General features: G+C 45.3%; 3 protein-coding genes, 1 long non-coding RNA gene and 1 other non-coding gene across 5 annotated transcripts; 2 read left to right on the plus strand and 3 right to left on the minus strand.

Moving 5' to 3' along the window:
• Nucleotides 1-10949: 10949 nt before the first annotated feature.
• Nucleotides 10950-13955, minus strand: LOC124681044 (elongation factor-like GTPase 1). Its single transcript, XM_047216014.1, has one exon. The coding sequence runs from the start codon at nt 13953-13955 to the stop codon at nt 10950-10952; it is 3006 nt and encodes a 1001-aa protein (XP_047071970.1).
• A 9499-nt stretch (nt 13956-23454) lies between these two features.
• LOC124681047 lies at nt 23455-24526 on the plus strand. Its single transcript, XR_006995687.1, has 3 exons — nt 23455-23948; nt 24038-24080; nt 24250-24526. It is a non-coding gene; the product is annotated as an uncharacterized LOC124681047 (long non-coding RNA).
• Nucleotides 24527-47421: 22895 nt separating this feature from the next.
• On the minus strand, nt 47422-49239 carry LOC124681045 (ATP synthase subunit alpha, chloroplastic). The gene has a single exon (XM_047216015.1). The coding sequence runs from the start codon at nt 49123-49125 to the stop codon at nt 47602-47604; it is 1524 nt and encodes a 507-aa protein (XP_047071971.1). The 5' UTR covers nt 49126-49239; the 3' UTR covers nt 47422-47601.
• Nucleotides 47433-47504, plus strand: TRNAR-UCU. The gene has a single exon. It is a non-coding gene; the product is annotated as a tRNA-Arg (tRNA).
• A 2372-nt stretch (nt 49240-51611) lies between the features above and the next one.
• LOC124681046 (ATP synthase subunit a, chloroplastic) lies at nt 51612-53657 on the minus strand. The gene has a single exon (XM_047216016.1). The coding sequence runs from the start codon at nt 52620-52622 to the stop codon at nt 51879-51881; it is 744 nt and encodes a 247-aa protein (XP_047071972.1). The 5' UTR covers nt 52623-53657; the 3' UTR covers nt 51612-51878.
• Between the last annotated feature and the right edge of the window lie 1814 nt (nt 53658-55471).

Genomic DNA, 55471 nt, shown 5'->3' on the forward strand with positions numbered 1-55471 from the left:
ATGACATCCCACCGAGAGGGCCCGGAGTATATCTATCCGTCATCGAGATGGACAATCCCACTATTGATCCATATGCCTCAACTCACACTTTCCGAATACTTAATCCCACCTTTATTGTCACCCATTTACGCAATAACGTTTGATGTAATCAAAGTACCCTTTCAATGTAAGTGATTTACATGATCTCATGGTCGAAGGATTAAGACAACTATGTATTGAAAGCTTATAGCAAATGAACTTAATGACTTGATCTTATGCTACGCTCATTTGGGTGTGTGTCCATTATATCATTCACCTAATGACATAACCTTGTTATTAATAACATCCAATGTTCATGATCACGAAACCATGATCATCCATTAATCAACAAGCTAGTTATACAAGAGGCCTACTAGGGACTCCTTGTTGTTTACATAACACACATGTATCAATGTTTCGGTTAATACAATTATAGCATGGTATGCAAACATTATCATAAACACAAAGATATATTATAATAACCATTTTATTATTGCCTCTTGGGCATATCTCCAACACAGGGACGGCGCCGCTGGCAAGCTCCTGCGACGGCGGCCGCCATGCTCCACCGCTAGATGCGCGAAGGAAGGTACGCGAGGCGGGCACGAACGCAGGCGGCAAACGCGTAGAACGACGACGAGGCAGGCCCATCGCGCGTCCCAACCGACGGCCAGTAGATTATGATTAAGTTTAAGTTTTATTTAGGTTTAAAATCGAGTTACTTTTGTATAAATTTCGTATGAATTTTGGTTTTTAAATGTCATTTTAAATTTAAATTTTTATTGGGGCTACAGTATAGGGGGTGCCGGTGTGGGAGCAGTATCCCCAATAGAGAATGCTCTGCCGACGCCCTCGTATGGCAGTGCCGGTGTCCCTGTCGACGTCTATTTGGAGCCGCCGGTGGAGATGCTCTCACGGCCGGCTAGGGCTAGCAGCTCAGCGATGAACTGCACATTGAAATTTAGGGCGATGTCATCAAGCTGCAGAAAGTCATGCCCAAACCTGCTTACCTACATGTGTCACCAGCTGCAGGGCTGGATTTTGAAGTGCACCGTCTTTGGTGAAGGAGACGGAAATAGTAGAGGTTGGTAGATGTTTCAGGTTTCAACTTGCTGGTAATTTGAGCATCAAATTTGTTGATTTCGTGGTCTAGGATGATTGCTCTATTTGACAGCCATGTCCCACGTCGCGGTTTGTCTCTGTTCGCTCTTTTTTAGTCAGTCTTCGACGAAGAAATTCCGAATGTGTAGACGAAAAAGTGCATTTCTAGAATTTCTAGAAGGAACAAAGTTCCGTACTAGTTTTTCCTCACCAACAACTTCTTTTTTATGAGCGACGTGTTGATATGTGTATCACAAAAGTTTGTACTTGTACTCCCTCTCTTGACAATTACTCCGTGCTCTAGATTTGGTCAGAGGGAAACTCTTCTAAACTCTAACAAAATATATTTATGGAAAATATCAACATCTACAATATAAAATTTACTATATTAGAAAGGTGTGACTATTTCTCAGTCGACTAATTTCAGTTGCAACTCATGACTAGCACGGATCACGATGCAAATTAAATTGTGTAGAAGTTGACTGAACACGAAGTTAATTCTCAGCTAGCTGAGAACTAGCAAATCCCATATTTGAATCAATGTAAAGTATAATAAACCTTTTTAATTTTTTTGCAAAATTTAACTTCAACTAACCTGAGATGTGTGGTTGGTGTGATGCCTTTCACTTACCTTGGGCTACCTTTGGAAACTACCAGACCATCCATGCAGGATTTGTTGCCTATGGTTGGTAGAACAGAGAGAAGATTAAGTGCAAGCTCTTCCTTGCTGGCTTATGGAGGGAGACTTCAGTTGATTCAATCATGCCTGAGTTCTATGCCTATTTTCTTCCTTTGTACTCTTAGCATCCCTGTAGGCATTATCAAGCAATTAAACATGATTATTTGTCAGTGCCTTCGGCGAAAGAAAAGGGGGGAATGCACTACCGGTCAGTCCTTAGCCTCATGGGAAATGATCTGCAAGCCAAAGCAGAATGGGGGTCTGGGCATTTTGGATTTCAAACAGCAAAATGAGGCGTTACTGTTAAAGCATTTGCATAAGTTCTTCAATCGTGCAGATTTACCTTGGGTGAAACTCGTGTGGAATTACTATCCAGATGGGGTACCTCATGCTTCTAAACTATGTGGATCTTTCTTGCATGATGTGATGGAACTTTCGGAATTATAAAGATACTTCTGTGGTAGTCAAGGATGGAAGCACGGCACTGTTTTGGGCTTATAAGTTATAAGTGGAATGGGTCCCCAGGAAAAATTTCCTAGTCTTTATTCTTATACTATGAATCAAATAATTTCGGTGCAGGAAGCTTTGCTTATACCTGATATCTCAGAGTTGTTTGAGAGGCCGCTTTCACACAAGCAGCCATTGGATTGCTAGAGTTACAGAGTTTAATTCAAGGAGTGGTTCTGGATACTAATGGGAAGGATGAATGGAAAACCATATGGAAAGATGGAGTTTATTCTGCTAAACGTTTTTATCAGCATAGCTTCAGAGAGATCACTTGCAATAAGGTATATGGTTGGATATGGAGTAGTAAATGCTTATTGAAAATTAAAGTGTTTGCTTGGTTGCTGATTAGTGATAGGATGAACACCAAGGATATGCCCAAGAGGAGAAATTGGAATGTCACTGAAGTGCATCACTATGTGCTTTGCCCTTCTCACATCTATGAGGACTGGCTGCATTTGTTTTTTGATTGTGTCTTTAGTCGGAGAGTGTGGTCTTACTTGCAAATTGATTGGTCGGATGGGCAGACAATTGAGGATAAATTTATCAATGCAAGGAAGGATTTTCAAAACCTTTCTTCACAGAGGTTGTTATCTTAGCAGCCTGATATATTTGGAAGCAGAGGAATGGAATGATACTTGAACATACAAGACCGTCCTTCAGATCATGGAAGAGAGATTTTATACATATGAAGCCTCTATGCATAAGCATGGGGTTAAACCGTTAAAGACAAACATTTCAAGGAGTTGCAGACATGGATTGAATCTTTGCAATAGCTTCCTTTTTTTTTCTTACTTCTGTATATATTGTATATATGTAACTTTGGTGGGGGTTCTCATTAATAAATAAATTGCTGTGAGGTTTTGCTTCACAGTCTCTCTCTAAAAGAAAGTAAATAACTAAGAATGAGGGATTACCATGTGCCAACCTATGCGAGCCTGACGTGCATTTAGGACATCGCAGAAGGGGACATCGAGGGAGTCAATTCTGAGCAGCGAGTGAGTGGCTGCCTACTGAAGGCGAGCACATAAAGTTCTAGTCCTTACGCCTCCCCCGTCCCTTATCCCCTGCTACAGTAAATCGAGTGAGAGAGAGGAGGGCGTCCCAGTTCCCTCGGTCCGCCGGCGACCAGGCCGTGGTTTCCTTCCCTCTCCGGCGTCTGCTTCGGCGGCGGGAGAGTGGGGGAAACCCGGTTCTGTGTCTCCGGCGTGTACATAGTTGGGATAGGTCTCCCGTCGGCGGCGATTTGATGGAGGTGTCGGCGCCGATTGGAATAAATCCCCTGCAGCTCGACCTCCTTCTCGGCGGCGTCTTTGGCGCTGTTGATGAGTTCGCTAGGGGTGGTGTGGCCTTGGGCGTGGCTGGCGAGGTGGCGGTGCTGGCTACGTTTTGGCTTTTTGTCCTCTGGTTCCTCCGCTGCATCGGTGATACTCGGGCTGTGGCGTCGTCGAAGGAATCTGGAGGTTTGTACGGCAGCTTGGCTTTGGCCGAGGCTTCCGGGAATCGGCCTCGCTCTCGAGTGGTTCTGCGGAGGATGGAGGTCGTCTTCGTATTCTGCGCCGGTGTCAGGCTGGTGGTGGCGATGGCGTGGCTGCGGTGGCTCGGGGATTTTTCCCCGCCGATGTTCCTTCAACGGCTTCAATTCCGGCGTTCGCGTCGGATGGTTCTTGCGGTACTTCAACGCAGCTGGTCTGCTTTCGAGCCCCGTTTGGCCTTGGGTCTGTGGTGGTCTCGTCTTCCTCCGCTTCGGCAGCGTTCGAGCGGTGCTGGAGCTCGGCGACGGCGACGGCGACCGGCGTGGTGGTTGGGCAAGAGAATCTGTAGGGACTTCGTTGTAATTTCTTTGTTTGTTAGAGTTCTTTTTGCTCTTTCTCCAGGAAAGCGGCTTTTCTGGTTGCTTCTTCTCGTTGGGTGCGTGTCTGTTTGTTGTACTCGGTTTGATCCTTGAACACGTTCTCTGTTTCCTCAAAAAAAAAAGGCGAGCACATAAGTATTGTATTGTGCTATAGGAGTAGGAGGTCACATAGTGCGTGTCACTGCATGTTGTCGATCGTAGCCAGTCAAACAATGTTGGAGTGAGCATCTGACTGACGGGGAGGTAGTCCGTAGGTATACAGCTCTGATCTCCACGGGATTTTGTTTCACGCAACTTTAACTTTGTACACGGGCCGGCTTTTGTTTTGTTTTACTTGTACACCGTACCACCTCCATAGCGTTGGAGCGGGGCGAGAGGCGTCACGCTGACGCCACAGGACCGTCCGGTGATCGGAATCCACAAAGGAGTAGGTCGGCGATGGTGAAGGTTGGAGGGAAAGGTCGCAGCTGCTACTGTTCCTTCGGCAGTCGAGCAGGAAAAAGGCGGCGATGGACGGGCGGGCATTGGTGATCGAGTGGGCAGCGTCCAAGTGCGGACGGGAGCCGAGCGCGCGCGTGCGTTCTAGCCACTGGGTCCGCCCCGGGTTGTTGAGTTGCGCAGACCGTACAATTCTTCTACCGTCAAACATTTTTCGTTAGTCGACTTTTTCGTTATCTCTTGGTAATGAAAAATCTTATCCTTGGATCGTTTGAAAAAAAAAATTCCTTAGTCGACTCATACTCCAGTTTGTCATGTTATGCATGGCTCCATGAGGCGTACTAGTTCCCTCCCATCGCTAACCTAGCCGGCCTGGACCCAATAATGGAGGCGTGGAACGCGTGCCCGTTACCTAGCCTCGAACTATCTGTCGTCCATGCGACGCCGAATCAGCAGCCACCACGGTTGAACTATTTTGTTGGATGTGTATAGTACAAGAAGCTTTTTGGCTCACAAAAATCACCCAACCTACCAAAGCCATAACTCTTGTACTACCTATATATACTCGCTACGCGTGGAGGCGTGGAACGAGCGTGTCCCGACATGTTCCTCCCAGCTCTCACATACCTCAAAACGGCTTTATTACGTCATCCGTGCTTGCTTGCTCGCGTAAACCGTCTCCCATGGCGTTTAAAGTGTTCAACTAGAACGCAAGTGCACACAACAGGTTTTTTTCCCATGTTAAACATGTTCGATTGCTGATTTTTTTTTTTGCATTATGACTAAAAATGATCGCCTACATCTGTGGATGTAAAGGCCTGGATCATCATTGGTGATTGTTGCTGCTGTGGTGCACTGGTCCTTTGGGGCATATTAGCACGGTGATTTTTTATGTCTACTACAACAAGCTCTTCTACGACAAGTTGTCCGGTAAGGTCACCTACATTGTATTTTTTTATTGCTTTTGGGTTCTTTGTACCATGTTGGTGATTATTAGTAAAGTCGTGGACCTTTTTACGGGAAAAAAGAAAACTGAACCATATATAAAGAAAATGAACTGTCCACACACTTAAGTTTTAGTCTATCAACCTACCAATTTGGCAAGCGCATCCTTAAACATCACAGGCCATCTTAGTTTTGGTTCAAATCGCCCAGTCGGCAGAATTGTGACCGTGGCAGCAAATTTTGGAAGTTGTAAGGGTAGTTTAGGAAAATAGGTGATTTTTATTTTTCTAGAAACACAGCTCTATTTCTGACGTGTATAGTCTATCTAGTTGTTTTGTCAGCTAAAAACAATCACGAATTCGCTCAACTTCTGAAAGCCATTGGGGCACTCCATGGGAAGATGTGCTTTTAGAAGGCACCGAAGGCAGTTTTCCTGTTAGTGGGAGTGATGACGCTTTTGTTGTCGCTATGCTATCCCGAAGCTCTTCATGATGGTAGCCAAGGCAGGCGGGATTAGGGGAAAGTTGTGTTGTTTGGGCACGCTCATGTGGATTTAACACAATAATGGATGCAATGAAATACTATAATACAAGAGATGGAGGTGAACAATCTATTCTCCAAATCTATATAAATCACTTATATAACCATATATTCACTTAACTAGGATGCAAGACACTAAAGGCATCTCTACTTCTAAATGAATACACCGAAAGACTTTATTAGAAGAGAATAAATTGACTTGTCAAATTAAATGAGTTATCGGCGGAGATGTTTGCCACAGGATCAAGGCATGGTGGATGAATGGCGGCAAGCATCTAGTATCATATGTGATAAGAAGGTCCCACAAAAGCTAAAAAGGTAAGTTTTATAGGACGGCAATCTGACGACACATTCAACAAATGAGTGTCGCGGAGATGTGCATGCTACGATGGATGTGAAGCCATACAAGAAAGCACAAGATTAGAAACGAGGTAATTTACGATGTGCTAGCAGTGGCACCGATAGACGCAAAACTAGTCCAACACCGACTAAGATGGTTTTGGCATACCCAGCAGAGGCCTCTAGAAGCTCTAGTTAACAATGGAATTCTAGAAAATATGGACAAGACTAGGTACATGACGATCAAAGTTGACTTGGGCTGAGGTGGTAAAAATAGACCTAAAAGGGATTGAAATATACCTAAAGTTTTGACACTTGAAAGGACTTTATGGAGATCAGTGATCTATGTGCCAGAATCTTAGTTTACTTTTTTTTTTCTTTCTTCTTCTTATTTTGGTTTCCTTTTAATCCTGTTGGATCTCATATCTAGCCTACCCAACTTTCTGGGGAAAAAGAAGCTTTGATGTTGTTGTATCAAATTAAATGAGAGATCAAGTGACAACCATGAAAACTAAACGATCTAGGCCATTGGTTATTTTATAAGAGGGGGTTGACTTTAAGTGAAGCTCAACATAGATGATTAATAGGCAACGTCCAAGAGTGGTGCACATAATGCATCTCAATGTTCTACATACACACCACATTTCAAGGGTGGACAAGTCAATAAGAAAGTGGAAATTTGTGACTCTAGCCACAGGCGAGAGTGTTTGTTTATTCTTGGGGTGGAACCTTTGCTCGGTGCAGTGATTGATCTCCATACCATCTGCATGCACAACCAAGGGAAAAATAAGGCATAATCGCCCCCTTAACCACCACATTAAGATTTGAGTTCTCTAGGTTGTTCTATGACATGCATCTAAAAATCTGGACATGGTTCCTAGCTGGGACGAGCAAGGAATGTTATGTGGATGGGGCCAATTGAACAAAATTTTGCTTGAAGGGGGCCAGATAGGCAAATATGCAAAGATTTAGGGATCAATTCACATATATTTTAGGAGATCTTTCAGCAAAATTTCCAGCATAGGGGGGCCATGGCCCCAACTAGCACCCCCTAGCTCCGTCTCTGGTTCCTAGGATCTCCCGCCCTCCCTCATCAATTCAACAAACCATAGTGCAACCCTTATGTGTTCTTGTAATGTAATTTTGCAATCATACACTAGAATGAAATGACTGCATAAAAATAAACATATTCGTACGTAACCAAAAATAAACTATTTCACCATCTCCATAGAACAAATTACTACTCAAAAGAAGATGTAGAGATGCAACAAATGACACGAAAATAATATATAGCACCACACATAATGTTTGCCAATATATTACAGATGTTTGTTGATGTAGACACCGGTATATGAAAGAAGACGATGGCGGCATGAGTCAAGCGGATGCCCCCAATGGCACTCCACTATTTCCGAATGCGAGGGAAAAGGCACATGTGTCCTTCTCCTTCTTCCTTGGACCTCTACCTTTTCAGGGAGAGGTGTTTCCCCTCTGTTCTTAAGGTTCTTGTTGCTAGAGAAATGAAAGCCTCCCCATTAGATTGGATCCAGCCTCGAGAGGTGGGGTGGGGGGAGTGTCCCTCTTTTAATTATTTCCTTCCATAGACACCATTTATATGCCGACGGATACTTGCTACTCTGACTTGGCTTGGTCGCTTCAGTAACCAGACTCCACCTTGGTCACATCATACAACGACGATCGTTATCTTCTATAGAAACTATCTACTAATTTCCTTGGATTTATTACCTTTGGAAGATTTTTAAAATAACATATCAACTGAAATGGTATTTTGCCTTCCAAAGTTAAATAGCAAAATTATCATAATTTAGACAAAATTCCCTTTTTTTAAAATGACAATGGAAATATTTTTTAAAAATTGAGAAGGCATAGGAATGTTTAGCATATAGTGTTCCCAAAAATGGTAATAAGTGATCCGACCTAAGTATGAAGTCTAAGGAAATAAATAGGTCTTATATGTGCAAAGTTACAGGCTTAGAACACTTAGGGCCATGGTTTTGTATCTGTCTGTCCACTCTTTCTTATTCTCCACCACAAGTGTTCTAAAGGAGTTGGTATTGATATTTGCTTTGACGAGCAATGCCTCATGTGTCGTAACTAACCCTCTGCACGACTTCACTACGCTACAGATTATATGTAGAGTAGGTGTAGAAGCAAATAAAAAGTAAGTCCATTCTACTGTATCCTCCCGCTTGGTTGTCTCCTGCAGAGTGGCACGGCAACTTTTGATGCCTTCCACGCTTTGCAAAATAATATCGCTTTATCTAAACATTATATGTTTAATCTTCCATAAAATTTCAACAAACATTCATCATCGTTTATTTTCTAACTTTTAACTTGGTTTCATGTTCAAAAAGATCAAGCTAAGGGTGAGCATTGTCCCATAAATAATTTTAAAAAAACTACTTCGCATAATTTTGTACGTTCTATTTGTATATGCTTACATGCGAGCAAAAAACAACAAAGTTCTCTTTCATCTTATTATAATTATTTTCATGTGCAAATCTGATGAAATTTATCTTACAGTTTGATAGCATTGGTGATGACATGAAAATAGAATGTAGGTCCAAAATCAAAAGAACAATCACGTTAGATTTTTTTTTTACAAGTTGGTATACTTATTTCCCAAATTATTTATGCTTCAATTGTTGCAGCGACTAATTGCTGGTAAAATATTATTTTGATATGTGCATAGTGAAGAATATATAAGTTGTAAAACTATATGCATGGCTTGTCGCCGTGGAAGATAGTTGTTGAGTTGTATTCGTTGCGCGAGATATTTTGTAAGTGTTGATGGTGTAACTATTTTTATCTGCATGAAAAAGTTCAAAGTTCAGTAAATTAATATTTTATGGCACATCTGAACTATTTTTGTAAGAGGAAAATGCATTTTTGGTCCCTTCACTGACGTGACGCACTCAATTTAGTACTCTTAACTATTTAAAACGTGTATATCTCTCTGGCCTCTATACAAACACCAAAGAATTATACATTTATAAACAAATTATGCATCTGGAAGATAATTTCGAGATAAGATTATTCTCCAGAGCAACGCTATGGTCTTTTCAAATGGCTCATACTCTGACCTGTTCGTCCCTGCTCACGAACCTGCACTGACAACGCCCGGAATGTTTCTTTTTTGTGTTTGGATGGCCTCAATATGTTATCTCTGCTTGCTTGCTTGCTCGCGCAAATCGTCTCGGATAGCGTCTGAAGTGTTAAATATGCGCCATGGATTAGAGTCTGACGAGTGACAAAATGTAAGCAGAACAGATGGGACTTTGTTTTGCTATTATTGTCATGTTCCGTGGATGTATTCAGGCTTGTATTGCTTTCGTAGTCGCTGTAATTAAGAAGTCAGCCACTAAATGGGATACACATGAGTGGCTTGCTGTGCCTAAAATAGAGGCTAACACGAAGGGTCAAAGAAAATACAAGAAAAAACAGGATAACGTGCATTTTGACATTGTAGGTGACTGACGTAAAGATGTGCATCATTTTGATGAAGACGCTGGGGCGACCTTTTATCTAAAAAAAACGTAAAGATGTCATTGTCAGAATAAGCCTCTTTAGCATAGTTGTCATTTCATTTCCTGACTATGTGTACTCCTGATTTTTTTTACCAAGCAGTGTACTGATTACCGCATCATCTTTTTTTTTAGCCTGAACGGCAGAAGCTCTGCTTTGCATTGATCTATACATATAGCTAGAAAGTCTCGATCAAAAACCCCAGGAGAGACACACTGCAGTAGGCAACATCGTCTCTTATCAGCTGAACTAGCCCAACCTCATTGATACTCTTATTTTCAAAAACTCTTGTGCCTCTTTCTTTCCAAAGATGCCAAACGACGTAGCAGGCCATCATCACCGTTTTTTTCCGAGCTTGCTTGGGGGCACATTTTTGGGTCTTGAACCACCAGGTTTTCAGAGAAGTGGCCGCCTGGGCGATGCTTGCAAGCTCAGCATTGGAGGTCGCGGTCAGGGACCAAACCTGCTTGGCATAAGGGCACAGCAAGGCGACGTGGGCTGCCGTTTCGGGAGCTTGATCACACAGGCAACATGTAACAGAGCAAGTCCAACCTCTTTGAAGCAGTCTATCCGCTGTCCAATTGTAATTTTGCAGAAGCAGCCACATATAGAATTTGACTTTGCCTTATGCCATATAGGGGATTCTGCGCAGCTTTCTACAATTCTCCATCAAGTTAAGGCAAGAGAAACAGAATATTGTGAAACCTACTAACCTGATATACCCACATAAATCATTCTAATTTGAGTTCACAGGTACTAAGTAGTATTAGAGGAGCCAAGCATGGAGGAGCAGGAAAAAAAAACAGTAACTACTACTACAAATCCCTCTCAAGAATCCAACATCATGTCACATGTCTCAATACAACAGTCTCCTGTCTCCACTAGAAATCCTCAGCGAGTAAAAGTAAAAGGCCCACACAATTTACAAATTTGATTATATTTCATTTTATAGCAGGACAAAGTATGTAATACCGAAAACCATAACTACACTTTCTTAGCACGAGTGCGCTGTTTTGTGCCGTGCTCCACGACCTTGTCTTCAACGTGTAGCCCCTTTCTCCGCCTCACCGAGTTGATGAGTGTCTTCGCCAAGTTTGGTCCCATGTTTGAACCATCTCCAAATTCCTCAATCTCCTCCTTAGTTTTCGGGACAAAGAAGGGATCTCGAGGAATAGCTTCCCAGTGACTCAAAGCAAGACGTGCACTGGCTGCACCTGAAGTTGCGCTCCTAAGCTTCTCAGAGAATTCAGAGCTCTCAGCAACTGGCAGATAGGCATGCACTGTAAACAGTGAAGTTCCTTCTTGCATCTCTTCTTTCAGCACCTTTGCTCGGCAATCACCAAGAACAGCATAGACTGCACCTAAATACACCGAGGGAGTGGTCAATTCGCAGAAATACATGGATTGGACTAGCCTTGGCTTGCTCTGAAGCACTGCTGCCCGGCATGCTTCCCTGACTGCTGCTTTGTGCTCGTAAGAGCGATTGGCGTTATCTGGGCTGTGAGTGAATATGAAGGGCTCAACGATGAATGCCAGACCCCACATAGGTTCATCACACAAAGGCCCTGCGTTTGTGGCCTCCTGAAATCCCGAGACAACGATGTTCCTTAGTGTCTCATGATCAGGAGCACCTGTCGATGGTTCACTGTTAGCAATGCCATTGCTGGTTTCTGCATCACACACACTCACAAAACCCAATTTATCCGAGACGTGACATGTACCGCACACAAGAATACCCTCTCTTCCATCTTGGCTGGTTATCGCACCACTGCGTGATCTTACATCAGGAGAGAGGAGGAGGTTTGGACCGACGAGCGAAGGACCTAGGGCCCAGATTCTCTGCAAGTATCCAAGCAGTATCTTCCTATAGCGCTCGAGCTTTAATTTATCCACTTGCATAGAAATCGCTTCCAGTTCACGGTCTATAGCACTGAGCATATGCTGCCTAAGCTTTGACACAGAACGAGCATCATCCTGAGAACATTGTAAACCTGTTGCTCCGTTGCTTCTCGCTGTTTGCCCCTGAATTGTTTGGGAAAGCAATATTTCATTTTCCTCAAGGACCTTAGTCAGAGCATCTGGAAGTCTGATGACTTTAACTCTCACAGCAAATTTTCCATCTGGAGCAGTCCTCTCAACAAATTCCTGTGGACCCTTCCGGCTCTCCATATTGCCAACACCTTCTCCTTGGATGGTTTCCTTGAATGATACCAAGGGCTCAGAGACATTCAGTTTAACATTTTTTGCAAATCTCTCATTCAGATTCTTTATACAAAGCTCCAAATGTACCTTCCCCGCTGCGGCGAGGAGATACTGGCCATTTTCTTGGGTGCACTCAGCCAATGGGTCCGCCTGGTTAAGTAGCCTAAGCCCATTAACAAATGTTCCCAGATCAGCCAGGTTGGACGGCTCAATTGCAACCTTCAGCAATGGAGAAACCTGGAACAACATGCTCGCAAAAGGCCAGCAGTTCCTCGTGGATGACAATGTGGCCGTCTTCATGATGTGGTCACCGAGGCCCTGGATGGCAACCAAATTCCCGGCGCCTACGCTGGCAACCGCCCTCAGGTCCTGTCCCTGCATCTCATACAAGTGCTGCAGCTCCACCTCCTTCAAATGCTTGCCTGTTGTGTCCCCTTTCAGAGGATCATACATCGGCGACAGCACAAACACCTTCTGCCCGGCACGGAGAACGCCGCTGAAAACCCGCGCAAATGCCAGGAAACACTCATCATCTGATCCATTGGTGGTGTGGTTGAGCAGCTCTCCATCCAGCCCACTGAGTGGCAGATCCTTGTATGCCAGCCCAAACATCTTGGACACGAACACCACCACGGGTGCCCTTGCGCTGGTGCTGCAGGCCGTCACACACCTCCTCACCTTGTCAGCCTCGGCGACAATGCCGGCATGCTCTGCAGCATCCCCTGGCGCCAGCTCTCTCTCGGGCATAAGCTTCGGCACTCTGAATCTCTGGGCGGCAATTGGGTCCTGAGTGCACTCCACGAGCATCGTCATCACCGTTTCTGCAAGAGGCAGCCAGGCCTTCAGCACGGCTTGCAGCACCTTGTCAGGTTCCTTGTTCTGAAGCTCGCGCTGTGACACCTTCAGATTGTACCTCGAGACCACCTGATCGCGCAGCCAGCTTGCGCCATCCTCCTTCAGACCCTCCTTGTAGGCCTTCCATAGCGGCTTGAGCACGAACTCTACAAACATTGGCTGCTGGCTGGCCATGGCATCTTTCCCCACAACCTTCCTGTTCTTCTTGTCCCAGCAGTACGGCCCCCAGAGCCCTGCCAGCAATTTGCTCGCCATGTCGGGGTGAGCCTGGGCGTACAGAGCGGCGAAGTCGTGGACTCGGAATCCCCAGCCGTCACGGGCGCAGGCGAAGATGACGTTGCCCTTCTGCGGCGCGAAGGCGTCCTCGTCACCGTCCCCGTCGAGGAGGGAGGAGAAGTAGGACCCCGAGCGCAGGTCGGAGTAGACGGAATTGGCCTCGGCGACGATGCGGCGGAGGCGGCGGTACGCCTCCTCGGGCTCGAGCCGCATCTCGGTGATGAGGCGGTCGAGCTTGTTGAGGACGAGGCAGGGGCGGAGGCGCTCGGCGAAGGCCTTGCGCAGCGCGGCGTGGGTCTGGACGTGGACGCCGTCGACGACGTCGACGAGGATGAGCGCCGAGTCGGCGAGCCGCGCGGCGGCGGAGACCTCGGAGCAGAAGTCGAGGTGGCCGGGGGAGTCGATGAGGTGGACGCGGTGGGCGCCGTGGCGGAGCGCGACCGCGGCGGACTTCATCGTGATGGCCCGCGCCCGCTCCTCCGGCAGGTGGTCCATGACGCGGGCTTGGCCAGCCCACTTGGGGGTGAGGAGGCCGCCGCCGCTGCCGTACGCCACCAGGTGGTCGGCCAGCGTGGTCTTGCCGTGGTCTACGTGCGCCATAATGCATGTGTTGCGGACTAGGCGAGGGTCACCGGCTGCCGCCACCGCCGTCACCATTGCTAGGGTTTGGGGGTTCGCCCTGGAGCTCCCTTCCGTCGTGCTTGCTGATGCCGAGGAGCGGACGGGGACGAAGAGGTGAAACAGGGTCGCGGCTCGGCGCCTTGGTCGCCGCTGCCGCCGGTGGCCGCCGGCGTTACCTCGATCGTAGTTGCGGCCGGACGGAAGAGGAACCCGGAACAGGGCCGATTGGGCCTGGCCTCTCGTGGTGCCTTCCGGTAACTAAAATAGTCCGTATTAGTTTACCACCGAGGGCATACGCCTATTTTGAGCCCATCCGATCCAGCCTGATTGGGAGTTGGGCAGCCCATCCAACATGACATAATTGGGAGTTGGGCTTTCCTATTTTATTCGAACATGCACAAACCTTGGTTTTTGGGAACATGCACAAAACACAGCTATAGTAGTACATTAATATAAATCTACACTACTTAAAAAGGAGGAACATGTTCCTTATTCTGCCTACGGAGCAATACGTCAAACTTTCATCGTCCTTCGTCGCACGTCGCTACCGCACAGATGGGCCGGCCAAGCCCAAAAATCCGTTTCCCAAACACCACTACCTTGCCTCCTTTGTTTCCGAGTACCACGCCCGCCGCCGCTTGCCAGAACCTTGCCCGGCGCCGCTCGACCACGTCGATTATCACCTATCCGCCGTCGCTTGCCAGGACCTCGCCCATCGCCGCTTGCCAGAACCTCGCCCGTCGTAGTTTGACCACATCGATTACCCCCTGTCCGCCGTCGCTCGCCAGGACCTCACCCGCCGCCGCTCGCCAGGACCTCGCCCCGTCGCCCCTCTACCTGCCCCGCCTCTGCACGACCTCGGCCAGGACAGGAGATCGCCCCGACCGGCCGCGGTTTGGCGAGGCCAGGCTCGCCCAGGCCTGCCTCCTCTCGCATGGAGAGACGACCACGGAACCACACGCTCAAGGACCCGCGTCCCCGCCCCCATCGTCCTCCTTCGTCCTGCCACGCTCCACCATCACCTCCTCCAGCTTTGTCGCGGAGGTCGGCGAGGACGGGATTGGCCGATGCAGCATCAAGGCCTTCAGGGCGACAACGACAACGCACTAGACATTTGGTCTCCGTACCGATGGGACCAGGTCTCCCCTTCGTCGCCACCGAGTCTCGCTGCCTCCACAGTCCCCGGAGTTTGATCTGGACCTTCTCCTCGACCCAGGTAAACAAACCACATGATTCTGAGGATGAGATCTCATAAGAATTGATTGTTGATTGGTGCTTTAAAGGATGTAATACTTGGCTATCTGATGACCCACAAGTATAGGGGATAGCAACAGTCTTCGAGGGAAGTATTACCCAATTTATTGATTCGACACAAGGGGAGACAAAGAATACTTGTAAGCCTTAACAGCGGAGTTGTCAATTCAGCCGCACTCGAAACGAGACTTGCTCGCAAGAGTTTATCGAGAGCAACAATTTTATAGCAGTAGGAATAGTGAAATAACAGCGGCGGTGAAATAAAGACAGCGGTAGTGATTATAGTAAACAGCAGGATTAAAATACGTAGGCACGGGGACGGATGAACGAGGCGTTGCATGGATGAGAGAATTCATGTAACAATCATGGTAGGGAATTTGCAGGTAATAATAAAGTGGTATCCAAGTACTAATCAATCAATAGGCATGTGTTCCATATATAGTCGTACGTGCTCGCAATGAGAAACTTGCACAACATCTTTTGTCCTACCAGCCGGTGGCAGCCGGGCCTCTAGGAAACTACTTGGAAATTAAGGTACTCCTTTTAATAGAGCATGCGGAGCAAAGCATTAACACTCCGTGAACACATGTGATCCTCACATCACCGCCTTCCCCTCCGGTTGTCCCAATTCTTGTCACTTTGGGGCCTCGGGTTCCGAACAGCGACGTGTGTATACAACTTGCAGGTAAGATCATAAAACAATGCATATCATGATGAAAAAATAACATGTTCAGATCTGAGATCATGGCACTCGGGCCCTAGTGACAAGCATTAATCATAACAAGTTGCAACAATATCATAAAAGTGACATCTACGGATACTAGGCACCATGCCCTAACAATGTTGTGACTATTACATGATCAATCTCATCCAATTCCTACCATCCCCTTCAGCCTACAGCGGGGGAATTACTCACACATGGATGGGGGAAACATGGCTGGTCGATGGAGAGGCGTCGGTGGTGATGGCGGTGAAGATCCCCTCAATTCCCGTCTCCGGCGGAGTGCCAGAACGGAGTTTCTGGTCCCGAGGCGGAGTTTCGCGATGGTGGCGGCGTACTGGATGGTCTCTGGAAATATGGTCGAACCTCCTGGCGTTTTTAGGTCGAAGGGACTTTGTAGTCGAAAGGAGAGCGTCGGGGGGCCGCCGAGGCGCCCACACAACAAGGCGGCGCGCCCCCCTCCTGGGCCGCGCCGGCCTAGTGTGTGGGGGCCTCGGGCCCCCACCTGGCTTGCTCTTCTGGCTCCGTCAATATTCTGGAAAAATAGGACCTTTCGCATAAATTCCGAGGATTTTCCTGAAAGTTGGATTTCTGCACAAAAACGAGACACCAGAGCAATTCTGCTGAAAACAGCGTTAGTCCGTGTTAGTTGTATCCAAAATACACAAATTAGAGGCAAAACAATAGCAAAAGTGTTCGGGAAAGTAGATACGTTTTGGACGTATCACTATCTGATGGTCACACGGTCTAGCTCCTGATGCATACTGAAGCAACGCATTCAACGTAAGTGTGAGATAGAGAGATGGACACCAGTTGACTTTGTTAGATGTGATTTTCAAATGATGTTGGCCTATTGTGAATTTTGATTTTGTTGTCGCCAAAAGAACATAGAGCAACCTGTTCATCAAGGATTTTATGGTCTCTATCATGCTGATAAATTTCTGAAGAAAGCCAAATGCTCCCCATAAGAGATGGTTATATATCAAGTCAAATCATGAGTGCTTTCTTCTCTTGACAGTGGCTGATCAAGTTTTTTTCTATGCTAGCGACAATATTCTGAACTTCAGCCGTACAACATAGATTCACATTAAAGGTGGATATTTGGCCTACCAAAAACATTCAAATTAAAGGTTTCAGTTTCAAAGTTGAGGCCTTGTGGTTCATTGGTATGCCAGTTAAAGAGTTAAATCTTGCTAACTGAATTTTCATATTTGATAATAAGGTATGTAAATGGGGCATCATGTGATCTGTTCAAGTAGATGTCCAACTATCTCTTGGCCGCATTTTGTCTGCCCAATGCCAGTAAAGTTCAGTTTACTTGAACTTTAATTTCGCAGTCTTACAAATTCTATATCACTTCATGTCAAATTTTTAACAGAAATTATACATCACTTCGTCTGATTGGTATTTACCTCTTTAGCGAGTGGTGTGCTTTTTTCTAATTTTCAGATGAGATTGTGATTGCCAAATTGAACTTACCTGGGATGATATTTGTTTGCTTCCATAACACTGATTCTAAAGCACTTCTTTTACTTTTATGACACTTACTCTAGAGCACTTCCTTGCATTTATACGATGCGCATTCCCTGTTCATGCCTCTCCATAGAAATTGTTCTGATGGATGTTATCTCTTTTGGACCAGAGTTGGGCTTTTGGACCAGAATAGAAGGAGTGGGCTTGATTTATTGGATTGGTTGAGAGCTGGGTTTGGCTTTCAGGTCTGCTAGCTACTATCGACGGCACACCACATGCATCTCCACTTAAGAGCATCTCCAGCGGGCGCTCTAAATTTGGCGCTGTAAAAATCACTTTAGAGCGCGCTCTATCCATGTTTTGTGCGTGAGGGCATATTCACCTCCAACAGAAGCTCTAAACCTTGGAGCTCTAAAAATCTGTACTTGTTTCTGCGCGCGACGGATACAACGCGCTCTTTTCGGTGCTGTAGATATAGTGCACGACATAGTGCGTTTGCCCCAAGCTGTATTTTACAGCACGGGATAGAGCACTTGCTGGAGCAGAATTTTGCGCCCACGCGCTAAACTAGCCGTTTTTTTGGATACAACGCGGGATAGAGCGCCTGTTGGAGATGCTCTAAGACCTCCCCAACGCCCAAGGTAGCTGGCATTTACAAATATTTTGTTGATCATTCTCTATCCTATCCTGAAATTGATCTTGCTCATGGCAGCTCAGATGCATTTCTCCTAAAATCATTACATCTTGTGCTAGAGCAGTAGTGACTGCCGATTCTTGTGCTGGTTCTCGTTATGAACGTTGTATCTATTATCCTATCTACAGACATTACTTGGATCATAGATGAAATCTCATTGGTTCATTTTGCCATTTTGCTCTACAGTTTGTTCACACATACATTACAGTCTTGTGTTATGCAGCACTGCATTTTCTTTTGTGGAGTCAAGTGATAGTGTTAAGGAGTATTTGTATTGGGAAAATCTCGAGCAATTTTGAGTTGGTTTCACATATTTTGATTATCTTTATGGGACTAGCATAAGTAAGTTCCCCCCCTTCCAGTTTTTACATGCTATGTTTATCACTTAGCAAACATGTTAATATTGTAAAGAAAAACCTCAAGTTTTAGGAATATGCACTAAACATGAAGTTCATAGGTGATCATGTATTTGTCATTTTGTTTAATAGACTACTGAATACATGACTAAAGGTTAGATCCAGGAAAGCTCCTACTTCCTAAGTAAAATATTTGGATGTTTTAGGAAAGAGAAAATATGTGGTGTTTACAGAATGTAGAGAATAAATAATTGACAATCATAGCAAGAACGATCATGAATACCTATATTTAGATGCAGTTGAACCGGCGTGTGTATTTTGCTTACCGATTTTTTTGATGAGATTGTGATTGACTACCTAAAGAAATCACCTTGGATGATATTTGTTTGCTTCCATTACAGGATTCTAAAGCACTCATTTTTACTTCAGGGACACTTATTCTAAAACACCTCCTTGCATAAGATTGAATCTGAAGCTTTTAGTTATACCGATACATTGTACCTATCGACTTGCTTAAAGGAGCATAGTAATTGTTTCTCATTCCTTCTTTTCTATGAAAATTAATTACATATTTGTTTTGCTAAAATGATGCCCGTGAATGACTGATTATGGTTTGGACTTTCACAATCCGAACTAATGTTTGGTGTGACATGCTATTCACTGATTTTATCCTTCTCTGATAACTACATACAAGCGGAATTTTTTCTTAAGTTAAAAGCTTTGACTTGTTTGCTTATCCTTACTCAAACATAAGTACATAAAGTTTGGATCAGGGGTGAATTGAATATGGGGACCCTGGGGTCCATGAATCCAGAGCAACCGTCCATGAATCCAGAGCAACATGGCCCGTCTTCTTCCGCATGTTTGGATAGAGGTGGATCGAAGACTGACTTTGGCCCGCGATGCCGGTTTAGGTTAGTTCATGCAAATCCCATCTTGCTCAAGGCTGCTTGGTATCTCGCTCCGACCTGAGGTGCACGTGTTCTCCCCCTTGTCTCCAGCATGATTTGGCAGATCCGTTTTCGGGAGTGAGGTTGGAGGCACACTGGTTTGGGGCTATCCATGCTGGGATGTTACTTTGATTCATTCAACTTTTGTTATTCCGCTCCTTTTCCCGTTTCCCAGCGACCCGGTTTATCATGTTATGTTGGAGGTTTTGCTGCTATCTGACAACATCGTATATTGCGTATTTTAGGCTGCATATTTGTGTTTTATGAAACAACCAATCAGGTTTTCAAATTTATTTACCCATTTGGTCAAATCTGTAAAGTTATTAGGATGCATTATGTGAACAATGCTGAGAAACAATATTTTACATGACATGGCTAATATTGCATCTACTTATTTATATTTTACCTTTTACAAAGAAAATTTTCAATTCAATGGGCGGCATGTGGAAAGGTCATCTTATGTGCATCCAGGTTGTGCGGACCTTTGAGCATTGCCCCATGAACATCACACATGTCATGTTTTAGCTTAGGGTACAATGCTGCTTCTGAATGTTTGGTTAGATGACAATTCACTTGAGCTGTTGCATATGCTATACACTGACGAAACTTGTCGTTTTCTTGTTCTAGCTTTGGCGAGCTGTTGCTACTAGGGATAAAACATCAATGCTTTGTCTAATGATATTTGTGTTGATTACATTACGCACCATACTTAATTTAATTATCTGTTGTTTGCAACTTAATACTGGAAGGGGTGCGGATGCTAACCTGAAGGTGGACTATTTAGGCATAGATGCATGCTGGATGGTGGTATATGTTCTTTGTCGTAATGCCCTGATTAAATCTCATAGTGATCATCATGATATGTATTGAATCTTTATTTGTCAATTGTCCACCTATAATTTGTTCACCCAACATGTTATTTATCTTATTGGAGAGACAGCACTAGTGAACTGTGGACCCCGGTCCATTATTTTATATCTGAAATACAATCTACTGCAATCTCTGTTCTTTGTTGTTCTTCGCAAACAAACATCATTCTCCACACCATACGTTTAATCATTTGTTTTCAGCAAGCCGGTGAGATTGACAACCTCACTGTTACGTTGGGGCAAAGTATTTTGATTGTGTTGTGCAGGTTCCACGTTGGCGCCGGAATCACTGGTGTTGCGCCGCACTACACTCCTTCACCAACAACCTTCACGTGGCCCTTGACTCCTACTGGTTCGATAAACCTTGGTTCCATACTGAGGGAAACTTGCTTCTATACGCATCACGCCTTCCACTTGGGGTTCCCAATGGACGTGTGCTTCACGCGTTATCAGCGCCGTGGGCCGCTCTCCTTCTCCAACCCCGGGATGCCGCCGCCGAATGACGAAGTGATGCACGAGATGATCACGTCGGGCTCCATGGCGGCCGCGTCGAGCCCAGATTTCTTCACACAAGAGGAGGCAAGGGTGACGGAAGCCGTCGTGTCGCGGGGTGCCGTCGACGATCAGAACGACGTTACCCAAGACATCGACGAAGAAGATGAACATGCCGACCTCGACCACGACGTCGACAAAGAGGACGCGCGCGCCTGAACCCATGGCGGCGGCGACCAAGCGGAGGAAGAAAAGGAAGAAGAAATCACCGCCGGCTGAGCCACGGATCAAATGGACGGGCAAAGAAGAGGAGTGCCTCGTCGAAGCTTGGAAGACCGTTTCCATGAACGGCATCACCGGCGCCAATCAAAACTTCAAGACATATTGGCAGCGGGTCAAGTTGGCGTTCGACGAGCGCAAAATCGTCGATCCATACTTCAACAAGACGGTGTTGATACGCAGCGACAAGGCAATGGGTACCCATTGGGGGATCATTCAGGCGGCGTGCAGCAAGTGGCATGGCATATAGGAGGAGATCGACGAACTCCCAGTGAGCGGAGCCGACTTTGAAGACAAGGTATGCTCACTGGCCGTGGCTCCTCCGTCGACCCTGGATCGCCAAGGTTTAATCTTGATTTGCCGGCCTAGTTTTGCAGATGTGGCGAGCATTCGACATGTACGCGAACGGCACCGACGGCCAGACGTTCAAGTACCTCAACATCTTCGCCCGCATCGAGAAGTGGAAGGAGGTGCGCAAGAATGTCGCGAATAACAAGGGCGAGCAGTACAACCCCGACGATCTAGCCCCTGCCGCGTCGGCCGGCCGCCCCGAGTTCGGCTAGAAGAAGCCAAAAGAGCTGAAGAAGGCGGGCCATCCAGCCAAAAGGTTGCAGGCGTCCTTCGACAAGTGCTGAGCCAACACGAGGGCGCACGCCGCCGGGAGGGATGACAAGCATGACGTGCGGTGGAAGGAGATGCTCGCAAACCAGGGCGTCCGGATAACCTTGCTGAAGGAAACCTCCGCGGCGAAGAAGAGGAACACCGACCTGGCGTTCCTGGTCGGCGGCAACGACGGCAAGATGGACGAGGAGACGAGGGCTTGGTATGATGCCCACCGCCAAGACATCCTCCGGCCCCCCTCGGCTGCTTCGTCCTCCACTTCGACGTCTACTCCCGCCGCTACGACACCGGCAGCCGTCGATGCTTCGCCGGCCGATGCCGCGCCAGACGAGGCTCATGAAGGGATCGCCAATGAGCCTGTTATCCTCTAGTTTCTGTTTTGATCACCGAAATGTGGCTGATCCAATCGCCGAACTTTGGCGATGCTTTTGTGTAGCGGGAAGACGATTTTTTTGAAACTATCGCCGCTGATGGGCGAATGCCGGGGTGCGACTAGAAAAATGTTGCCCCCCACACCTGTTTTACTTCCAATCCGACGTTTGTTATGTCTGGATTTTTGCCCGGGGGCCTCAAACGGCTGGAGATGAGTAGCGTACCATATATGCAAGATTGATGAAGCTGGTTTGATGCCTCGGTCAGAAATAATGTAAGGTTATATCCTGCTCGATCGTCTTCGTGTCGTAGAGTCGTGCTCTTGGTTTGTGTACTGCAAGATTAGTTAACCAAGATATAGAAGATGTGCGATATGCCAATTATTCATTATGTTCGTTTTGTGCCGACCATTCAAGAAAGTAAAGAAACTACTCAAGCCAAGCATGAATAGGAATTAATTAGTGTTGAATGAGTTTGGAATAGATAGGGCTCGATCGACAGCAGAGTGTAAATGCGAACTTAATTGGCAAATTAATCTTTCGATGGGAGAAGATATGCTATATGCCAATTAGAGCAAGAACAATAGTACCACCCACTGCTGGCTATATCACTTAGAGTCATCCTAAAGTAGACACACGCACAAACGATGAGCTAGCCCCATCCAAAATCATGGAAACCTATGTTGCTGAGCAGAGCGTACTAGACTCCTTTGCTAGGGGGCTAATGGTGAAAATCAAGGCTAGGCTTGGAGTGGGATTATCTCAGCGACGACGTGGTCCAAGGAAGCGCATCCGGAGGGATCATGCAGGTGCTCATCAGCGTTTGGTGGAGGACTACTTCGCTGAACAACCACTTTATCCCGATAGTATGTTTCGTACAAGATTTCGTATGAATAGGGATCTCTTTGTTCGCATTGTGAATGCCCTTGGTCAGTGGTCTCCCTATTTCACTTATAGGGCAGACTGTTCTGGTCGAATAGGGCTCTCACCATTGCAAAAGTGTATAGCAGCCATGCGCATGCTAGCATACGGTACCCCTGCAGATGCTCTTGATGAGTACTTGAAAATTGGGAAGTCCATTGCGTTAGAGTGCTTGGACAAGTTTGCACGGGGGGTGATTCAAGTGTTTGGTGGGCACTACTTGCGACGCCCCACACAGGAGGATGTCGAGCGTCTACTTCAGGTTAACGAGTCTCGTGGGTTCCCTGGAATGCTAGGAAGTATTGATTGCATGCACTGGCGATGGGAAAAGTGTCCTCTAGCATGGAGGGGGCAATTCACCCGTGGGGATTATGGAGTTCCAACAATGGTCCTAGAAGCCGTTGCTTCCCAGGACCTTCATATTTGGCATGCTTTCTTTGGAGTTGCTGGGTCAAACAACGACCTTAATGTGCTCAACCAGTCCTCGTTGTTTTTCGATGCATTGAAAGGAGAAGCCCCTCAAGTTCAGTTTTCTGTAAATGGGAATGAGTATACCACAGGTTACTACCTTGCTGATGGTATATACCCAGAGTGGGCTGCCTTCATGAAGACTATACCACTTCCCCAAACAGAGGAGCACAAGTTGTTTGCCCAGTTCCAAGAAGCGGCGAGGAAAGATGTGGAGCGTGCTTTCGGGGTATTGCAGTCCCGTTTTACCGTTGTCCGCGGCCTGCACGTCTATGGAAGAGAAAGAGTGTTGGAAGGATCATGCTAGCTTGTGTTATTCTTCACAATATGATAGTCGAAGATGAGAAAGAGCAGGCTGCCATTCATATTGACTTGAATGAGAATCCAGGAGCATCAATTGCTCTACCTCCTGAAGTTAATGTTGGTGGTAATCTATGTTTCGCTGATGTGCTGCATAGAAAAGCCAAAATCCGTGCTCCTCCACAACATACCCAACTTAAAAATGATTTGATTGAGCATATTTGGCATAAGTTTCGAAATAACCATCATAATTAGTCATGGTGAGATATACTGATATATGCATGTTGCTATTCTTTTTTCCCTGTAACACTAGTGATCATCATGATATCTTACATGTTATTTATTTCAGGACTATGCCATGATGTGGTGATTGCTGCAGGTTCTACCTACAGGTGCATTCTCTAATCTGGACTTGCTTTGTTCATTATTGATATTTATTTCTCTCATTGAACAAATTCTGCTAGATTAGTATTACATACCTTATTTCAGCAATCTGGTCAACAAATTCTACTCTACTGTTTCAATATATACACTTGTTCATGTTTACTTTTTTCCATACAGTGGCTGAAGGTTGTTGCTGTTGTTGTTCCTTTCTACCGATGCTCCAACTATGGCTTTGTGGCTTTATCATCTTCAAGATCAAATTGATGTCTTGTTTGTTGGACACTGTATCTGTTATTTTGTTTGGTTCATGCTTTTTTCTAAAGAGTCATGTACTGTTTAATTGTCAATGTCATGGTGCTAAGTATTATGTTTGGATATACTCAATGTTGAAGAGTTGGTATGGTCTATGAAACATATGTTTGTTTTTTCTTATGAATCAGTTTGCCTTGTTATATATTCATGGTGTGACTGGTATACATGTATGTTGTTTGAATTGCTACAAAGATGCATGGCACACTGGATCGCAACAGGTGATATGCCATTTTTTATTAAATACAACTTAACAGCCAGCCTCATAGTCAGCCCATTGTATGAGTTGGGCTCTAAGATGGCTTTTGCTGACATGGCATGGCTATATAGCCTGCATTTGGCTACACTATTGCCATTGCTCTTAGGTTTGCTCTATAAAATATTTATTTAGCCTTCTATGTTTGCATGTAAGAGTGAGAAAGCTTGCATTTAGTGCATACAGCTAGCGCCTAAGACTATCCATAATGGGAGTATCAGACTACTCACAATAAAAGTATCATAGCTAGTATCATGCATTACATGCATGTAAAAAAGCTGATGTGTCATATCAATTAATGATGAAAATAGATGATAATAGTATCATAGCTGGTAGAAACCGTATCATACCACGTAGAACTAGAAAAATTAATGCCAAATAAATCTTGTACACTTTTGTATATAGATTCTACAAATCATTAAATACATGTAACATATGATACTATGCATTGTGAAGATAATATCGTTTACTAGTAACATATGCATGATACTAATATATGATACTTTCCATTGTGACTAGTTGCATAGGTACTATCATACATTTCATGCATGCAAAATGCTGATGTGGCAGTGCAATTAAGGATGAGAGAGAGGATAGTAGTATCATAAGTAGATACCGTATCATAGCACATAATAAAAAAATTTAATGTCAAGTAAATCGTGTACGTATATTTACATTAAGATTCTACAAATTAATTAATATAAAGAAATCATAATACTAGTATACGATACCATGCATTTTGAAGATGGTAACATGTAGTAGTATCATACGCATAATACTTTTATATGATATTATGCATTGCGACTAGTCTGAATGAGGCTGCATGCGAATGCTTCCGTCTTGTTTCTCGCATTGCAGCCGACGCTAGATGAACCGCTCGTTATTTATCTCACTTCTAGCTAAGATTTTGGCTGATGTGGATCTTCTTGGAGCCTGCTGGCTAGATCTATTGTACTTGCTTTTATGGATGATGTTCGTTTTGTGCCGACCATTCAAGAAAGTAAAGAAACTACTCAAGCCAAGCATGAATAGGAATTAATTAGTGTTGAGTGAGTTTGGAACGGATAGGGCTCGATCGGCAGCAGAGTGTAAATGCGAACTTAATTGGCAAATTATCTTACGATTAATTTGTGGACACAGACAGATGCACTGCGCCGCGCCACCGATCGATTACCTCTCGTTTCGCTGGCTATATATAAACTGGTCGGGATCTCATAACATTCTTGTCGATCCAATCCAGTCAGAGATAGACATTCTACTACAGAGATAGCCGATCATGGCGATGTCTCGTTGTCAGTCCGTCTTCGCTGCGGGGATGATAGCGGTGCTGCTCATACAGTACTGCGCTGTAGTGACAGCAGCAACGTCTGCTGCTTCTGTTTCAGCAGCGACGGCGAGGTCGGCAGACAGCAAAGTAGGAGGATGGCTCCCACCACCCATCCCGACGGAGCCCTTGCCGCCACCGCCTCCTCCTCCTACTCGCCGGTCGCCACCGTCTTCTCCTCCTCATCACAGGGCCGGCGCTGCTGAACCGTCTGCTGCTTAGTTAGCTGCTAGTATTTCCTTCCTTGTACCAGGTGTGCCGTGCTCTTGTCTTTGCTTTGTACAAGAATGATTGAGTAAACGGTCCATGAATAAATAACCAAGAATAGATGACGATGTGGTCGATCGACGTCTACGGTACCGTGAGCTGTGGCCGCTGCGGGCTTCGGAAATTGCTACCTGGATCTCGCGCGTGATCGACTTCGAAGCAACTGAACCAAAATCTCAGTTAATTTTACAGTAAGATTTTTCCAAATCAACTTTAGAAATCGCTTTACTCTTTTTTTTGGTTCCTAAACTATGCAAAATTTATTGTACAAGGTTCATCTAAATCATGTGCTCACATGATGAACATCAAAATAATTAAAATACTTACAAAATTTAGAAAATAATCTGAATTTTGTTTACAACATATGTTCATGTCTGGCAAGTGTGTGTGAAGTTGAGTGAAATAAACAACATATGTAGTGTCATAGACAAACAAAACAATAACAACAACATTGGGTGTTCTAGAAAAGCATTTTTTGAGCACCGAATATATGTTTTTTTTCATGCAAGCAACAAAAAAAATATCCTTTGCCCATAATTTTTTACATATTGACATAAAGCATGTGCATTAACATCTAAAAGAACTCGGGGTTCTTTTTATAATATAAACATATTTTTTAACCTGAAATGGCTCTTGGAGCCAATTTGAATATTTGTAGTGTATCACTTCAATATAACTAAAGGATAAAGGATCCGACTAACACCCAGTCGAATGACGTCACCATCCCCTTTCTCATGGTCTTCTTCTCCACCTCTAGGAGCACCACTCCTCTCCACCTTTTGGCGAGCCACGCCTCTCCCGCAACCACCTCCGGCCGAACCAACATCCACCCCGCCCGCGCCAGGCACTTTGTTGTGCTGCCTCACCGCCCCACCCTACCAAAACTCCTCCTCCCCGCCACTTGGCCATCCCTCTGAGCCCGTTGTTCTTCCTCGGTGCCATGGACCATGCACTCTCAACCCTAAGTTCTTCCGGCGAGCTGGGTTGACTAGCTCACTCCATCTCTCTCTTTTTTCTCATTTGAGTCGAGGGATGTAGTTGAGAAGAAGAGTTGGGGAAGAGATAAGGTTGGGTGGGGCCACTTGCACGAATCTTGGCACAAAGATCTAACGGTAGTTGACTTGATTGAGCGCTAATCTAAATCTCAGCTAGCAGAGAATTAACAAAACCGGTAATTAAAAGCTTAGTTTCAAGTTACAACTATAGAATCAAGATTATAGTAGTCACTACAGGAATCTGTCGATATGCCGACGGCCTACGGCCCTCGGCGTAGCACAAACTCGCCCTCGGCGTAGCCTACGCCGACGGGGGCCCTCGGCGTAGCTCCTCGGGGAAGGTACGCCTCGGCAGAGCACGGGTGGCCCTCGGCGTAGCGTCACCGTCGGCGTAGACGAAGAGGCCCGACGGCTGTAGGCCACCGTCGGCGTACTAGCGCTCGGCGTAGCCCCGGTAGCGGCGCCGTTCGCCTAACGGCGGCCGTTACGCTACGCGGGCCAAACCATCGGCGTAGGAGGACACGTGGTGCAGCCTGGGCGCTCCCATGACACACGCTACGCCGAGCGCTGGCCGTCGGCGTAGGAGGCCACGTGGTGCAGCACGGACGCTCCTGGCTCACTCTACGCCCGCCGTCGGCGTAGGAGGGCACACGTGTTGCAGCCTGGGCGACCCTGTTGCTCTCTACGCCGAGGGGCTGCCCGTCGGCGTACGCCTGACCATTTGGTCCAGGTCGACACTATGCCGAGGGTGATCCCGTCGGCGTAGCATAGACCTTTTTTTCTTTTTTTTGCTGGTTTGGTTGTTTCCCGGGATTAGCAGCACATTAAATCACAAATAATTCACACGAACTAGAGGAAGTGCAAACAGACATAACACGAAGTTCAAGTCTCATAACATAGCTGCGGATACATAGTTGCGGATACATAGTCGTAGTCTCATAACATAGGTACAAGTGTCATAGTGTCGTAGTGCGGATACATAAGTAGCTACTAATGGGACTACTAGAGGAGCTGCGTCGCCGCTAAACACCGGCTCCGGGCCGATTCCTTCCGGTAGAAGCTGCGGAAGAACCACCGGGAGAAGGACCGGAGAAGTACCGGGAGGAAGTACCGGGAGTAGCACCGGGAGAAGGACCACCATGATGAACCGGTGTGATCTCCTCCCACCACCCTGGTTTCCGGAACATCCCGTTCCCTACACACATGTTCCCAGAGATGTTAGCAATTTGCGAGGCAAAGGAAAGCCGTAGTATTCGGTTTGGCGAAGAACTTACCGCTGTTCTCCCATAGTACTCCGCAGCGAAATTTTCCTTCGATGGCATGTTTGGCGCCGGCCCCGGAAAGGAGGCATCGGCCCTAAATCCCTTTGTCTGTCCAGTTTGATTGGCCACCATCGACGCTGCAAGATAGTTTACATGTCGATCTTTGTAGAAATGAAGCATCAAACTAGGGGAAAGTGGGACTTGTCATCATTTGCGAAAACAAGGGTTGGAACTTACATGTATATATGCCATGTACTCCATGAGCTGCTGCTGCCAACAGCTGGTTGAAGGCCACTGATATTCTTGATGAGCGGCCCGTAGGCCGCCTCGAAGTCGGGCTACAATTTCACAAATTCATGTCTCATTAGCACTTAGCAATGTATGAACGAAAGTCGGAAAGAGGATGGAAATGAGAGAAACTTACGTCGTATGCGGGTTGCCGAGCCCGGCGACGAGGCGGGAGAGGGGGGCTGTCCTTGGTGAGGCCCGCCTTGAGACGCGTGAAGGTCGTGGTGAGGGTATGCTTGGCGGCCTTGTTCATCATGGCGAGACGGCCATGCGGCAACCCTCGGGACGACGGGACAACGACTCCTCGTCGACCTCCGCGCTCATGGGGTCATCCACCTCCGGGTGACGATGCCTCACCATCGCGCAGTAGTTGTCGACGTCCTCGGCGTAGGTGCCGAAGTACTCAGGGAGCGAGGGCTGAGGCTGCGAGAGATCGGGCTTCTTAAGCCGCATCTTGTCACTACTAGGAAAATGGCTATAGGTGGAGGCAAGTGGTGCCGGCGCACCACCTCTGACATGCGCCGGTGGGAATGGATTGCCGACGCACCTCATTTGCAGCCGCGCCGGCGATGAAAGCCTACGCCGGCGCACCGCGGACGGACTGCGCCGGCGATAAATCTCGGCATGGCCGCGGTCGATTCGGGCCGGGCCCAAGAATCATTGCTGGCGCACCAGCCCAGGGGTGCGCCGGTGGAAGCTCGCTATGTGCCGGCGCACCCTCGGGCCGGTGCGCCGGCAATGATTCTTGGGCCTGGCACGGTGGTGATATAGCCGAAAGAGGCATATGTTGCCGGCGCACCACGTGTCCATGGTGCGCGCGCGATAACTCCGGCGGTTATTTCAGCTCACCAACCAGCCCGCCCACTCACACACTCACTACACTCCACTCCTCCACACAAACCCAGAGCCTTCTCCCAACCCGGCTCATTTTTGCCCATTTCTATCCCCAATTTCACCAATTTGACCAAACAAAATCAATATTTTTTGAGCAAATCTTCCCTTCCTACATGCATCTCCCACATCCCCCTATGTAGATCTAGATCTACTATCCCGCATTGACCGCTCAATCTAGATCTAGATCTAGAAAGTCGGCTTCCATACGCCATTGTCGCGGCGCGTCGTCTCGATCTTCATCGACGAATATATCAAACAAATAGGTGATTAATGAACAAATTAAGGAATGAAATCGACGTATGTTGGACATTTGAAGCAAAAGCTCTCGTGTGTGGCATATATATATGTTGTGCTTGTGCTTGTGTGTGTGTTGGCGTTGAAAATGAGTTGCCAACGTTGCGCCGAAAATGTTGATTCTTCAAGTTTCCGTTTCGGCACATTTACGGCGCTCCTATGTCCTACCGTGTAGGAAGGTCATGCCGAAATTTTCCGTGAAAACTACCGAGCGGATGCATGGTTCTAATCAATTATGTAATCTTACCATGCGAGGCGATAATGGTTATCGAGATGAGTGAAAGCATCGTGATGAGATATCCGAAACACGCGATCATCGACATGTATGAAAATAACCGCACGGAGGTATTGTGTCCGTGCCGGAGATGCAAACGAGGGAAATGGTTTGACCCGTATTCAGGCAAATTGCGGGGGCACCTGCTCACTAATGGTTTCATGCATGGACACACTCAATGGATGAGTGATGATGGCGCGGAGGTCAATGGGGCGACGGCGGCGGTGGTAAAAATGGCCGGCAAGAAGGAGGGCATCATGATACTGATGACGATGAAGAGTTTGTCGCACATGACGATAACCTTGACGACGATAATAACCTTGACGATGACAATAACCTTGACGACGACGAAGAGGTGCCGCTAGCTTCAGTCGTGCGGGACCCTCATCTTCAAGATCTGCTTCTCGAAAAGACGAAAGGCGCCAAGCGGAAATCAAAGCTTGAGCAACTCGAGATAGACTCGAATACTCCGTTGTACGACTCGGGTCGCGGGTTGGGGGAGTCTCGCTTGAGAGTAGCTCTCGATGTGCTGCGGATGAAGGCGAAACACGGATGGACGGACACAAGCGTCGACGACATCCCGGAATACGTGAAAGATCTCCTTCCTCGCCGGGAACACGTGTCCCGGTAGTCTAGCCGAGGCCAAGAGAATCACGTGCCCTCTCGACTTACCCCACGAAAAGTATCACGCCTGCATCAACGATCGTATCATGTATCGCAAGGAGCACATGGACAAGACCAAATGTCCCGTGTGTGAAGCTGAACGGTACAAGAAAGGGAAGAAGAAAGCTCCTCGGAAAGTTGTGTGGTACTTCCCGCTCGCCCCCGGCTTCAACGGTTCTACGCGGACCGCAAGGAAGCAAAGCTCATCGCGCCGGCACGCGAAAGAAAGGAGGCGGTGTTGAATGATGAAGAGCGGATTGAGCACCCGGTCTTGACGCACCCTTCGGATGCAAGCCGGTGGAAAGCATTAGACAATGAATTCGGAAGTTTTGGGGCAGATCCCGGAAACATCGAGGTTGGGTGCGAGCACGGACGGATTCAATCCGTTCGGAAACCGAGCAGCACACATAGCACATGGCCCGTGTTTGTATGGATCTACAACCTCCCGCCCTGGCCGTGCATGAAGAGGAAGTACATACGAGATGAGTATGCTAATTCAAGGGCCGACACGACCGGAAACGATATCAACATGTATCTCGAACTATTAAAGGAGGAGCTTGAAACGTTGTGGGCGGAGGAAGGGGTAGATACATGGGACGCCGTCGCGGAAGAATATTTCCCTTTGAGAGCCGCGTTGATCACGACGGTGCAGGACTACCTCGGATACGGTTACATTTCGTGCCGGGTGTGCCATGGACACAAGGCATGTGTCGTGGTGCATGGAAGAGACGATGTTTTTGCAGCTTGGTAAGGATCCGGCTCTTCGAAAACAGTTTACATGGGGCATCGAAGGTGGCTACGGAAGACTGACCCGTGGAGAAAGCGTGGAGATCCGTTCGATGGTACAAATGAACCCCGAGGACCTCCACGTAAGAAGAGCGGCGAAGAGATCGATACATTCCTGAAAGGTTGGAAGGAGTGCCTCCGCGCCGGGAAAGATTCGTCAAAAGCACTGGAGAGAAGAAGAAGAAAAAGGAAAGCGACGCCGCTCATTGGTGTATGGAAAAGGAGGTCCGTGTTTTGGGACTTGCCGTCTCGGAAAATTCTCGATACACCTCACTGCCTTGATGTCATGCATATTACAAAGAACGTGTGCGAGAGCTTGCTTGGCACTCTTCTCAACATGCCGGACCGGACCAAAGATGGGCCGAAAGCAAGACACGACCTGAAAGTTTTGGGCATCAGGGAAGAGCTTCAGATCCCGGCGGCCCAAGAGGGACGATCGGAGGAGGAGGCGGACGGCGGTCGAAGCGCAAAAGGATTAAGCAGCACGGACTATTCCTGTCCCCCCTCCTGCTTCACTTTTAGTCCGGCCGAGGTCGATCAATTTTTCAATTGCCTTCTAGGAGTCAGAGTGCCCTTCGGTTACTCCGGGCTAATAAGCAGATACATGGACCCCAAGAAACGAAACTTCAGCGGCATGAAGTCTCATGACTCGTCACGTGATGATGACGCGGATTCTTCCGGTTGCAATCCGAGGTATAATGGATGACCATGTCCGTGCAACGCTGATTCAGGCTCTGTAACTTCTTCGACGTCATAACTCGGAAGTCGATAAGCGTGAAGAAACTCGCAAGGCTCCGAGGAAGAGATCGTGGTGATCCTATGTGAGATGGAGATGTACTTCCCTTTGCATTCTTTGACGTGATGGTCCATACTGTTGGTCCATATCATGGATGATATCGTCGAGTCTAGGGCCGGCATTCTTACACAACATGATGCCGTTTGAAAGAATGAATGGGGTCATTAAAGGATACGTTCGTAACAGGTCACATCCGGATGGAAGCATCGTACGGGGCTGGCTCACCGAAGAGTGCATCTCTTTACGCACGAATTATCTAGACATCGAGGACCCTGTTGGTTTGCCTCAAAACAAGCACCTCCGCGGGTTCGAGGGAGTAGGCCACAAAAATGGAAGGAAGGAACTGCACGTGCACATGTCCGGTCGGACTTCCGACTTTGACGAGGGCCAACTTAGTAGCGCTACAACACATTGACTTGATCGATCCTTGGTTGAAAGAGCACAAAACCATGATAGAGAACGATGGCAAGCCGATGATGATGGAAGCGAGAAATATACGAGAGAGCACAACTCCTCTTTCGCGCGCTGGTTCAAAGACCACATTGTTGCTAATCCCCCACCAATGGATTCGACAAGGATAAACTAGTATTGGCCTTGTCACATGGCCCCGCGCCCAACATCATGACTTACCAAGCGTACGATATCAACGGGTACACATTCTACACGGAAGAAAAAGACAAGAACGAGTGCTTACAGAACTCGGGGGTAACGATGGATTCCTGGACGGGTGACGTAAAGACTAGATACTACGGAAGAATCGAGGAAATCTGGGAGCTTAGCTACAGCTGGGGAGAAAGTGCCGATGTTCGTATCGGATGGGCTAAGAGCGTCACAAAAGAAGACCGGTATTTCACCACCATGTTTCTACCCGAAGCCAACAAATCAAAGTCCACGACGCCACCGCGCAGAATGAGCCATGGTGCTGGCGAGGACACGTGCACCAATGCTTCTTCATGACCGACCCATCCGGGCCTAGCCGTGTTATCGTGAGGAGAGGCAAGAGGACCATCGTCGGAATGGATGGAGTCGCCAACGCAGGAAGACTTCGAAGGACAAGTCGGAGACCCAATGATGGAAGAATCCGAGGACGAAGACACAACATACACCACAAGAAGAAGCGGGACCACGCTACGAGGTCGGTCGACCCTTCAAAAGAAGAAGTCACGACACGGGGCTAAATTATTCAACGACGAGCAAGAAAAGCAAGAAGAAAGCGAAAGCATGGTCACTATGGCTTGTCGTCTGCGGACGATAAAAATGCGCGCAGTGAGAGGAAGCGGCGGGAGGCGGAGGAAATGAGGGAGTCAATCCTAGCCGAAGTCCAAGCTGGTTTGGTACCGCAACTGGTACCGCAACTCAAAGCTACGCTCGTACCTGAAGTCAAAGCTGAAGTCGCCGCTTCAGTCCAAGCAGATTTCAACGCTCTACACGCGTGGTATGAGGGTGGCAAACAAGGCCCCCCCCCCCCGAAAATGCAAGTGGTTAGCTTCGACGGCAGCAACTCGATGGCGCCGCCGTCCGCCGGCAATGACAATGTTATAATGGAGACTCCTCCGGCCGCCGGCAATGTCGCTGGTGCTAGGGATTCACCGTCCATGCCGGGTAGCAGCCCCTCCGTCACTTGCACGCCCGCCGCCGCATGTGCCGGCCCGTCGACATTAGCCGAGCTCAACGCCCTCACGGTAATTAACCCATGTGTACATCAAGTTAATATATTAGTTTCGTCATCCTTGCCCTCTCTCTAACGCCATACACATGTTCTCGCAGGCGCTCTCAACGCCATGCACCTTCCTGATGAGAGTAAACGGCGAACTCAAAGACGTCGCGAGGGGTCCATCCTTCGGCCCCCGGATAAGAAGTGGCACACACGAGATATGGAGGATGACGTTTACCGGGTTGAAGTGGATCGGGCGTTACCGGGCTATGAGGATTTGTTTCCTCCTAATCAACCGCATGGTGCCGATGACGATAGCCCGTTGAATCTGGCCTCCACCGAAGGGTTGGGTACTGCTATGGCCGAAGACCCTAATTCGGATCAACACCTACTCGGGGTCGACGGCAAGCAAAGACAAGCACCTTGCGGCGCCACATGTCAGCGTCCCTCCACGACAGCCAGCGGCGCCGTGGTCATCGCCCACCGCAACGGCCAGCTGCCAGAGGTCAGCGCCCCACCACAACGGCCGGCTGCGCCGTGGTCGGCGCCCCACCACAACAGCCGAGCCGCGCCGGTAGGCCGAGGAATACGAACGTGACGACTTCCAATGGGATATTCCTACGTCTTCACAAGTTGTCCATGAGGATGCGCCGGGCCTCAAATATGTGTGCTCCAAGAAGCTGTTCGATTCTCAAGAAACGGCCGATGAGGAGGAAAATCCCGAGGAGGTCGCCACCGCCGCCGTCAAGAAGATGTTGAGCCCAAACACACTCCGTGCTACGGCCACTACGGCGATGAGATGGTCCAGCACTACAACCCAAGAAGAGGAAGAGGGCCAGCTAAGAAGGACGCCAAAGACAAGGCGGCGGCCAAAGACAAGGACAAGGTGGCACTCCTTGACAAGTTGCCAAACAATTGGCGACCTCTCGCATCACTTGGGTGAACCGATGCTCGCCGGAGCATGTCCTCAAGTTACTCACCCGGGATATGAGCGAGCTTGCATGAGACCAAGTCCTGCATTTGGAGAAGCAGCTTCTCAAATCAAAAGATCCTAGTTACCCTCTCTTCGTGGCGAAGGTGCCAATCGGCATGAACTTCGTCGAGAAGTACCCCGCGGACTTGTGCTTCATCCGGTTCAATGACATCTTCGACATCTATCGCATGCAAGTGCTCCACTTTAGTGTGGTTCGCCTAGTTGCTCTTAGCTTGTCTTCCCGGATCGTTAAGGAGGGGACGCCGACCATCGCGATAATGGACCCCTTCTATATGCGGGAGAGCATCATCCGCAACCCCGGGGATCGCGCGATTGCCACCCAGCAGGTCGAGGATTTCATGCTCGGCGAACATTAAGAAGGGCGCCATTCTCATCCCTTACTTCCCCGAGTAAGTAATCACTCGCTAGTCCCCCATCACCATTCTATCCTATATCTCCATTTGCATTTCCAAAGGTTAATCCGTGTGTTTTCCGCGAGAGACAAGTTACGCACTCTCATCGTCGTGCACCCGCAACACTCGCATGCGATCTATCTCGACTCGGGTAGGGACCGCAAGAAAGACTACTCCCACATCGAGGCCCTTCTCAATGATGCTCTCACCGGCTTCGCCAACAAGGCGAGCCCCCTCAAAGTAGAGAGGAAATCCCGAGGAGGCTTGGTCTTAACCCACACAACCAACTTCCCCTGCCTCGGGCAGATCGACGCCCGACAATGGGATGGACGCGTGGTACGCCATCCTTCGGATGCGGGAGTACATAAAGTACGCAGATGACATGTTGCTGCCGAGAATCTCGTAAACAGGTTTGCAAACATGGCGGATGTCCCACGATAGAGAGATTAGAAAGAACTGGGGTCGCATCCAGCAGTTCATTTGCACGATAATCGTGCAGGATGTCAACAATAGGTCTGGCGAGTTCTTCTACGGCTACGGTCTACCACCTAATGACGAGATAGAACTCCGCTTGAAGATGTCGCGTGATGAGAGGCCGTTCAACTCGCTTGAGGGCTGCCGTCCATTCCCCCTAGGCGTACAACCTGATCCTACGACGGGAACACTACTGCTAAAGCTTGAACGATATGTCTTTGAACTTCCGTACTGTAATAATTGCTACATATTCCCATAGAATCGACTTGTTGCTTTTATTTAGTTGTATGGATGTGCATGTGAACATGTGTCTATAGTTTCATTTACTTTGCTATATATTTCAAGATTATGGCGTAGATACCTTAATAATTATTTGCATTTACTCGACCCCTACTTGCCTCGTATTTGGAGTTCGCCGATGATTAGAATGTTCGGTCACTCGTACACTCGGGGGTGGAGCCAGTGAGCCTTGGTGCGATGGCCACAAGTATCAATCTATTGTGCATCCTACCTAGCCTCACTGACTCCATCCCTGGATGTTAATATGTGTTTCGACCGACAAAGTATGAGGCACGCTATTTAATTCGTACTACTTGTCTTTTATTTGAGTTCGCACTTCTTAATTGCATTGGCCGATGATTAAAATGTTTGGTCACTTGTACACTCCGGGGTGGGGCCGGTGAGGCTTGGTGTGATGGCCACAAATATCAATCTATTGTGCATCCTACCTAGCCTCGCCGACCCCATCCCGTGTATGTTATTATTTATTTCGACCAACAAAGTATGAGGCACATGCTATTTAGTTCATACTACTTGTCTCTTATTTGAGTTGGCACTTGTTCATTGCATTGGTACTAACGTTTTACTTGTCTTGTGCATGGAGATGCCGACGACATATGTCGTGTACAAGGGGAGGGTTCCCGGAGTCTACGACGACTGGGAGGACTGTCGGAGACAGGTGCACCGCTTCAGCGGCAACAACTACAAGGGATACCCCACTAGGGTGGAGGCGGAAGGAAGATACGCCCGTTATCTAGCGGGAGAGATGAGGGACATGAGGAGGAACCGGATGAAGACCATGGCCTTCGTGATGATGGTCATCGTGACCATGTTGGTTCATGTTCTATGTGATTGTAGTTTAGGTTAGGAGCTACATTGTGAGGTGTATGACGACACTTGTGACGACTATACCGAGACTTCTAACTTTGTGAAACTTAGTCGTTTGGTGTTGCATATGCACATGTGTTGTATGAATCAACACATTCCGAAACGAGACTAGCGTATTTGTGTATTGATACCGAAATGAGACTTGGCTCTCTATGTGCTTCTCATATTGCATGTTCTGCTGTCATAAATATGAGCTGTGTTTGTAAATATATACTGCTGTCAAATATTGTATTGTAATATGCTGGAAAAAAGCTGGAAAAAAGAATTTTCGAATTTATTGCCGGGCGCACCTAAATGACCTACTGCTTGGCGGCGCACCCCGCTGGCGCAGCCTGCCGGCGCGCCGGTGGAACGTTTCCTTTGCCGGCCGAATGAGCGATGGCGCGCCGGCCGATGTGCATACTATCGCCGGCGAACTGCATGGTGCGCCGGCAATGGCCAGTTATCACCGGCCCGTTCGCACCGGCGGGCTCTTGGTGCGCCGGCAATGGGCCATTTAGGTTCGCCGGCGGTAGGCCTTTTCCTTGTAGTGTGTTGTATATCTCGAGGTCAGACATCTCCTCCTCGGGTCCTAACGCGGCCCTCTGCATCGCGAAAGGAAATGTTGTGAGTACCAACTTTGAACCTGACGGAAAATAAAATGTATACATACCGTCTTCCCCTTGTAGCGCTCGTAGGCCGAGGTTTCCCCCAGTGTGTGCCACCGTCGCCTCGGTTCTCCGCGTTCCGCCTCGCCACGGCTGCAAAGTCCTCGTCCATCTTGAGCCACCTCGTCCTAACCATCTCCTCCCATGCCTCGACATGCGGCTCGGCCCAATCAGGGATAACCTGAAAATGCAATACTCAACTCAATCTAATGCAATTGCAACTTAGTAGCAATGTAGAATCTCATTGACATTTTACTCACCAGACATGTAGTCCTCCACCGTCATCTCGTACTCGGCCTTAGCATTCTTCAGGCAATGTACGGCTCTGGACCCTCTCGCCTCTGCGAGCGCGAAGTGACCCGCGGACGTGATCCTTTGGTTGTACCACACCTGCGGTGTCAACCTCTCACAAGTCGCCCGCAAAAGTCTGTTCGCGGCCGTCTCCTCAACCTCGGGCGCCACACGATAAAAACACTTCAATCATGCAAAAAACAATTGTGAGAGTCATGAGTTAGAACATTGGGGTCATCAAATATGAACGAAGCTCGAGAAAATATGTCTTACCCAAAACTTTCTCATCACGGCCTCGGCGGCCGTCGGGAAGCCTACGCTAGGGGCACTCTCATAGTCGGTCCAAGTAGTGGCTAGCTTCTTCTGCGCCGAGTGGGACGGTCCCAGAGGATAGTACTTGCCGGCCAGAACTTCCTAAGCAAAGCTCCAATCATGTCTTGCTAGGTTGGCGCCCCTTAACCCCCGGAGGAAATGTCCAATTGCTGCACATGAAAATCAAACATTAGCACATGAAAATCAAACATTAGTACATGAAAATTGAAATTGCCAAATTAGTACACTTACTCGGGGCCAGCGGGAATAATAAGGGTCTTCGCCTCATGGGTCTTAGGCTCCTTCCTCTCGTCGGGGACTCTCGCTTCCCCACGAACCTTCGGTGGCTCGGCCGTCCATCCTCCTCCGAGTCTCAAACCCGCGGCTAGAGTCCTCCTCGGCTCTAGACTCCGTCTCCGCCTCCTCTGCGAAGACGGCCCCTCCAAAAAGAACTCGAGAGCTCAACGTCGCCAATGGCCGAGGGTGGTGGCTCAAAGTCCGGTCCTCCCAGTCCACCTCCACCTCCACCTCCGGCCTCCGCGCCTCGACCTCCGGCTCCTCCCAAGCCACCTCCACCTCCAGCCTCGACCTCCGGCCTCCACCACCTCGTCCCCGTCCTCGTCCCTCCTCCCTCCTCCCTCCTCCCGCGCCGTCCCCGTAACGCGGATTGCGATGCGGTTCCCTCCCACTCCTTCTAACATTGTTCTTGCGGCTTCGTTGCATCTTCTTAAGCAAGCTCGACGAGTCCTCCTTGCCGCCGCTCATATTGTTCAATCACCTGCATTGAGAAAGAGAAAAACAATTAAGAAGCATGTTGAAAAATATATAAATACTAAGCATAAAGACACTATGCAATTAAGAAGCATGTTGAAAAATATATAAATACTAAGCATAAAGACACTAAACAATTAAGAAGCATGTTGAAAAATATATAAGAAGCATAAACACCTAAAAGACCCTCACCAGCCGTCATCAATCTCATCGTCAATCTCATTTGTACACATATGTTATGGGCAAATGCAAGTTTTCCAGCGATTTCAACGCTCCGGTGATCTGTATATTGGGAAACCCTAGGGCGGGGACCCTGCAGATCTACCCCTATAGATTTTTCCGTGCGAGGGTTTACCAATGGATTTTTTATTTGCTTTGCTTTGTTTAGGACATATACACATGGAAACCATAGGTTTGGAATGAAATAGGCCCCGGATGAGCCGTGGCGGGAGTTTCCACATACAGATCCAGGATTTTACCAAGTGCGGGCCCATGTATGCGGAAATCGTCAACGCCGGGTACATGCAAGGTTAGAAAAACCTTACATCACACTTGTACACATATGTTAGGGACAAATGCAAGTTTTCCAGCGATTCCGACGCTCCGGTGATCTGTATCTTGGGAAACCCTAGGGCGGGGACCCTGCAGATCTACCCCTATAGCTTTCTCCGTGCGAGGGTTTACCAATGGATTTTTTTATTTGCTTTGCTTTGTTTAGGACATATGCACATGGAAACTATAGGTTTGGAATGAAATAGGCCCTGATGAGCCGTAGCAGGAGTTTCCACATACGGATCCTGGATTTTACCAAGTGCGGGCCCATGTATGCGGAAATCGTCAACGCCGGGTACATGCAAGGTTAGAAAAGCCTTACATCACACTTGTACATATGTTAGGAAGAAATGCAAGTTTTCCAGCGATTCCGACGCTCCGGTGATCCGTATCTTGGGAAACCCTAGGGCGGGGACCCCGCGGATCTACCCCTATAGCTTTCTCCGTGCGAGGGTTTACCAATGGATTTTTTTATTTGCTTTGCTTTTTTTAGGACATATGCACATGGAAACCATAGGTTTGGAATGAAATAGGCCCCGGATGAGCCGTAGCAGGAGTTTCCACCGATTCGGACGCTCCGGTGGGTTGTATCTAGGGAAACCCTAGGGGGCGGGGACCCCGCAAATCTACCCCTAGGGTTTGGGTTAGGGTGGATTAGAGTTAGGTTAGCAATGGACTTTTTTCCTTTGTTTTAGGACATATGTACATCGATAGCAGATGTTGGGCCTACTGGCTCCCGTCGACCCGTCTACGAGGAGCGTCACTCGTGGGATCTACATATGCCATCTACCATTTTTTTCCTTCAAAAAAGTAACTATTTTTACATAATTCATACTAGTACATAAGTAAAACAAACATAATATAAAGTAAATGAGGGAGAAGAAAAAAAAGAAAAAAAAAGTATGCCGAGGGTGGCCGTCGGCATAGGCGGGTGATGCCGTATGCCGAGGGTGGCCCTCGGCGCCTCGCTGACGCCGTGACCGAGCCGTCACGGCCGGAGCGGAATAGGAGCACATGCCTGTCCTACGCCGACGGCCTTGCGTACGCCGAGGGTGGCCGTCGGTGTAGCAATCTCTACGCCGAGGGTATTCATACGCCGAGGGTGCTCGCACGCCGCTGCCATGGACCGGACGTACGCCGACGGCCCCGACATTTGGCCGTCGGCGTACGCCACGGCCGTCGGCGCAGCGAGCCATTCCTGTAGTGAGTAGCCCAAATGAATCCTATACAAGAGGGCAACAAGCTTATAGTATTCTCATAGGCAATGAAGTTTGATCATGTGGGCATCAAGATTATGATGCCTACCGGTAGCTTAAAGCCATAGCAGAAATAGAGAGAGGAACCATCAGCCCATAGAATATAATCATTTTTCAAGAAATTAGGTACTCATCTTGCTCAACAAACGAGTAAACGACTCCAACCTTTTGCAAGCTTGTTCTAGTTCACTCCCCATCGACTCCCTCCGTATCGGTTTTAACAGGCACGCACGTAGTTTAAAAAACTCTTTGACCATTAATTTAGTTAATAAAATATGGAAAATAAGTTATAAAAATTATATCATTGAAAACCTTATTTAAATATGGATTTAATGGTATAAATTTTATAGACAGATAATTTATATTTTGTTGACAAAATTAATGGTCAAACTTTGTCTTAAACTGGGTACGCGTAGGAAGTAGTCCGCGTGTAGTATGTTTGGATACCATCCGGACGTGGAGTCGGATAGTACTGTAGTTACGTACAGTACGTGCGTGTCTAGGAGTTCTTTTTTGTTTCTCGTTATATACTCGACCATTGGCTAATCTTGCATCGTCGCTTCTTGGTTTAATTTGTTCGGAGCCCTTAATGGCGGCGGCGCGCTGGGATGAACTCCCGGATGATATCGTCCAACAAATCCATGCCCGCCTCTCATGCCCGGTCGACCGCGTCTTCCTCGGAGCCTGCTGCAAGTCGTGGCATACAGCGACCACCAGGCCCGCCTCGCCGCCCTTGCGGACCCTCCCCTGCCTCCTCCTTCCGCTTGCCGGAGGGCCGTCCATCACTTGCATCCTGAGCGGCAGCGGCGCCCGGCATGGCCTTGACCTTCCGGAGGACGCGCGCCGCGCCCGTTTCTTCGGGTCCTACGAGGGCATGTGGGCGTTCCTGGCGCTCAGCAGCAAAGAGGGGCACGTCCTGCTGAACGTCCGCACCGGCGAGCGCATCCCGCTGCCCGACATCGAGTTCGGGAAGGTCACGAATACACCCATCACCGACCACGAAGTCGACGGAGTCATCTATCCCAGGCAAAGATGGTGGGTCCGCGGGCCACTCCGTCCCGTCATGATGCTCGCCGCGACCCTCTCGTGCGCGCCGGGCGTAGATGGCGAGTGCGTCGCCGGCGCAATACTCAACGTTCACGGACCCAAAGGCGTTAATTACTGGCGCTATGTCTGCTTCTGGCGCCTCGGCTCGCAGATGGCCATCCAGGGAGACGAGGTCAGCTCCCAGGTCGGGTGGTCGGCGCAGGACATCGCCTACTTCGACGGCCGTTTCTTCGTGCTGACCAAGGGCGAGCACCTCCGGACCTACACCGTGCTCGATGGACCGGATCCGATTAGGAAAGTGGACCTTCACACTAGCTGCCAGTTCTACCAGACCGGTTCCGGCGACGAGGCAGACGACGCGCAGCCCCGCGCCGGATACCTCGTCGTGTCACGCGGCGAGCTCCTCATGGTGGTCAAGGAGTGGATGCCCGACGACGGAGCCACCTCCCGCGTTCAGCTGTTTGCGCTTACTCCGGCCGTACACGACGACAGCTGTCCAGAGTTGGCTCTAGCTTGGACCTCGATCGAAAGCCTCGACGGCCGGCTGCTCGTCCTTGGCCCCGGCTGCTCGAGGGCATACGAATGCGCCGACTTCCCACCCGGCTGTGTCGAGGAAGGCGTATACTTTCTCGACGACCGCACCTACTACAACCGCACCGTCTTCGCGCCCTACTTCCCCATGGAGAGTACTGACCCCGACGAGTTTGCATGCACCGACAATGGCAGGTGTTGCCTGTTGCCCGCTCGTCCCGAGGACCGCTTCCCAACGAAGCCCGGGCAAGGCTCCATCTACTCTTACTCGCCGCCAGTCTGGCTCCTACCTTGATGAATGGCACACGGCACCAGATGAATCTCCACCATCTCTATTGGACCATTGCTATGCACTTTTGCTATTTGACAGCTGACAGTCTTTCTATTCATCAACAGTTGAATTATTTTTTACCGATTGTATATATGTAGATCGGGCTATTATCTAATTTTTTTAGTGATTTGATTTTACATGGAAGGTACTGAAAGTAAATATGCAATATACTGAAAGTAAATATGCAATGCACACAAGAATAGAAGCTCAGCGTTCCCAGCAATGGCGCCCGAAAAGTACTTGATAATCCTCAAGGGTAGAAAATTATTGTAGCACAATTCGATAACTATTTGAGTATCGAACTCACGAGAATCTGAAGATAAAATATCTATTATCTGAAGCCCTATAACCCACTTATGTAGCCCTTCGTGCAATGCAATAAAGTAGAATATGCAAGGTTTTAATTTGTTGATGCTACCAACTAGAAAGCGGTAAACTAAAACAAGTGCTGAAAACTAAAGATGCAAAGGAAGCTTATCCAGGTGGAGCTGGGTGACGGTAACTCAAGGAAGCAATCGTTTTTGGCATATGGTTTTTGCATTTATTTTGGTTGTCACGGTTAGTGAAGCGCTTGTTTTTATACTACTACCAGCTAGATGCATAAGATCTAAACAACTTGATGTTAAAACCCTAGGCCTAGAAACTGGCGCACAATGAGTTAATTAAGGAAACGTGTCTAGCATCAACACACCTAACCATCACATCTAACTTTCATAAAGATCCTCTATTGTATCTTTTTAGAGAGGATCCAAAATAGGTGCAGCCGTTCTCAAGAGCAAGTACAACCCTAGTGAACAAACAAGAGAGTTATTAAGACATAAAGTCCAACCACCCTTTTAAGTTTCAAGGTCCTCTTACTTTATCCCCTTGTTGATTAACACATTATTGATGGTCATGTATCTAAGAAGCGGGACATGGTTTCTATCATCTCCGACCATCCCAAACTTCTAAACACACGCAACAGTGACAACTTTATGCATTTTCTCAACTTATGTGTGCACCCATACATCATTACATAAGACCATCATAGAAGATAACAAATTTTTATGCAACCATAAACAAACTATTTCACCGTAGTCATGAACAAGTCACTACTCAAATCTAGACAAAGAGATCCAATACATGATGGGAAAACTATATATGGCCTCATACATCGTGTTTTCCATGAGATTACAACGGGGGTATGTAGAGGATGCATGAAGGCGGTGTTGATGTAGATGTTGATGATGACCACGCTAAGTGGGTGGAGCCACTCAGAGACGATTCTGGCAGCGGTACCCCCTCCGATCTTCGTCAGTGGCGGACTACCGACTATCTGTTTATGTGTTTTTGATATCCGCCTCAGTACGTTGCGAGGTAGACTTCTAGGGGGTATATATATAAAGGCAATGAAAAAAGCCATGGAATTAACTAAAAAAGCCGATATAAAGGGAGTCAAAGTAAAAATAGCGGGTCGTCTCGGAGGAAAAGAAATTGCACGTGCCGAATGCATCAAAAAGGGTAGACTTCCCCTCCAAACAATTCGCGCTAAAATTGATTATTGCTGCTATCCAATTCGAACTATCTATGGAGTATTAGGTGTAAAAATTTGGATATTCGTAGACGAAGAATAACTAATCTTATCTTTGCATTCTGTCCAGTGATAGAATAAAAAATAACAAGAGACTTTTTTTCCCGAAATCCTTGAAAAAAAAAGAAAATCCCTGAAAAAAAGAAGAAATTCTACCTCTTTCTATAAGATTTAATGAAAATTGATAAATCATTTAATATAATTGCTATGCTTAGTGTGTGACTCGTTATTTTTTTTTTTTAAGAAAAAACTTAGTAATTATAGAAAATTAACTACTAACCAACCTATTGTTTCGTATTGTCGATATCCTAACTAAGAAACAGTCACTATATGAATAAATACCTCTATTATAAATGAATAGATGTATCATATAGTTGTAGCAACTGCTTTTTCTCTAAAAAAGAAATGAGATTCTAGGTTGTGAAGCAAAACTAAAGGGATGTGGATATAAGGGAGGGATGATAGAAAGAAGGAAGAGGAATTAAGTTAAGATATAGGATTCCAATATGTATGGTCTATGAATTGCATCATAAAAAGCAATGTGATAAAGCATCAATATAATAAAAATAATAGATAATTTGAAATCGTAACTTGAAACAAGAACTATAAATTTAAAGCAATAATAAAGAATAAAGAGCCGACCAGATTAATAAAACTGAGAAAATTAATTCGGAAAGAAATTTTTTTGAAGCTCCATTGTGGAATTCAGACCTAACCATTCAAGGAGAAGCAGTGGGAACGACGGAACCTATGATTCGATAGGATTTTATTGAAAAGAATCCTAATACTTCATTGGATGGGATGGCGGAGGAAACCAAAAAATTGTCTTATTTGGTAAGGTTTTAAATTAACAAATTAAGACAGGAAAGAGTAAATATTCGCCCGCGAAATCCTTATTGAATTAGAATACTTTACCGTTATTCAATATTCAATAAGAGTAAAAAAAACCTAACTTTTTCGATTATCTATTAATGTGTATCTATCTTTCTCATTTCATTCACGAGGAGCTGGATGAGAAGAAACTCTCATGTCCAGTTTTGCAGTAGAGATGGAACTAAGAAAGAACCATCGACTATAACCCGAAAAGAACCAGATTTCGCAAACAACATCGAGGAAGAATGAAAGGAAAATCCTGCCGAGGCAATCGTATTTGTTTTGGTAGATATGCTCTTCAAGCACTTGAGCCTGCTTGGATCACAGCGAGACAGATAGAAGCAGGACGAAGAGCAATAACACGATATGCACGTCGTGGTGGAAAAATATGGGTACGTATATTTCCCGACAAACCGGTTACACTAAGACCCACAGAAACACGTATGGGCTCAGGAAAGGGGTCCCCCGAATATTGGGTAGCCATTGTTAAACCAGGTCGTATACTTTATGAAATGGGGGGAGTATCCGAAACTATAGCTAGAGCAGCTATGGAGATAGCTGCCAGTAAAATGCCAATACGAAGTCAATTTATTCGATTAGAGATATAGAACCCCCTAAAACTAAACGGGTATTGAACATAAAAAAAAAGCCCCGTTTTTCTTTCTAAAAAGACAATATTTCTTTCATTCTTTTGCATTGAAATAACAAAACAAATTGAAATCAAAATAATATGATTCAACCTCAGACCCTTTTAAATGTAGCAGATAATAGTGGAGCTCGAAAATTGATGTGTATTCGAGTCATAGGAGCCGCTGGTAATCAGCGATATGCTCGTATTGGTGATGTTATTGTTGCTGTAATTAAAGACGCATTGCCGCAAATGCCCCTAGAAAGATCCGAAGTAATTCGAGCTGTAATTGTACGTACATGTAAAGAGTTCAAATGTGAAGATGGTATAATAATCCGCTATGATGACAATGCCGCGGTTATAATTGATCAAAAAGGAAATCCAAAAGGAACTCGAGTTTTTGGCGCGATTGCCGAAGAATTGAGAGAATTGAATTTTACCAAAATAGTTTCATTAGCTCCTGAAGTATTATAAATACTAGTTAAGTAAAATTTAGATCAAAGAATAAATTTAGTAGATTGTGTTTTACGTATATGTTTTAAAATCCAAAATGAAAAGAAAAAAAAAAAAAAAGAAAACATGTTGATTATAGAAAAATTTGGAGGAACCTAGAATTAGAGTCTTATGGGCAAGGACACTATTGCTGATTTACTAACCTCTATACGAAACGCGGACATGAATAAAAAAGGAACAGTTCGAGTAATATCTACAAATATTACCGAAAACATTGTTAAAATACTTCTACGAGAGGGTTTTATTGAAAGTGTTCGGAAACATCAGGAACGTAACAGATATTTCTTGGTTTCAACTTTGCGACATCAAAAGAGAAAGACTAGAAAAGATAAGAAGCAAAGTTTCTTCCTTGAGTTTGAGTGAAAAAACGAAAATGCGAGAAAAATTGCAATCCCTACCACGTAATAGTGCACCTACACGCCTTCATCGACGTTGTTTTTTGACCGGAAGACCTAGAGCTAACTATCGAGACTTTGGGCTATCCGGACACGTACTTCGAGAGATGGTTTATGAATGTTTGTTACCAGGTGCAACAAGATCTAGTTGGTAAGGATAAAATCTCCTTTCGTATTTGTATGAATTTATGGAATTGATGATCCTAGAAGAGCCCTCTTTACCATTCTGTATAAATGGACTATTCTATTTGTATAGATACTATTCTATTTGTATAGATATGGTAGAGGGGCGTATCCAAGCCCTCTTTTATCCACTAGTTTCCCCTCTTTAGTTTAAGAGGATAAAGCAGCTTGGTAGCTCACAAAGCTCATAACCTCGGGGTTGCGGGTTCGATTCCCACTAGCGGCTCCATACTCCTTCTTTATGATATATGCATGATATATACATCATCCATTTGTATATCGATTTTTTGATTTCCTAAAAGAGTTTCGGTCTAAGAGTTTTTTCTCAGAACAAGAAAAGGGTAAAAGAAAGAATAAAATATAAAGACAAAGCGTCCATTGTCTAATGGATAGGACAGAGGTCTTCTAAACCTTTGGTATAGGTTCAAATCCTATTGGACGCAATCTTATTTCTATCTATTCTTTAAATAACTATACTAAAAACTAAGAAAACTTTTTTGCACGATTCAAATTCTACTAACAAGAGTAGACATGCAAAATTTATGTTTGTTGCTGAAGGGAAAACCGTTCCAGCTGTTCCTGAATAGCTTCCTTCAAAAGGATTTCCGCTTGCTCGGTGAATGTCTTGCTAGAAGATAGAATTTCTTGGAATTGAGGTTTAGTATCTTTTAGGTGTTTACGTAAGTCATCCAGAAATTTATTTACCTGTTCAATCTCTAATGAATCCAGATATCCTCTCGTTCCGGTATAAATAGTAGCTATCTGTTCTTCCACTGGGAGAGGGTTTGCCTGAGATTGTTTAAGCAATTCCCTTAATCGTCGACCCCTTGCCAATTGATTCTGACTTGTTTTATCCAGAGCAGAGGCGAATTGTGCAAAGGCTTGTAACTCTGCGAATTGAGCTAATTCCAATTTTGATTTGCCAGCTACTTGTTTCATGGCTTTAATTTGAGCCGCGGATCCTACTCTGGAAACAGAAATACCCACATTAATAGCAGGTCGAATTCCGGCATTGAATAGATCTGAAGATAAGAATATTTGTCCATCTGTAATGGAGATTACATTAGTAGGAATATAGGCAGAAACGTCTCCAGATTGAGTCTCAACTATTGGTAAAGCGGTCATACTTCCTTCGCCTAAAAGAGAATTTAATTTCGCGGCTCTTTCTAAAAGGCGTGAATGCAAATAAAAAACATCCCCGGGATAAGCTTCACGGCCGGGGGGTCTTCTTAATAGAAGGGACATTTGGCGATAAGCTTGTGCCTGTTTGGAGAGATCATCATAAATTATTAAAGTATGCCGTTCGCGGTACATAAAATATTCAGCCAGGGCTGCTCCCGTATAAGGAGCGAGGTATTGTAATGTAGCAGGTGAATCCGCCATTTCAGCTACTACAATAGTGTATTCCATGGCCCCCTCCTCGTGGAAATTAGTTACTACTTGAGCCACAGAGGATGCTCTTTGACCGATAGCTACATAAACACATATTACATTTTGTCCTTTTTGATTGAGAATTGTATCTGTGGCTACTGCTGTTTTGCCAGTCTGTCTGTCCCCAATAATTAACTCGCGCTGACCGCGCCCTATAGGGATCATCGAATCGATAGCAATAAGCCCTGTTTGAAGAGGTTCATATACGGAACGCCTGGAAATTATACTTGGAGCAGGAGATTCAATTAAGCGAGATTCCGAAGCTATAATTTCCCCTTTCCCATCAATAGGTTTAGCCAAAGCATTTATAACACGACCCAAGTAAGCCTCGCTCACGGGTATCTGAGCAATTCTTCCTGTTGCTTTTACAAAACTTCCCTCTTGTATCATCAACCCATCGCCCATTAATACAATCCCAACATTTTTGGATTCCAAATTAAGAGCAATACCCCTAGTGCCTTCTGCAAATTCGACTAATTCACCTGACATTATTTCACCAAGACCTATAATACGAGCAATCCCATCCCCCACTTGAACTACGCGACCAATATTCTCAATCCCTACTTTCCTATTATATTGTTCAATACGTTCGCGGAGAATTTTATGAATTTCGTCGACTCGAAGAGTTGCCATTAGTATTTCTTTACTCTTTTTTCGGAAGCAAGGGGGAAAATAATGCCTAAATTCTAAACGAAAGTAGAAGCTCAAAGCCTAATTAATTTAATTATCTCTTCCATTCCATGGACCCGAGAATGCCAATATTAGCACGAATCGTACGGAAATGTAACTCGGTATTCAAACAACTATTCAGAGTTCCTAGAGCTCCTTGTACGGCTTGTTGGAAAACCCGTTGTCGGACCTGATTCATTGCCCTTTGTTTTTCAAAATAAAGGGTTTCATTTTTAGACTTTTCTAATTGTTCCAAACTAATAGAAGTAGCATTAATCAAATTTGCTTTTTCTCGTTCTATATCAGAGTATCCATTCATTCGATACTCATCCGCCTCTAGTTCGACTTTCTGTAATCGAATCCGAGCTTTTTCGAGTTTCTCAATGGTCCCTCTACGCAATTCTTCTGAATTTCTAATAGTACTCAAGATCCTCTGTTTTCGATTATCTAATAAATCTTTTAATGAAAGTAGATTATTTTGCTATTAAGTTTACAACTTTTATGATCTCTTCCCGAACCAAACATGAATCTTTCGATTCATTTGGCTCTCACGCTCCTTTTTTTCTTTTTTTACTTTTGCTATAGCTATTTCCATATCCTTTTTTGTTAAGTAATGAGCCTATCCTCTATCTTCTCTTTTATGTTTCTATTTCAATATATGGAAACCTATATAAGACTAGATAAATATTAAGAATTAAGAGGACTCTTCCTCCTAGATGGTCAGCAAAGTTGTTTCTTTATTTCGATTTGGCCTTTAGTTAATAATTTCAATTTCATTAAGAAAAACTAACCAAATAAATGGAAAATGAAAATTAATAGAATTCTTTTTTTTCTTCAAATCCAAAAAATTTCTCTTTTTTTATAGATAGGTCGTCGATTCGGCATTGGATAAAAAAGGGCAGGGTGCCCCTTTTTCTAGTAAATAGTTCAAACCATTTTATCGATATGAGTGTTCTATATCAGATAAATTCTACATTAGCTATTTCCCGTTTAAAGCATTTCGGTACTAATACTAATATAGTTGTAGAAAGAGTACCCCTTTTTGCCTGGACTTCAAGCAGTTTAGCTTTAACCGTGTTAATAGTCTCACATTATTGGTTTATAGAGAATCAAAGTGGATTTACCAATGAGTCGCGAAATGCTATGGTTCTTCCATATTATGTGATTTCTAAATTTATTCAGAAGTAATTCGTCGAGATCGTGCACCCTTTTCTTATTTATCCTAAAATAATAAAAAATATTCTAAAGTGCAGCCGGATAGATCCAATCTATTCTTGAAATAGACAACTCGCACACACTCCCTTTCCAAAAAAAATCAAAACACCAACCACTACAGTTAGATTTATTAGATTTGTTGCTAAAATATTGGTATTAAGCCCGAAACTGCCAGCGGATGGCCAGTGAGCTAAAAAAACGAAAGAATGGGTTACATTTTTCATATGCTCTCCTCTTATAGTCTTATAGATAGGACGAACAAAGAACAAAGTTTTTCGATCACTTACTTCGCTCGCCCTTTTTTGATCGGTTTTTTTAATGCAAATAGATTCAATCTAGTAATTTCTTTTAGATTAAGTCTTAGGTCTTGTTTGACCTGTGAAAGAAAGACCTTCTTTGTTGAAATGTTCCAAAAATTCCTAAAATAAAAGGAAAAAAACTTTCTACTTTCCTAAACTAAGGACGGGAAGGAAGAAGGCGAGCATATCTTCTAAATTAATCATACTCAACTGAGCCCCTCCTGGGGCGGGGTATTGCCTGTCCCAATAAATAGAGAATTCCAGAAGTAATAAATAGGAGTAAATAAAATAAAGTATTGATATAATTGGAATTGCAGAAGCAAATACCCATTTTACTAAAAAAAGAAAAAAGTATCTAATCGAAAGAGCTTATTTTACTTTTTAGGATTAAACAAAAGGGTTCGCAAATAAAAGCGCTAGTGCCACAACTAGTCCATAAATTGTTAAAGCTTCCATAAAAGCTAGACTAAGCAATAAAGTACCTCGTATTTTACCTTCTGCTTCTGGCTGTCTCGCAATACCTTCTACAGCTTGTCCTGCAGCAGTACCTTGACCAACTCCAGGCCCAATAGAAGCAAGCCCTACGGCCAATCCAGCAGCAATAACAGAAGCAGCAGCAATTAGTGGATTCATGGTGAGTTCCTCGTGTCAAAAAAAAGAAATGGTTAAGGATACAATCAACCAAGAAATTCTTACTTCATAAGCTCTATTAGGGAGAAGTATACTTCTAAGCTCTATCTCTAGTGTGGAGAAGTAACTCAAAAAGTACAAATTGAAATGATAATGTGAATTGTCTGAACTATATAGAAGAGAATTCCATATATCGGATTACATAATGAATCTAACCTAGGTATATATAATACCCTATATACATTTGTTTCTTCTATATTTGTTTTCATATTTTTTTCATTTTCTATTTCTATTGAATGAATCGGATTCTAAAATCATTCCTTAAAGCGGAAACCCGCACAAAAGATGACTCCACTTATAGACATTAAGGATATATAATTATAGTATAGATCTAGCCTGATTCCACCCTCCTTACTGCATATTTTGCCAACTCCATAATAGAGTCTATTCTCTCTCCTACAACTCTAGGTTGTATATTCATATGCATTTCTAACTATTTTTTTGCAACCAAGTCCGTAACCGTGCATGAATTGAGCTAAGCTAAAAAAAAAGACTATTTTAAAACTAGTCAATTCAATGATGACCCTCCATGGATTCACCTATATAGGCTGCGGCTAATGTTGCAAAAATAAGAGCTTGAATACCGCTTGTAAATAATCCAAGAAACATGACAGGTATAGGGACTACTAAGGGGACTAAAGAAACAAGAACAACAACAACTAATTCATCCGCCAATATATTCCCAAAAAGTCGAAAGCTAAGCGATAATGGTTTTGTGAAATCCTCTAGTATGTTAATTGGTAAAAGGATTGGAGTTGGTTTAATATATTTCTCGAAATAGCTCAATCCTTTTTTGCTAAGACCCGCATAAAAATATGCTGCTGACGTGAGTAAAGCTAAAGCAACAGTAGTATTTATATCATTCGTGGGTGCTGCTAATTCCCCATGGGGTAGCTCTATAATTTTCCAAGGTAAAAGAGCACCCGACCAATTCGAAACAAAAATAAAAAGGAACATAGTTCCAATAAATGGAACCCAGGGACCATATTCTTCTCCAATCTGAGTTTTGCTCAAGTCTCGAATAAACTCAAGGACATATTCAAAGAAATTCTGACCGTCCATCGGTACGGTTTGTGGATTCCGAACAGCTATGACAACTGAACCTAGCAAGATAGTAATTACAACCCAAGAAGTGATGAGTACTTGGGCATGAATTTGGAAACTTCCTATTTGCCAATAGAAGTGTTGGCCTACTTCTACACCCGATATATCGTATAACCCCTTGAGTGTTTTAATGGAACAAGGTATAATATTCATATTGTCTGTCCTCTGATAAAAATTGAACTTCAAAAAAGGAATTCTTTTGATTCAACCATCTCTTTCTCAACTCAGCAACTTGAAGTATTAATCTTATATTTAGGATACCAAGAAAGCACATCAGATCATAATATATATCAATACCCTCTAATATATATCAATATTCCCCTTCTTTACCCTCTAATATATATCAATATTCCCCTTCTTTTTTCTATGCAAAACAAAAAAGAATAGTAAGTGATTCCATAAATCTACGCTGTTGCCCAAGAATTCACTATTCTTCTTAATCAATGATTTCTTATATAGAGAGAATGGCCCTCACAAATTGCAAATACTAATTTGTTAAGAATCAATCGAATTGAAGTCATAGTGTCATCGTTGGCTGGAATCGATATATTCGCGAGATCCGGGTCGCAATTTGTATCGACTAAAGAAATAGTAGGAATCCCCAAAATGGCACATTCCCGAAGAGCTATATACTCTTTTTGCTGATCAAGGACGATCACAATGTCTGGCAATCTCGTCATATATTTGATCCCGCCGAGATATCTTTGCAAGGTAGATAATTTTCTCTTCAAGATTGCCACATCTCTTTTTGGGAGATGTTGGAATTTTCCCATTTTTTCTTCTGCTCTTAAGTCTCTAAATTGAGAAAGTCTAGTTTTCGTTATCGACCAATTAGTTAACATACCACTGAACCACTTTTTATTAACATAATGACAACGAGCCCTTATTGCAGCTGATGCTACTAAATCCGTCGCTCTTTTTTTTGTACCAACAATTAAGAAACTTTTTCCCTGACTTGCTGCATCAAAAACTAAATCACAAGCTTCTGATAAAAAACGAGCCGTTCTAGCGAGATTTATAATATGAGTACCTTTGCGCTTTGCCGAAATGTAAGGGGCCATCTTCGGATTCCATTTCTTAATACCATGGCCAAAATGAACTCCTGCTTCTACCATCTCTTTCAAATTGATGTTCCAATATCTTCTTGTCATTTTTTCCACATTTCCTTTTGATTTTTTCTTTTTTTTCATCCTAGCATTATTCCATTACGGAATTTTTTTCTTTTTGAAGATTAAGAAAGATCTAAAATAGCTTGAAATAAATAATAATTGTTCCGAAGGAACCTTCTACTGAGAGTTGGCCATTGATACATTGTATAAACATAACCTTAATGAATTAACTAAATTCTTTTACTTAATTAAAATATAAAATTGGACCCGTTTAGTGTTCTAAGTTCAAAAGTCTAGTAAAGTAAAAAAATCTCCTTTATGTATCCTTAACTCGTATAAATGGGGGTAAATGGGGGTTCTAATGTCTCATAGAAATTGTTTGTTATGTCAGAATCTGAAGAAACTAATTCTGTATGGAGAAACAAAAATCTCTCATTTCCGACGCGAATAGATTTTGTTTTTGAATTTCAAAATAAAGGTTCTTGTCTTGTGGGGAACGATGGACAAATTTTTGGAATCCGGTACCAACGGGTATAATCCCCCCCAGAACTACGTTTTCTTTCAACCCTTTCAACCAATCAATGCGACCTCGTAGGGCAGCTTTTGCTAAAACTCGAGCAGTTTCTTGAAAACTTGCTTCAGATATGAAACTTTGGGTATTCAGGGAAGCCCTTGTTATTCCCAATAAAATTGCCCGATAATAGATCGATTCATCCAAAGCTCGCCCTGCTCGTTCCGCTCGCAATAGTCCGATTAATTCCCCAGGTGAAAAAACATTAGACATTCCATCTTCGGAAACCCGCACTTTTGATGTTACTTGGCGTATAATAATCTCTATATGTCTATTATGGATCTGTACCCCTTGGGATCGATAAACTTTTTGGATTTTATTAACCAAAGAAATACGACTTTGGGCTATGGTTAGCTCAGCTCCAATCAAGAATCCCCAGGGGATCCCAAGAATTCTTGGTATACGCTCATTCCAATCCTCAATTCTCCTTTCGAGATTCGGGGATAATGAATCAATTGAACGCGCTTCAAAGATTTGTTCCACTTTTGGAAGACCTTGCGTTATGTCACTAGATCTCGATTTTTCATATATAAACGTAACTAACCTATCGCCCTTGTAAAGGATTTCTCCATAATGACCATTAACAGTTGCTCCTGTAGTGGCCAAATAAGGTTTAGCTGCTCTTATAACAAAGGAATCCATATTAATAATGAAAATTTGACCAGATTTTTTTATGTGCGATTTAAATAGGCATACATTTTCACAAATAAGTTGTCCAAGGTGAATTATTGCCGATGTCTCCTCCCAAGAATCATGATGGACAAAGTGACAATTCAAAAGGAATGGATCCAACATTATGTTACTATCGAAATTAGAAATCCTTTTATTTTCATCTATTAAAGAGTATTTAAGTCCTTGAAGTACTTGGAAGGTTTGTTTCAAATTGTCAAGAAACAAATATTTTTTTAACAGGATCTTATTATGCGTTAGTAAATAGTAAGATGAAGAAAAATTCGATATACTAGGGACAATAACGCCTAAGGGCCCAAAAATTTCTCGAATAGGAATTCTACGATTCAATTCTTTTATCGTATTGGGATGTTTTGGGTTCTTGAATAAACCAATTTGAGAACAGTTGGATGCCGACAAAATCATCAAAGATTGGTATTCTTTATTTCGATTCAACAAGGTGCCAATAGCTTCTTGATGTTGGCTAAGTGATTCAATCTTCGCCTTGGAATAAAAGGAATTTAGATTGGTGCGATCTAACCTATTATGAGGAATTGGTCCTGCACTTGTCCTATCATACCTTTTTCGTGTATATGAAATAGTGCACTTGATTAACTCAATTCTTAGGAAATCGCGAATAAGATCATTTGCTC

The sequence above is a fragment of the Lolium rigidum genome, unplaced genomic scaffold (assembly GCF_022539505.1).
Source record: "Lolium rigidum isolate FL_2022 unplaced genomic scaffold, APGP_CSIRO_Lrig_0.1 contig_32702_1, whole genome shotgun sequence".
Taxonomy (NCBI): domain Eukaryota; kingdom Viridiplantae; phylum Streptophyta; class Magnoliopsida; order Poales; family Poaceae; genus Lolium; species Lolium rigidum.

Bases quoted from the DNA above. Each gene is read 5' to 3' on its own strand.
- LOC124681044 (XM_047216014.1), bottom strand. From the start codon at position 13,955: ATGGTGACGGCGGTGGCGGCAGCCGGTGACCCTCGCCTAGTCCGCAAC.
- LOC124681045 (XM_047216015.1), bottom strand. From the start codon at position 49,125: ATGGCAACTCTTCGAGTCGACGAAATTCATAAAATTCTCCGCGAACGT.
- LOC124681046 (XM_047216016.1), bottom strand. From the start codon at position 52,622: ATGAATATTATACCTTGTTCCATTAAAACACTCAAGGGGTTATACGAT.